This window comes from Natator depressus, chromosome 5 (assembly GCF_965152275.1).
Source record: "Natator depressus isolate rNatDep1 chromosome 5, rNatDep2.hap1, whole genome shotgun sequence".
NCBI classification, from domain to species: Eukaryota; Metazoa; Chordata; order Testudines; family Cheloniidae; genus Natator; species Natator depressus.
The window spans coordinates 55283960-55356048 of record NC_134238.1 but is presented as its reverse complement, the minus strand read 5'-3'; positions in this window follow the sequence as shown (position 1 = coordinate 55356048).

Below are 72089 nucleotides of genomic sequence, written 5' to 3'. Positions count from 1 at the left end.
CAGCAAGCTGGAAGGAGCAGAGGTACTAACAAAAGCAGTAGGCAAATGGGCGATTGAGGCAGGTATCATTGGCAGAGTGACAGTGGGGATCAACACTGTGATAAACTAATAGAAAGGATAGGTAAGGAGAAACTAAATTGTGAAGGGCCTTACTTAAGGACAAGATATTCCTATTTGTGACTCTCTAGCAACACACCTTCAAGTAATACTTACAGAGATGATAAAAGTGAACTCCAGAATCTACATATTACAAAGACTTGCCAAGTACATATGGAGAAAATAAAGCCATTAGCTAGAAATGGGAAAAATTAAGATGAGAGGCTATTATGGCATCTTCTAGAATTAAAGACTCAGGGGTTATGGGTACGCTATTGCTATATCTATGCTGTAGGACAGTACCATGATAAAATCCTTTGGGGCAATTTAAGCAACTGAACAAATTACTCTTAAGTTAAATGATATACTTTATAACCCACTTCTTATTTTAGAAACATTTAATATTATTAAATTACCTAAATGGCAAGGGAGGCCTATGCTTAGTGATTTACTAATTGCCAGAAGAGTCATTCCAAAAATGGAAACCCCAGACGATCCCACCCCAGTTCTGAGTGGCTCACTGGTCTCAGTTATAGACTGTTGCTATGCTGAAAGTTTCTTTTCACATATATTCAAGAAGCTATCTTTGACTTTGGCCCTAGTTTTAGACAAAGCCCTGGCTGGGATGATTTAGTTGGGGTTGGTCCTGCTTTAAGCAGGGGGTTGGACTAGATGACCTCCTGAGGTCTCTTCCAACCCTAATCTTCTGTGATTCTATGATCCTATGATAAACTGGATGAAGTTCTGACTCCATTGATGTCAATGGCACTACTCCCACTGATTTCAACAGGGCCAGGATTTCACACACACAATCCTTCCCCGTTCCTTCTTCTTCCTCTGTATCCAAAAGATTATGTATTGGGTCTTAATCTGGGTCTTAATTTGACCCATAGTTTGATCATGTGGTTGTGCCTGCTTTTTTTCACAGTGGACATTAACAACAGTCCATGGACCCAATTAAGCAAAGCACTTAAACATGTGAGTAGTCCATTGGTTTTAATAGGATTACTCACATGCTTAAAGTTAAGCACATGCTTAAGTGCTTTGCAGCATTGGGCCTTTGAGGTCCTCAAAAGCTCAAAGGGTACCCCATATGTCAGTAGCTATCATTGCTTTTGGGGTACTGTCACAGCTTCTGATGAAAATATATTACATTAGGACTGATAGCAAGTTTACTACTAATAGTAAGCCACATACCATACTACTAACTAATTATTTTATTCATATAACATTCCATGCTAATTTTATAACTTAAATCAACATGTTCATTATACATGGTGTATTTGTTCTATGTTTTATTGGCTTAAGAAAAATAATAAAAAATGGTTAATCAAAAAGAAATCAAGAGAGGGATCTGATATTCTGTGGATCACTTTAAATCAATAGTTTGCAAAGTTGAAGCTGGATGGCCAATTTTTTTCAGACCTAAAACTGAATATTCTTTTCCTGGAAACCCAGATCTCTATTAAGTATGGTCCAGTGGTTAAAGTACTTGAGCACACCTCAGGAGGCCAGCATTCTGCTCCTTCTCTCTCAGTGGCCTAGTGGCCTCTCTGTGCCTTAATTTCCTCATCTGTAAAATTGAGATACTTATACTGATCTTCTTTGTAAAGCACTTTGAGATATATAGATGAAAAGTGCTACATAAGAGGTGGCCAATACTTCATTCTTTGGAGGAGGATGAAAAATACATAATGCACCATTCCAATTCTTTAATATCCTCTATGAAGTGTCTGTGTGTGTGTGTGTGTGTAATTCTTTAATATCTTATGTGAAGTGTGTGTATGTGTGTGTGTGGGTGTTTGGGTGTGTGGGTGTGGGAGCATGGGTGGGTGTTTGGGAGCAAAGAGGAGTGGGATACCTCTTTGAGCTGCCCTGAAGTATGAGATTTGATTATCTTTTTTTCTTAGTTTACCTAGCTACAACTATTGTTAATGTTCATAAAATAGCCCGGGCCTTTTAAAAGTGCCTCCAAAGTATTTGACTTGAACACTGATCTTGCAAGTTGTGTGTGGATGAGTATCTGAAGCTGCCTGGGGCCTCACTGAGGTCAGTGGGGTTCTGAGTAGGCCCCAGGGTCTGTCCATGCACACAGCATGCAGGAACAGGTGCTTGGTCACCATTCTCTGGCCCTCTCGTGATTCATTGTACAGATGATGGGGCTACCCTACCTGTTCTAGTATTATAGCAGAGAAAGGGCACTAAAGGAAGCAGGACGGATTTCTTGTCTTGTTGCAGCTTGTCATATGGTTATTTAAAAAAATAATTAAAAAGAGGCTAGTTTAATTAACTTCCTTAAAAACATAACCCCCAAACCCTGAGCAACATTAAAATCTGAAACATAGCCAAGAAGCTAGGGATATGAGCATGTACTGCTGCTGCTAAGTGTGGCCACCAAACAACATGATAAAATGGACTGCCAAGGTGAAAATCCAGTTGATGGTACACCTCCGGGAAAGCAGCAATCAAAGAGAGCAAGAGGTCAGGAGAGCTGAGGGGTAGTACTGTTTCCCTGGCAGAAACTGAGTTCCAGCATTTTTCCTGGATTTTTTAGATGCTCCTATCTTCTCATTTCACTTTTCCACAGTACTGCCCTGCAATAGATACAGCTCTAAGACTCCATTCATCAAAGTACTTAAGCACATACTTAACTTTAATTGAAGTCTAGGCTTTCGATCAGGCCCAAAGTATTTTGTCCTCCATCTACCTATTTATTCAAGATTTTTCTAACACACTTATCACCAAGATTTTTAAGTGCCACATAACAATTAAAGTCAGCACCCTATAGGGCTGTATTTTCACAGTCTCAGTTGTTTCGGGTGTGCATGCTCAGGTGCTTCTTGGTTTTTACTCCACAATCACTTCATTTGCCATTGCAGAACTGCAAGAGTTGCCTTGCTTTTTGCTTTCTTGAGGACTGCATAGGAGTACTGTGTTGAGTTAAATCAGCCCTGGACGTGGGAAGTATCCATGTAAGGGGATTCTGCAATGTTTGATGGTGCCATAGAAACTTATTATGGAAAGAGGGAGGCAGAGTTAAATGTTCTAAAAAGTCACGAAAGCATGCAGCACCAGTTTTCCATCTGGTTAGATTAAAAATGGTCCCAGTCCACTATTATTTCTTAGGTAGATATTTAAAAAGAGCAGGAACAAACAAACGATCAGCCCCTTCGCTGCTGTTGGGCCATGCATGTTCCTCAGCAGCAATTTCTACTACCACGTTATGAAACACCAGGTGCCTAAGGTGACAAGCTATTTTCCACACATGCCTTGTACATCATTTAACATTAAAGAAATTAACTTTGGAAGGGATGATCTGATTAGTGCCCAGGAAGGAATAAAAACCTCCTTTGAAGTCCAGAACAGATTTTAATAAATTAGGGGAACCAATTTTCAACATTTCAACATTCATTTTTGAAAAATTCTGTGACATCTACCTTTGCATTTCAGGGGCATGATGGCAGAACTGTAACGTCCTATCCGGATCAGCTGATGGTGCAGACAGGGTCTTGATGTGGTGTTGTCAGCATGAAGATGATAATTCATACTGTAGGTCCTAAAAATAGATGCCAAAGGAGACACAGATATACTGAAGTGCATATGCCCCAAAACAGAACCTTAATCATTAAATAGACTTTTGGTTTCTAATATTCTCTCTCTACAGTACCTTTCCTTCTTAAATGCACTCTTTAAAATACATCAAACTATGATGTGCAAAAACTACATTGATGTAAAACAGTAAGGCTTCAATTAGCATTTATTTCTATAACATGATCATGCTAACAGAGTTCAGATCACTAGAGATTTATCATTTGTAGTGTAACTCCCACCTTTCTCTCTCTGCTCCTTGCCTTACAGTCATTACTCTGCATGGAAGTAGGGAAGGACTGAAAGGTATCTATTAAAATATTGACAGCCATTGAACAAGGTCACGCTTCTTGTTCTTTCCAGATTTCCAGCTATTCTTTGATAAAATTGGCAACACTTTGTGTATTTGCACCGAGTTAAGCATCATGAGATGAAGGAACCTAAAAAAACATCAAAATAGCAACTAAATTTATGGATGGTACAATAAAAAATGTTTTCTTTATCAGTGCCTAATGAGATGGAGGACCTGGGTCATTCAAATTGCGCTATAAAGCATTTTGATTACTTGTTGTTACTAGTTAACTGTGAATCTTCTGATCTCCTGATTTTGACAGACAATGACCCTGTCATTAAATCAAAGTACTTCCTATTACAGTAAATGGAGAAGCATGGTTCTCTGGAGATACCCTGCGGGCAGCAAGCATGTATATATGAGTTTGCCTGTGACTGGCGGGGGTTGGGGAAGGGGAGCGGGGAAAGAGACAGAGATTTATGGCATCTAGCATATATAAGATTCTTATATACTACAAATGCAGCTGTGTCAGGGGATCCAGTGACCACACAGTTCCATAGTACAGTACAGATAGTAACCTTAACCTTTAAGTCTTGCTGTGGAATGTAGTTATGGGCACATCAACACTACAAAATAGAATCATGTTGTGTTTCGGTCAAGGGACAAACATATTGTAACTTGGTCCCCTGACATGTTTATATTTTTAGAATAGATGGGGCCTTCTAAAGTCAGGTATAGTGCTACTACTAACTGCTGCTGCTATTGCTGATGTAGAGGAGACACCTGCTAACTCCCTCTGCTTTGTAAAATAGCCCTTTTAGCAGCAGGAGTACGTTTAGAAAATACTAATACAGCTCTTAATGTTACTGACAATTTGCTCTTGACAAACTTTTCACACGGAGGAGAAAGGTGAAGACTCTGTCCCGAGTCTTCACTGGACGGTGGAGGCTCCTGGGAACAGTCCTGGCTTACCTGACCCCAGCAGAAATTAGAGCATAAGGGGGCCCGTTCTAACATCTGCCATTGGTCTAAGCTTGATATTGGTGCAAAGTGAATCTGGAAGACTGGAGAATCCCACACGGTGAATTTTACAAAATCCGGCAATATTGCCAATGTGTAGTAATATCACACCAAATATAATTTTTTGTGCAATTTCATAGTGTTTCCCTAACCAGACATCATTTTTAGGGTTTTTAATTTTATTTATTAATTTATTTATTTTTGTGCTGAATTAGTCTAGTTTTCACCACTATTTTGCAAAACATAAAAATTGTATTGGTACTGACTTTGTAAGAGCTGCAGCTGATGCAACACTCAGCAGTTCATCTCCTAAATGGAACAGTTAGGCAAGACCATATGAAAACAGCATTCACTGCACTACACTGACCTCACCATTCAAGGTCACTGTTCCAATTTAAAGCCCTGGTTCTGGGTCCAAGAGGTGTACTCCAGAATTCACAGCCCAGGGGAGGGTGGGCAAAGTTGGCTTTAAGCCACATTTGTGCCCTCCAAATTCTAGGCTGATCCAGGACCAGCATGGCCTCTGGCATAATTTAGACAGTCCTGGGGCAGCCTATTCCCAGCCTGCTATTGGAGGCAGCACTGCCCAGAATCTCTACAATGCCACTTGCTGTGGCCACACACCCAATGTGCCTCTCACCTCTGGCATGCCCCCCATGCCAGCACTTGTGAGGGGTCCTCAAACAACACCCTGCAGCCATCTTTCTCAATCTCCACACTGGGAGAATCCTTTTAGAGTCCCTGTACAATGCTCCATCCTGGGTCTGAGAATATCACCTCTCATCCCCATCTTTGAAGTTTCAGTGGGTTAAAGCCTGATCACCTCTCCTTCTGCACCATTCCACAATGCTAACCAAGAAGGATGATATCACTGACAGTACCCAGGACAAAGCTCCTTAGAGCTGGAGGCAAGGCATTTTCAGTGAAAGGAGCCTGGAGATAGAAATCCTGATGGCAGAAGACTGAGATGAGGTTGTATTGTGCCTCCTTGAAAACTGCAGGACAAAACTTTTTGAACAGCCCAAGAGAGGCAATAGCCCAATGGCTGGAGAATTATCTTCCTGTCCTGAAGAACACCAGTGGAATACAACTTCAATGAAGGTGGAGCTGGCAAGGCTGAGCCTTGGAATTCTTGTGTTTGGTGCCTAAGTACCATGGCAATTGATGAGCTAAAAATAGACAGAGATATGCCGAGGCATCACATCACAAAGCAGGGAAGTAATAGCTCCTCTCAGTATGGTCTTGTGTGTGACTGCACTTGGAATAGTGTGTTCTGTTCTGTGAACCACAGTACCAGACAGAAACTGACATTTTACAGTATTGTTGAGAGAGGAGCAACAAAAATTATCTGGGGATAGAAGTGACTGACTTATAAGGAATGTTTAAAAGATCTAAATATATATAGCATAGGTAAGTGACAACTCAAGAGGACATAACAACAATGTACTAATAAACTTCAGAAAGGAAGAGGAATTATCTACAGTGGAGAAAGAGGACATAACTAGGAATCAAGAAATGGAAAACAGGCTGAGCATCACAATAAACTTCTTGGCAGTGAAAGTTATATTGGGATTTGTTTAGTTGTTTATAGGCTTTTGTAAATGACACTCTTCACTCTAGTAGCTGAGCACCTCACTAACACTTTAAAATAAACTACAGTGCTTGGTGATGTCTTAGTCCATTCTTTTTAATGAAGAGCCATAAGAAGGAGCTCAGGAGATTCTGGGAGATAAATACAATGCTGGAACTTCGACAGTATTGCCAACCCCAAATGTTCCTAAATCACATATCAGACTCACCAAAAATCATGTGATTGGCTTTAAAATCTTGAGATTATGTAAAAATAATAGGTTTTTTTGTTCTTTTTATTTGCCGTCTTCTTTCTGAGACTTTAGGGTGCACTGGGGTCACATTTTGAAGCTTTCTCCACAGCCTCAAGAGCCAGAAAGTACTTTTTCTTTAAGAAAGAGGGCTGAAATCATCACACATCCACTTGACTCCAGGAACTGGGGATTTAAGAAAAACAGTAATTATCATGAGACTCATGACAAAATCATGAGAGTTGGCAACTGTGCTTTGAGAAATCACCCAATTGTTAGAGAAGGACAATAATGGAGGTAAAGCTTTAGACTCCAACCCCAGTACCGACCCCATAGAAAACTCCATGACCACCGAATCCTAATGCGGTCTTTGCTGCAGTGTTAAAGGCATGGCTGGGGAGAAAGGATCCTACTGATGTTTCTTTGAAAAGTGGCACAGATTTTAGATTTAAATCTTTCTAGCTGCCTTTGCTTCTTGTATACATGGGAAGGTGCGATAGGGCCTAGAGCTGGAACAAGATACTACCTAATTCTCCCCTCCTCCACAAGGATTGTGAGCCAAGGCATGTGGTTCTGGTGCTGCTAGTAAAGTCAGTCATAGAGATGATAGAGCCTGTGTAAGGAGTACACAGCTGTGCCAATAGCTACAGTCTTGTATGTTTCAGGAATTACCTCTGTCGGACGCAGTGGCACACTCTTTTCAGCTACCTCCTGAGCTATGCTTCTTGTATCTCTTTCACTAAAGAAATAGATTAGGAGGGAATGTTAGATAGACAAGGTGGGTGAAGGAATATGTTTGACTGAAACAACTTCAGTTAGTGAGACAGACAAGCTTTCAAGCCCCACAGAGCTCTTCTTCAGGTCTGGGAAAGGTACTCAGAGTGTCACAGTTAAATACAAGATGGAACAGATTGTTTAGCATAAGTAGTTAATACATAGTTCAAGGGACCATTCCAGGTGAAGTGGCCAGTTAACATCCCTCCAGTCACAGAGGGGAAAGGAAGGGGGGAGAGGAAGCAGCTGGAGCGGGACTTGTTAGTGAGTTATAGATTTTTTAATAAGCCATAAATCTAGTGTCTCTCTTCCGTCCCTGATTTTTCATGTCTAGCAAAGTTATGAATTTAAGCTCTCAGGCTCATCTTTTGAAAGTGTTGTGCAGGTTTCCTTCGAGGACGATGGCTGATAGGTCAGCTATAGAGTGATTGCTTTGTGAAAAGTGCTCACCCATAGGTGAAATGGTGGTTTTGATTTTTATCATTTTCCTGTGTGAGTTCACTTGAGGGAATGTGTCATTTTAGCATTTGTTTGCCATTTGCTAACTCCATTTGCTAACCCATTCAATTCAAAAGCTTTCGCACCAAGTATGTATAGGAGAGAAATGCAAAAAAGAGGATAGGTATTTCAAACGTTGGTCACCTTTTTCTGCATGCTCAGAGGTGGAGGGCTCCCCAGTTAGCAAGCCAGAATCTTTAGCCGGGTTCTTTGAATATTAACCTGATCCTAAATAAGTAACACATAATGTATGATATAGTATGTTAACTTTTAATGTAACCTGGCCTTAATAAAGTTTCAAAACAAAAAGTCGATGGCGAGGACTGCCACAGCTCTTTCACCTTTGCCATTTTCTGGTTGGAGTTTGAAGAAATCTTTCAGTAAAACAAGAAAAATATGATCCTTAAGAAAAATTCCCCCATATAATAATCCTCCTCTCCATCATTTATTTCTTCTGCTTTACAGCTTTGCCAAGGAAAAATAATACAATTAATTCTAAAGTATAAAACATTTAGCTGGTTTTGCTTCTTAGGTAGGATTATCGGAAGTGTCCTTGAGCTATTTTTCCTCCAAAAACGCCAGGCTTATCTTCCTCGACAAGCTCTCTCCTGTCTGAATACTCCTGATCTTGGATGCTGCTAAAGAGCAACCTGCAAAGAAATGTCATGGCAACTGGAATTAGCTCTCTGAACTTCAGCAGCCATTAGCCAGTGTCATGTGTAAATTTTAGTTTTTGCTGAGCACAAAGTGTCTTCACTGGTGAAAAATGTGTTTCACTCATGGTGGAAAAAAAGAGAAGCAGAACTGATTAGAAGAAAAAGATGTCCCCCCTTTTTTTGTGAATCCAGCACAAACATAGATTTTGACATTCCGCAGTAAGTATGAAGCTTGTTTTCCGTTATCTCCAATTAATACCTACTGTAGGTAGCTATCACACTTCACAAATGAGCATTATGTATGTGTATACAGGAGCTATTGATTTCTTCTTTGTATCTCAAATTGCACTGATTCTGAAAAAGGAACTAAAAATTAGATCCTGAATCCCTCTACAGCTGTATGCTCTGTGTCCTCCTGGGGTCCTAGCACTAGGAAAGATTCTGCTCTGAATCTCAGCCAGCCACTGAAAAATTGTACAGGTTTTGTGGCACAGATTTGTATGGTACTCTGTGGCTCCAAGCTCCGTATTTGATAGGTCAGGATGGAAAGGACCATCAACATCTGGAGACTCATCTCAACAAACACTAAAAAAAGAGGTCACAGGGTGCAGAACATCATGGGGTTCCTCCTTGGGCTCTGATGATGGGGAAGAAAGCATTGATCCTTGTGCACATTCTCCAGCAATCAGGCTCTCTCTCCCTCCCCCCGCCCCCCCACAATCTCATTTCACCAGCACAACCCACTCACACACACCTATTTTTAAAAAAGTTAAAAAAACCCAAATAGGCCATCTTCACCCACCATCCTGGGATCATGCAAAGGAGTAGCTTCAGTCCTAGCCCTGAAATAAATGTGCTCCCAAGTTCAGGGATAGATGCTTTCTATGAGTCAGGAGTGGCAAAGTTTGGGAACACAGGGTGCTTATTCATTTGAGCTCTCAGTTTCCTAAGCTTCACCTGAGAAGTGTTTTTTGCTTCTATGCTAAGCCTGTCCTAGAAGTAAGGGCTGCAGCATTTGTCCTCTAGGCTCACATCTGACTTAAGTCACAAATGAAGGGGGTTTGGGCCTTAGTCTTGTTTCCAGTGAATTTTCATCCATGTTCATAAATCACCACACAATTAATTGCACTTTTTTAAACTGATAAAATCCAAGGATTATTAGCCAAAAATCCAGTGCAACAGAAAGAAAAGCACCACTGTAAATGCCTGAAGACAAAACCTGTGGTAGTTCAAATATATTCAAAATGCTCAAAACCACCAAGTGTGTGGTATGATATGTGTGTGTGTGATGTCAAAATTCTGTGTTCTGATCTTTCTTTCCCTTGATCAAAGCATCAGTCTATTGAAAGCTCCCTTACTGCCTTAGGGCACACTGCAGACATCCTACAACTTGGGTGCTCCTGAAGCCCTATTGAAAACAACACAGTATATCCTGACCCTTCCATTACATCACCAAAGGCATTACATGGATGGGACTCCACAAAGACAGTAAGACAGCTGTGAATGTTGAGTACTGTATCCTATGCCCGGAGTATTTCAAATCAGATTAATGCCTTATCAGCCATTATTAGGACACGAGAACTTGAAATAACTTTGGGAAGACAAGCAAACAAAACCCAATGGTGAGCTCCAAACAACAAGTAGTATTAACAAACATTTCCCAAGAGAAACCAAAAAAGTATCTAAAGATGACAATAGTAGTTTAGAAAGTTACTCAGGTGACAGACCAAAAACACAGCAGAAACACAGAAAAGTAGGTAGCAATTGTAGTATTAGAGAGAAAAGAAGAATAAAATGTAAAGTACATGTGGGATGTTCAAGGTTCAGAGCTTTTCATACTTATGACTGGATGCCTTGGTTGCAGGGTTAACCAGCAACATCTCTTTCTATCTCTGATGGCCGGACAAATTCTCCCACTTCTTTCAGACATCTATCTGGCCATTATGATCCATGCTTTTGCTGCTTCAAGACAGGATTACTTCGACAATTTCTATCTAGGGATGACAATGGAAACAACACAAAAGTTGAAGCTTGGCCAGCCCACAATGACCTGTCTCTTTAATGGAGAATATATCTCACAGGTGCTTCATATATTACACTGCAATATCACAGGTGCTTCGTGTATTCCTCATGCAATATCAGTTCAGTTTGCTACTTATTTAACTAATACAATTCTAAGTCTTGGTCCTCCTATTTAGGGCTCTCTACATGCAAAGGTTTGATTTTTTCAGTCTGTCCATCCATCCGGCATTACCCCAAGTATGTTATGGTGGGTCACAGTGATTAAACTGATGGCACCCAGAGTCAAACTGTCCTGCAGTGGCTCAAAAGCATGAGTACCAGCCTCAGGGCAGATTGTTAAGAAGGCACAAACCCCAAACTGACTGTGAGTTCTATACTTAGATTTCACCAGCTAAGTATCAAGTGTAAACTCCTCAGGTGCTATAACAGCCTTACCATGAAAAGAAAAGGAGTACTTGTGGCACCCTAGAGACTAACAAATTTATTTGAGCATAAGCTTTCATGAGCTACAGCTCACGTCACAGACAGTCGCCTTGGGTACTCCTAGCTTGTTACCTAGCCAAGTTTGCCTTTGTGATAGATGGTCCCTTACACCAATATTCAGGTTATGACCAATCCTTTACTCCAAGACAATTGCACCTTAGGTCTCGCACCAAAGACAACACTTGTAGCTAATCCTATATTAACCTATCTAAAGATTTATTAATTAGAAAAAGGAAATAAAAAAGTTATTTACATGGTTAAAGCAGCTAAACATATATACACACAAATGAGTTCCAATTTTCAATTTCAAAATGTAATAGAAGCTTCTATGATAAGCAAGCTCTATATGTCCTTTAGGGCTAACCCAGCCCAAGCACTGGGAATCTTTTGCTTATGCTTAGTAATCCTGGACCCTCAGAGTCTAAGCAGCATAAAAGATACAGTCCCTCCTTGTTAGGGCTTTTTATTCCTTCCCTCCTTCTGCTTTGAGTTACAAATTCAGCTGTTGCGAGGAATTCACTTGCATGTCTCCTCTTGGGCAGGGAGGGGAGAAGAGCACTCTATAAAGTCTTTCATCCTCTGATGCTCCACAATAGTTCATCTGGTGTTGATGGGCCTTCTTAGCAGGGCAGGACATAACACCTCCTTTTGGAAACTAGTATATCATACTTGTTAGTGCTATCTGTTACCGAGCAAACACTTAAATATTACCTTATAATGTGAGATACAGATATTATAAGTGAGATTAATGCATCCAGCAACTTACAAGCATTCAGTTTTTAGAACTTTAAGACCTATTTTAACAAAGCTAATACACAGGCGAGCCAGAATAATTCCAGCTATGTGTTTGTCAGTATCCAAGTCAGGCATTGGGATCATGGCATAAACTGGCACCAAGTTTGCCAGAGTCACATCCAGGAGAAAAAAGCTTTTAATAAAAAATATGAAATCCTGACCTTGCTCTCAATCTGTGAGCTATATGTCTAAATGGAAAGGTAGGTAAAATTATACAGTTTCGACAGATTGTCCCCAGAAGTCACGTACTAAGACCCAACAAAGAAAGTAATAGAACTCCACTAGTCGTCACCTACATCCCCCAACTAAAACCTCTCCAGTGCAACATCAAGGATCTACAACCTATCCTGAAGGATGAACCCTCACTCTCACAGATCTTGGGAGACAGGCCAGTTCTCGCTTACAGACAGCCCCCCAACCTGAAGCAAATACTCACCAGCAACTACAGATCACACAACAAAAATACCAACCCAGGAACCAAACCCTGCAACAAACCCCAGTGCCAACTCTGTCCACATATCTATTCAAGGGACACCATCATAGGACCTAACCACATCAGCCACACCATCAGGGGCTTGTTCACCTGCACATCTACCAATGTGATATATACCATCATGTGCCAGCAATGCCCCTCGGCCATGTACATTGGACAAACTGGACAGTTTCTATGCAAAAGAATAAGTGGACACAAATCTGACATCAAGAATTACAACATTCAAAAACCAGTAGGAGAACACTTCAATCTCCCTGGACACTCAATAACAGATTTAAAAGTGGCAATTCTTCAACAGAAAAACTTCAGAAACAGACTTCAATGAGAAACTGCAGAACTGGAATTAATTTGCAAACTGGACACCATCAAATTAGGCCTGAATAAAGACTGGGAGTGGATGGGTCACTACAAAAACTAATTTCCCCCTGCTGATACTCACACCTTCTTGTCAACTGTTTGAAATGGGCCACCTTGATTACATTGGCCTCATTATTACTACAAAAGTGATTTTTCCTCCGTTCTTGTCAACTGTTGAGAATGGCACACTTCCACCTTAATTGAATTGGCTCATTAGCACTGACCCCCACACCACTTGGTAAGGCAACTCCCATCTTTTCATATGCTCTGTGTTTATACCTCTCTACTGAATTTTCCACTCCATGCATCTGAAGTGGGTTTTAGCCCACAAAAGCTTATGCCCAAATAAATTTGTTAGTTTCTGAGGTGCCACAAGGACTCCTCATTGTTTTTGTCCTCAGGGAGAAATCAAAGGAGGCTGTAAAAGATTAGCATAATAAACATTTGTGTCTCCTTTGGCCACAAAGCTTATATATACTTGGTCCACTCATTAAAATTATTGCAATTGTAATAATACTTTGCATTTTTATGGCATCTCTAACCCAAGGATCTCAAAGGGCTTTACAAGCATTAATGAATTCCCACAGCGTCACTATGAGGAAAGTAAGAATATGACTCCCATTTGTAAAACTGAGCCAGGGAGCAGTTATGTGATTAGTAAAAGCCACACAGTAACTCTTTGGCAGAACTGAGAAACTCAGGTCTCTTGATCCCCAGTTCCCTGCTCTAACATTTAAGCTACATCTGCTCCCTAAGGAACACAAGATAATAGTCTGGTCTATATTCTAAGGGGTCTCGCCTCAATGTTCTTGGGCATAATGGCTTTGCTTTTAGCAATGCCTCTATTTTTGCAGACACAAAATCACACTCTCAATTAACGTTAGGCACAAATGTCACCATTTAGATATTTAACTATTAACTGTGTCCCAAATTTTGCATCTACAGAAGCATGCTCTATGTTCTAACTGAGGAAATAGCCTCTGAAGATATTGCTAGAGCAGATTTTACAAATTAATTAGCCCCCTGTTAACAGATAGAGAGAGCTTTATAATACTGAAAACCATTTTTTAAAATCTAAATGCATTACCAAAGTAAAAGAGACCAGTGGTCCCTTTAGTACCCTGCCACTAATCTCTCAGTAATATGCATAACTTTACATTTACTGTACCATGTGGGAGAAATCTCTTCCTGATGCTTATATATATCAAAGCATGAAGACAGATTGCCATTATGTTTTGGATTATTTTTTGATCCTAGTCAGCATAAGTTCAGATACTATTTTTATTCATACAAGGTCCTACTCAACACTTCGAACTCAGGCATAGATGCAGCCTTCAATGGGAGTTTGGTGTGACTAGGGAGTGAGTATAAAGAGATTGGGATTGGACCCATTCATGTTGGCAACATTTCCCTGTAGAGATCAATTGTGTTCATTTGCCACGAGAACATAATAATGAACAAAAAAAATCTGAAAACAAAGGTAGGCTTGTCTTTGCTGTTTGTAAAATCTATGTCACAGATCTTTCTGCTAGGAAGGAGGAAAGCTGGAGAGCAGAGATAGCTGACAATGGTGTTGAACATTCCAATCACCAGTGGACCGAGTAACTTGCAAGAAGCTAACAAAAGGCAAAATCGACTGTTGTATCTTGGTCTCACTGCCGGCTTCATGCCTCTCAGCACGCAGGAGAGTGACCTCTTTAGTCCAGAAGCAATAGAAAAAATACAGGCAACAACTGTACGTACAGGGATGGTCCAAGAACCAGTGTCACTGTCTGATATACAGCTTAGAAGGTATTTATTTCAAACTGGTGCAGCTTTGGGGCCCCTATAAAACTGTACAGTGAAATAAGATTAGTAAAATACATAAACTCTGATCCAGCACTGTGCAGTATGCCTCGTCGACTGCAATTCACCAGTGTCATTATGATAAATATTCCTGCAGCCTAGTTGTTTGCTAAGGGTTCTGACCAGCATATGCCTCCAGCTTCTCTTCCCCCCCCCCCCCCCACCCCACGTGCTACATGTTAGGATACAGGATTGAGGCTTAGTGATTGCAGAGTTGATGCTCAGTAGTGATGTTTCAGTGGAATCTGCAGCAAACCTCTTCAATGATAACTACTCTGATAGCAAGCACCAGCACAAGACAAAAGTGCACACTTGTAGAATGAAAAATAGAACAGCAGATGAACAGAAGAAAAGGTAATAAAAAAAATTACTTCTGATGGTGCCAGGTCTGTCTCATAGGAGAAAACACACCAGGCCGAAACACCATTTTTTTTACACTTCATACTTCTGTCACTGTGATGTTGAACAAGTGCCATTAATTAAGAGCTCTGTAATTCATTAGGCACAGTGATGTACTTGAAATGTTATTTCAGTCTCATTGTTCAAAGCCTCTGTAACAGATTTAGAAAAGGAAGCTAAAAAAGAATTAGCTGCTGCATTTCAAAGCTGGGACCTAATTTAACTGAAAATAACTTTTCCACTATTAAATAGATGTTAAATATGAAAACAGCATAGAAACTACCGAGGGTCCAGGTAGCAGTGTCCTCTCTAAAAGAGGACACTGTCAGACACTTCTCAGGAAAGTCCAGACAATTATGGATTAAACTGCCCATAAAGGATTTCCCCCCCAACCCTATCAGTTAATGATTGGCTTATTCCAGAAGTACTGGGGTTTACATCTCTCATTGAAATAGACTGCCTGTGTAATGTAACTATGGATGTTCTCATTATTCATATAAATGTCTAAATCTTTTTGGAGTCCCTGCTAAGCTCTTGGCCTGAATGACATCTGGTGGCGATGAGTTCCACACATAAATCATACATTCCACAAAACAGGCTTCCCTTGTATTGGTTTTACATTTGTTACCTTGAAATTTCATTGAATGTCCTCATGTTTTTGTATTATAAAATAAGAGAGCATGATTTGTCTTCTCTATGTGATTTATTCGGTGTGCCTTTATAGTATGCCCTCTTATTTGGCTCTTCTCTAAACAGAACAGGCTCAGTGTCTCTTCAAACAAAATTCTTTCCATGCATTTAATTATTTTCATTGTGCATACCTGGAATTATTCAATTTCTGCAATATATATATTTGATGGAATACCATGACTTTAAATAATATTTACAGTATCATTTTCTATCCATGTCTTTACATGTTTTGATACCTTATTGGCTTTTTTGACCACTGCATGTGCATGACTAGCTGTATTTAGTTTAGAACTTGGAAAGGTGCGTGGATATTTCAACTATTCCTTCCAATGCATGTTCCCTTGAACTTCACAACATTGAATTTCATATACCATTATGTTCCCCAATTACCAACCTTTTTTTAAGGTTCTTCTGGAGGTCCTGCAGTCTTTCTAGTCTTCAGCTACTAAATTATTTTCTGACATCTGCACATTTTGCCACCTCACTGCACACACCTCCTTCAGTTTATTAGTATAATATATTAAACAAGACGGTCCTTGTACCAAACCCTGGGGCATCCAACTGTTAACCTTTTGCCATAGTTAAAATTGACCATTTATTTCTACTTGTTGTTTTATGCCTCTTAACCAGTTTCTTATCCATTGCAGAACTTTACCTTTCACACCATGACTAATTATTCCTTAACAGACAAAAACTGTGTTAATCCAAACAAAAAGGCCTACTGTTTTAACTCACAGACTGTGCTGAAATCATGTCTGATCAACAAAAGATGTGTGGGACTAGAAATCAGTGGACCAAAATTAGTGTGTTGGAAATTAGGTCTAATTGGTGGACAAAATAATGAGAAGATGGGCTAGTCTGTGCATTGCCCCTTTTGGGGATCCTTAAAAAAATGGGGCACTGAGGGATTCCCAGAGGAAGGGGAAAAGTCAGTAGATCTCCAATTTGCTCCAGAGACTCTGTCCTTAGTTCTTGAGCCTTGAGAACTATCACATCATCATGACACCCAGACTTCAGCACAGTATTGGGTATACCGTGTGATGGGTTTGGTCACAGAGACTCCTCTCAAGACTGTCACTCGATGACCTGGGATACCACTGAGAACAGCCCTCCTGCCAGAACAGGCGCCCCTCCACTCCTGTCTTGCTGAGTTAGACACTCCAGTCAGCTCCAGCACAGACCCAGAGGTTGGGTCATGCCTCTCAGCAGTTCACTGAAATGGAGATTCACTCAGCCCAGGGGCTTCTCAGTTAACAGGGACTTTCCCAGCACCCAGTGTTCAGCCTTTCTGGGAGTCTGAACCCCAAATAAATCTGTTTTACTCTGCATAAAGCTTATACAGGGTAAATTCATAATTGTCCTCCCTCTATAACACTGATAGAAAGATATGCACAGCTGTTTGCTCCTCCAGGTATTAATCACTTACTCTGGGTTTATTAATAAACAAAAGTGATTTTATTAAGTATAAAAGTAGGATTTAAGTGGTTCAAGTAATAACAGACAGAACAAAGTAGGTCACCACACAAAATAAAGCAAAAACACGAAAGTCTTAGCCTATTACATTAAGAAACTGATAACAGGAATATCTCACCCTCAGAGATGTTCCAATAAGCTTCTTTCACAGACTAGACTCCTTCCTAGTCTGGGCTCAATCCTTTTCCCTGGTACAGCCCTTGTTAGTTCCAGCAGACATCTCAGGTGGTAACTAGGGGTTTTCTCATGACTGGCCAACCCTTTTGTCCTGCTCCACCCCCGTTTTATAGCTTTGGCACAAGGCAGGAATCTTTTGTCTCTCGGGGTCCCCACCCCTCCTTCTAAATGGAAAAGTACCAGATGTAAGATGGATTTCATTATCAGGTGACATGGTCACATGTCACTGTAAGGCCCCTAATCTTCATTCTCCATGGGTTGGCCCACATGTACACAGGAAGGCTTTCAAGTAACTAAGGCCATTAACAACTGATTGTTTCTGGAGCACCCTTAATGGCCTCCACTTAATATGTTTACATCAGTGATACAAGTTTATATCTTATTCTCCTAACTCCAGATATAGAAATAATACATGCAAACAAATAGGATGAACACACTTAGTAGATTACAAGCTTTCTAATGACACCACACAAGGGGTATTTAGCGTAAAGCATATTCCAGTTATGTCATATTCATAAGCATATTTTCATAAAGCATATGGAGTGCAACGTCACAGTCTGACCATCACCACTGCCCCAAGAGAGACTTCATTCTGAAACAAGAGATACTGCTCTGTCTTCATTGTTTCTTTCCATCCACTCACTATCTTCCTCTTATCCTGTCTCTCTTTCTTGGATTTTCACTTGCTCCCGAGACCAGCTGTATTGCACAACACCAGCACAATGAGATGATACTCCGCATCCAGCTCTGCCCAGCCTGAGAAAGAGAAGTTAAAAAGAGAAGGACCTGACTAGACCAGCCAAATGATGTTCCAAACTGGGGAAAGGATACAGAGGTTAGAACGACATCTGTTGTGGCTGACCTGCCAATCCAGAGCATCCGTCTGTGACTGGCCAGTCATGTGGTATCCTCAGAACATCAACAAAAGCCATATTTTCCCCAGCTTTACTATGCTATCATTTAGTCCCTCTTGTGTTTGTCTGTTTTGTCAAAAGCAGGAAAAATGACTATCTTTCAAAACTCAGAACTGAACAGAACTAACAGTTTCTTCTCCACCACCCAGGGTTTCCTGAAACAATTAGAGACCCTAACAGATATCCTCTCTCTGAAAAGAGACTTTCATAGGTTTTAACTGAGATTTTTCTGCATAACTGCTCAATTTCAATTCCAGAACATGTATGGCTCATTCTGATTCTTTTTTCTCTAGTGAATCCTAATCAACACATTTCCAAACTTTGGCATGAATTTTCTAATGTGTTTGCCACAGGACTAAGCAGGCCAAGAGCTCTATACTGAAACCCCCAAACCGTATTGACTGTTCAGTGTTGTGTGGTGACAGGATCATGTTAACACCTTTGACTCTCTGGGCCCATTTATTCCATCAAAATTAACACAACAGCCCATCCAATGGGATTGCACTATTGACTTTCACAAGCTCCCAAAATCCAGGACAAGTCTCTATATGCCACAAATGAGACACTTATAAACTCAGCCTGCTTAGTGGGTTCATTTGTGCCTTCTTCATCTGTCACTGTCTGGCTGATGTAAAAGAAACTGCAGTTAATGTGACTTATTTTTTCAGTGAAGATGGAAAGTTGCTCACAGCACTCACTTGATGAGTCTGTTTCAAACACTACACAGATCATGGAACAATCAAGCTTTTTAACATCCTGAACAGCTCTGTGAGGAGGTTCTTCACAAAATCTACATTACAGGTAAAATACTTCTTTGCCTTTATTATAGTACAACAGAATGCCTATTTGCAGAGTTTAACGGAAACTTATTTGTGCTTGAGCCCGGTTCTTCTGAAGCATACTCCAATGGCCAACCTGTTATTTCATTTCCTGAGGTTTATCAGTCAACTACCAGAACAGTTATTAGTAGAACTGATTGAATAATATTATTTATTTATTCAATGAATATTTGAATGTTTATTACTTGCTCTATTTTGATGAGATCTAAAGATATAGTCTAACCATATTCACCAAGTAATTGAGTCAGTACATTATTTGTGAATAATTATTTGTTATTTGACCACATGCAGCTGACAGGGGTGAATCTCTTGGACAATGGAAGCCTAGGAGAGTCAGTTGCCATAGCTCCCCACCAACCCATCAAGGTCCTTGCACTGCAGCAGGTAGGTTTGTTCATTTGCAGATTCACCTGCAATTAAGCTGATAGTAACTCACCATGCTAATGCCAGAACTGGCATAAAATGTCAAATTCTGTAATGGTATTTATTTATTTTGTGGTTTGAGAAAATGTTTTCCTGAAAAAAGTAAGGAAATGGTTGCTTGCTCTAGATGCTAATGCTGAAAATGAGGTTCAGTTTTTAAACAACTTTCATTTTGATAAGAGCGATGTTAGATATTTTTTCCACATCATTTACTCAGAACTTCTTTGTTCAATTATTTAGCAATGTTAATTCAAACAACATTTAGTTTACTAGGCTTTTTACTGTACCACTTGCTGAAATAAAAAATGATTTATAGCACACCGAATAAAATAAAAATTACGTATACCAGGACTAATTAATTATATTTACAGCAGACAGTAAATATTCCTGTACATAATTATATTACTTACTGCAAAACAGAAACATTTACAGAGCAAACACACAAAGGGCATGTTTAATAAAGTCAGTATAAGGGTGAACACACTTGCTGTTTGAAGCAGACAAAGACAGTAAAGGAGTGTTTTGATTGCATATATTGTCTCTGGCTTCATCCACCCATAAGATATTTTTAAAGCACTATCATCTCGGCATCTAAGCCCCAGATGGTGACAAAATCTACAGATTGGGTTTCCATTTCCATAACATCTTGTTGTTAATGACAGGAATGAGTTTATTTAGCAACAATAGACAAAATGTTGTAAGTGCCCACTCCATGAAGTTCTTATTTCTACCAAAGTGTGTGCAAGTGTCACATTTTTAGAAACACAGAACATTCATTAAAACTTTTTTGCACTCAGATGCTCTTGGCTAGTGATCAACCTCTAACTTATACTTATGGGCAATCACTAACTTTAAGTGACAGCAGCTTGGCTAAATGTATTTCTTCAAGAAGAGGTTTCATCAGGCATCTGAAACATATTCAATATCAGGCTTATTGAGAAATCTTCTTTGTTAGCAGGTGGTTTTAAGTGTGGCTTTCTCACAGGTTTATGTATTTAATTAGCTGGCAGAACAGGGAAAAACAATAGGAGTTGAAAGCTGAGGAATACTTGCAAGAGAAAATAATGTGGAGGCAAGGTGCACTATTAGTAACAGAAAGAAGGAAAAGAATTTAACTGTAACTTTTCCATAAAGAAGGAAGACCTGGTTACCTCTTTCACCTGAGCATTATGAGGTGTCTACAAATTAGCAACAATGAAAATAAACATCTGAAAATTTCAGACAAAGCATGTAGGTGCCATACATCTTTCTAAATGCTACAGGCCATTATCCTGCTGCTGACTTGTTTAAAGGTTTTTGATCTACTTTGAATCTTTCTGCACTTAGAGCTGGGTGAAAAATTCATAGCAAAATGTTGTTTCAACAAAAGGTGCTTGTTTTTGAGTTAAAAATGCACAAGATTGAACCAACTGTACAAATTATGATTTTTTAAAATCAACATTATATATATGAAGTAATGGGAACATTTTTTTTCATTACTTTTTAAAAATGTGGAGCTGGATTGGATGGTTGTGATTGGTCACATAAATCACATGGCATTGGTTTTGATTTCTCCAATGCTTAAGGGCATTAATAGAAGCCATTAACAAAAGTCACTTACTTAGGAGTGCCTGCATTGTGTTATGTTCTCTTTGACATGTTGTGGGGGGAGGGGAATGCGAACAGTAGCAATGAGCTATGCTCATAGTGCTGTACTGTGGGAAGAGGGGTATTTATCACAGGCCTATGAAAACTATCCAAAATTTGAAGAAGAAAGTATCTCTGCTTATGGGTTTCTTTAACACCTGAGGGTACAGCCAAAGATTCCAGAGCAGTGGTGGTAACCTGCAGCCCACGAGACGTATGCGGCCCATCAGGGTAATCTGATTGCAGGCTGTGAGACATTTTGTTAATGTGGACTGTCCGCAGGCACAGGCCCCTGCAGCTCCCAGTGGCTGCGGTTCGCCGTTCCCGGCCAATGGGAGTTGTGGGAAGCAGCAGCCAGCACGTCCCTGCCACCAGCCGCTTCCCACAGCTCCCATTGGCCGGGAATGGTGAATCATGACCACTGGGAGCTGCAGGGGGCCGTGCCTGAGGACGGTCAATGTCAGCAAAATGTCTCATAGCCCACAATCAGATTACCCGGATGGGCTGCAAGTTGCCCACCACTGTACTGTGGTACAGCAACTGCCTGTGAGAAACTGGTGACATATTTTGTGATTTTTTTCACCAATTCATCAAGCCCCATTACTTGTCTAGGGGACATTTTGGAAATATCAAGCGTATAGTGTTCTTCACAAGAATTTAGGTGCAGTGCTTCTCAATTATGACGATGTGGGAAATATCACAAAAATAGCCTTTCTACTCTGAGTTAGTTTCTTCCAGTTTAAGCCATGGGGGAGGATGTGAAAGAGAACAAACTACATGTGACAGATTTTAGTTATATCACAGAGCACTTTTCAGTAGTGCAGTAAGATAATATGGTAATGAGAGTGACATAAGAACCTAAATAGAATAGAAGCACACTGAGAAAGTTCATAGGTACAAAAATATAACAAACTTTTGTAAAACTCAAAAGTTTTAGCATTTTTTCTGTTTAAATTGGGTCGTATTTGTTTTTCCCATACCAATTCACCCACCTAGGAATAACACCATGGTTCTCACCAGATTAGAATTTCTCTAAAAAAACTTTAGTTTTTCACATTTTATGTGCTTGTGTGTTTAGAGTGAGCAAATAAGAAAGAAGTAGTTTGGTGACAGTTATTTAGTTTATTAATAAAAAGCAATGGAGAAAATCATATTACAGGCATATTTTGTTCAGAATTAAAACCACAGTATAACTATTTTCCCATAATCAGATTATTAAGGAATTATAATACCAATGCTTAGTGATTTCATATTCAAAGTGCTTTACAAACATTAACTTATTAGTACTGAAAACACCATCTCTGAGGTAGACAATTATCAACCCCCCATTTTATAGAAGGGGAAACAGAACCACAGAGGCCACAAAAAGAGTCAACGTCAGAGAATTACAGTTCAAGTGTTCTTTGTTTCCTATTTTGGTGCGCAGCCTACTAGACAACATAGCTGAAGAATTCAATGTATATGTTACAGTATGACTTAAACAAACCCATCATTTCAATGTACTGTAATTCTGCTTCTTGAGGAAGCTTTTGGAGAGAAATCAATCACCAGGACTTCATATGTACAGGTGCCTGCCAGCCTGAGGTTTGAAATGTTTTACTCTTTGATATCCTGATCCTACAGTGAAAACAGGATGTGATGCTCTCTATGCCCACAGAGAGCCATTAAGGTCCTGAATAAGTCATTAGGGCTCTGGGTAAACCAGAAGTTAACCTGCACAGTTTTCAGTGCAGGATTGGGGCCTGTGATGGGGTGGACTAGGCCCAGAAGCTCCCTGCTGGAGGCCTCAGGGTCCTGTGACACTCATCCCAGGAAAGGAGCAGAGGAGCTAAGTCTTCTGAGTGTCCTAGAGAGGCTGAAAATGGTTAGCCAATCAGAGAGGTTGCAGGGAGCAGCCAATAAAGGCCAGGATAGCCATATGAAAAGGAGCTGCAGAGCCATAGACAGTCAGTTCCTTGATGGATCCAGAGAAGTGCAGTTGGTACTCCTGGCTGACCAAAGGGAACTGCAGCACCTCAGACAGCTCAGTGCTGGCAGGGACCGGGGAAGCGAGGAAGAGCTCCTCTCTGGCTGCTGGGCCTGAACACAGAAAAGCTCTGAGCTAAGGGTGAAGCATTGATGCAGGATGTGGAGAAGTGGTCCAGGGAATTGAAGGCAGTTTCACTAAAGGGACACGGTGCTGCGTGGCTGCTATTCTTAGGACGCCTGGGCTGATACCTGGAGCAGTGGGAGGGCCCAGGTCCGACACTCCCCCCCCCCCGACCATAGGCACTGTGGAAGTGGCCTATGATCAGACAGTAAAATAAACCCCAGAGGGGGATCTGAACTATTTTGAGGCCCAACTGGAGAGCTGAGGCCAGAACAGACAAAGAGGGCAAAACCGTTGGCTCCAGGGAGGAAGCTCTGGGTATATGGCGCGATACCAGGGCTGGGACTGTTTAAAGACTCCACTTGACAGAAGGGGTGCTCACAAGAGGTGGGTGCCAGGCCATTGCAGGGCCCAACTTGGTAAAAGGGAATAAAGTGTAGAATCTACAGCTGCTTAAAGTTACCTTCTATTTCTCTTCCTTTCTTCACATTGTTTATTGAATATACAAGACAGATATACTGATGACACAAGATGCAGTTTTCATGCAGGCTCTTGTCTCTGTCCCTTCTTATCCGGAAGTATGGCCTCAGAAAACATGAACAGTCTTCATCAGCAATGTCTTGGATATCAGCATTGCTGGGAAAGGGATCTTTTGCCCAACATGGAAATTACATGAAATTACACTGATGAATTAGCACATCAAGACAATAGTTAGCATTAGTGAGACATTGTTGTGGTGAAGCTGCCACCAGCTGGTGCCACTTTCAGCCCTGGTGCTAAGAAAACTATAAGGGCAAGTGTGGGAGGGGAGAGGAATGCTATTGAGTAAAGAGGAATAAGGTGCAAAACAAACAAAATGAACTGGCAAAGAAAAAAAGTCAACTAGCTAAACAACAAAGCAGCCTCACAACCTGTTTCTTCACATTTATTTTTAAACCCACTTGAAGCAATAATGAGTTGATTTTAAAAAAATCAGATCAGTTGATTACATAACTAAACATCGTTGAAAGTTGACAGTTTTTTGGAACATATGCACTAAGATTAATTTAGTACCAACTTACATAACATACCACATATGTACTCAGCAGAACAATGACAGATGAGAGTCCAGCTTCAGAGGGGACTCAGTGTTCAGTCAGTTACGATTAGCATGAGCAGTGCATGTGTTAGCAGCCATTGTAAGCAGAACAACCCAACAGAGAGCAAAACTGCTTTGAAAAGAAGCTCTGCTCTAAAATTAAATGCCTGACATCTATGTTCTCTTGCTGAGAGTCCAGCATAGGGTCTAACTGAAAGACTTGGGATATGGATAAGGACTAGCCTTTATGTACCGCAGTTAGGAAAATTCATCACACAGCAAGACGTGGAAACAAAAATCACAGCAAGAGTTGTTTTTGTTTCCAAAGGAAAATGATAACGTCTATCATTGTTGTTAGCAATTATAAGTTGTCTGCCTACTGACAGTTTGAATAGAATACAAAACTGGTGGTTATGCTGTTCACATTCTGTCAAGAAATGGGTCTCTTCAGAAGCAAGCTTCCTTCTGTCTGTTACCTCAGGTATTAACTGAAAGTGCTATTCCTATATTTTACAGATAGAAAATCTTAACCCAGGAAGGAAACAACATGACTCACGTGACTTTTCATCTTCTAGAAGACAGTGAGTAGATAACAGCCAGCTAGCTCTCCATTATATCAGAAGAAAACTGGTTTCCTGTTACGTGCCCTTCCCACAGTTCCCTTTTTGGCACACAAATCATTTATATCTTTTCCTTTTTGTGCTCACACATTTCATTAAGCTTAATAATTCTAAATAACCAGGCTCACAGCGGTTTTAATTTCTGGAAGATATTTTAGTAAGACAGTACTGTGATGGGTTCCCCTTGGGGAGCCACCTGGAACTGTGGTACCACTGAGCCCTCTGACCCACCTGCCTGGGATCCCTCTCACACTGCATTGCTGTGACAAGATGCAGACCCACTCCGGGTCTTACACTTCCACCAGCATACACACAGGTAGGGACACACCCAGCTGCAGCAGTTACATGCAGGCTCTCCAACCAGCCACTGCATAAACCAATAATAGAGAGGCTACAGCCAAAATAACCACCAGCTTCCCAGCCTAACCCCCCCCCCACCCCGCACGGGAGCATAAACCCAGAATTATACCATCTTGCAATGCACAGGGATTTGTACAGTGTACGCTCATAGACTTCGCCCCCCCGCCCCCCTCAATGTAGGGAGGAATATGCAACAACCTTTGCCCCATGAGCTATGATTTGCCATGCACTTGGCTCCAACTCACTGGTTTAGATAAAGCAAAAACAAGTTTATTAACTACAAAACATGGGTGTCATAATGCATAGGCTGGGAAAGGCTGTGTCTCCCCACATATCCTGGTGTGGCCCCATCCATGCTCCTCCCTGAAGCCCCCTCCTGCTTGCTTTCCCCACTGGGCTCCAGCCCAGGCAGGTTGCTCCTCTTCAGGGAAATCTGCTGGGGCTGGGGTGGCTGGGACTTGGGATGGCTGGGGGTCCTGGGCTTGGGAGTGGGGGGGGGGCACGTGCTGCCTGCCCTGAGCTGGGGGGGGGAGGGTGAAAGCTGCCTGCCCGCCTTTCACACGAGGGTCAGGAGGGCATGTCGCCCGACTGCCCAGTGCTCCGGGGGTGAAGCGCCCGACAGGAGAAGGAGGATGGGTTCTTGGAGGGTGGCGGGGACATCCAGAGGCTAGCCTCCCCCAACCAGCACTTCACCCACCGCCCATGCTACAAAAGATAGATTTTAAGTGGTTATAAGTGATAGCAAACAGATCAAAGCAGATTATCTAACAAATAAACAAAAAGCAAACTAAGCCTAAAATACTAGAAAAATAGGATATGAATTAGCAAATTCTCAACCTGCTTGGTGATACAAACAGGATGCAGATTCTTAAGGGACAAGCTGTACTTGCTTTATACTGTGAAATCCCCAGGTCCTTCATACATAGGCTAGAAATTCCTTTAGCCATGGTCCAGCACTTCCCCCAGTTCTGTCTTTGTTCCTCAGGTGTTTCCAGGAATCTTCTTGTGTGGGGAGAAAAGAACAACAGATGATATCACTCCCTGCCTTATATAGTTTTAGCATATTGTGGGAACCCTTTATTTCAAAACTTGGTTCCCAGACCAGTTTGCGGAAAAATACTGACATCCCAAGATGGAGTCTAGAGACATGTGGTCTGGTCATGGGACCTTGCAGTGTTAAAGCAGCCATTGCTTACATGCTGACTATAACGCCCATGGGAAGGTTAAGCTATTCCACAGTCCATTGTCTTTGCTGATGGGCCATCAGCCCCGTCTGGCTTCTTCATTGTTGTACCTGAAAGGCGGGCTGTGGGTGTTTTCCAGAGTAAGCCCATTTGAAATACAGATCTCCAGTCAGTGTTCATAAGTTCAGATTCAAAAATGATACATGCATATAAATAGGATAATCATATTCAGCAAATCTTAACTATTCAAATGACACCTCACATGACTTAGCTTGTACAAAATGCATCATAATTATGCCATAACCATACTATAATAAATTACTTTGACAAATATGGGGTCCAGTGTCACAAGTACCAGACCCAGTCTCTAGAAAACATATTAGAAATGAATGGACCTCATATAACATACTCTGAAGTCTTTTGTCAAACGCATTGTATAAATACACTTGCAGCTACTGAGGAAAAAATAGTGAAAATAATTAGTTTTCGGGCAACTAAACATTGGATATAGAGAAAATGCAACAAATAAATGGGATAAGTGTGAATATTGATTATTTAGGCCCTACAAAAACTTATGCTTAACTTTACACAATGTGAATAGTCCCATTGACATTACAGGCCTATTGCTTTCTACCACATTCAGTGGAACTGCTCACAGTGCATTAATTTAAGCATATGTGTAAGTGTTTGTTTGCAGAACTGGGCCCTTAGAACGTATGCTTATTGGAGCAGCAATCAGGCCTTTCGCTATCTGCACTGTCAAGAACACTGTTGGCACTCAATAATATCTGAAATAGATAATAGCAAATAATAATATAATAGTAATGCCATGCAGCTGCACTTATGACCCATGGAGGGTCTAAAGTTAGAGCCCCTTTGAAACAGGAAGCTACTGGCTGCAGCTTCTTCATGAGAGGATTCTCTCCCCTGTTCTATAATAGCAAGGGCTGGTTGACCTCCAAGACACACTGAAAAGGCCATCTCTTCTTTCCAGACTTTCAGGGTAGGGTGTGCTGAAAGCTGGGATTTTTGCACAAGAGTTGGGAATGATTGCTGGAATATTTCCCCCCGTTCTTGATTCCAGGGAAGCTGTTGTGTTTTTCTTTGTATGTATTATTTGGCAATGTATTTTTAATACTTGGGAAAGATACCTAAAGCCCTGAATAGGCATTTTAAATGTCTTATGTGTATGCAAATAACTAAATAAAAATAAACGATGGAATGAGCCAGTTAACATCACACTAAGCCTATGGTACCTAGCTTTTACAGCAAACTTTATCAATGCAAACCATACTATGCTACCTATGCATTTATATGGCTCCCTTTTCTGTAGGATCTCAGACTTGAACTGTACTGGGCAGCATCATGCTCTTCCTTTTCATCTGTGTGTTCTTGAGCAGCCCCAAAGCCCAGTCTCAAGACAGCGGAAAGCTTCTATTCTTCCCCTTTAATAGGTAGCAGACCAAACCACACTGTGCTTTGAGCCATCATTAAGGGCTCAGTCCTGCAAGGTGCTGAATGTCCTCAATCTTCACTGGTTTCACTAGGCATCGAAAGTGCTCAACACCTTAGACTCAGGCCCTTACGGTAAAATGGAAATGCCTAATGTATGAATCACATAAGCATGAAGTTCCAGTGCTGGTCTGTCTGCCAGTGGTTGTGGCTCTTGGTGATATTAAGCATCTAATGAAATTTCAAAACAAAAATACAAAACCCTCCATTTCCAAGCTTTTCAGATTTTTCACACATCACTAACCACCATCCCTGTACATTAATTGGCAACACGTTTCTAACAGCATTATTAATTCAGAATGGATAGTTTGTACAGTTAAATTACTGTATGTGTTCAGTATTTTTCTTCTGTGTGCCACAATGTCATATTTGCACATTTCTCTATATTCTATCAAAAATGGGTTAAAACTGCCTTTATCAAGTGCATTGATGAGTTTTCACAATCCACCACCTTCACACTGTAGTCAAGTCATTACACTCTCTATTAGAATTTTGGTGCCTAGATACTGTGGTGATGGGCATTTTAGAGATACAGATATTCCATTTAGAGGCATTCTGGAGATCTTTCTGTTCTTTTTCTGAGTGAATAATCAGCCAGCAATAGGTAGTCTGATCCACAGACTTTGGTACAAAGTGATGATACTGTAACTTAATGATATAAAATGACTCCTCCCCAGAAACTGAACAAGAAAGCCTAACTTTCCTTACATTATCATACATTACAATTATTTGGGATTGTTACTAATGTATGGAAATTGAGTTCTGTGACTAGAATAACCATCTATTCAGCAAGCAACAGTAGTGGGTAAATGCTAAATCGTCACAAGTATTAATGAAAAAGGGATTGCAAGAAATTTAGAGGGTGAATAAGAGATATCAAGGTGAAAAATATTAATGCCAAGTTATAGCTGAGAATTTAACATGCACATTTGGTTGTGTTTATAGAAGTGACATCAACATCATTTTATCTTTTTTTGAGTAGAGAAAAAGAAATGCACAAATTATGTTAACGTGATGACATAGTTCAGAATGTAAACACAAGAGTGGGAAAATTCTCATACAACTGTATATGGGCCCCTTTTTACGGCCTAATTCACCAGGTGATTACACTGGCAAAAAAACCCATGTAAAAGAGCAGAGGAACAGCTCCCTAATGTCTAAAACATCTTGTATATATGTTAAATATATGCTTTAATATAGTCGTGTAAGTTAAAGTTGATGTGGAAAACATCACTTTTAATTTCCTGATGTATGTGGCATGTTTAACTTCTGTTACATTAGCATAGATTTTGAACTGAATTTAAAATTTTTATATAAAAGAAAAAAAGGCAAATTTATGAACACACATTTGAATCCACCAGGTTATTTTGTGCACTTTGGGGTTTACATCACAGAGTCAAATGCATCCTACAAGAACATGGGCATTGTCCATATCATAATGGTCTCAAGTTGCAGTGGGGGAGGTTTAGGTTGGATATTAGGAAAAACTTTTTCACTAGGAGGGTGGTGAAACACTGGAATGCATTACCTAGGGAGGTGGTGGAATCTCCTTCCTTAGAAGTCTTTAAGGTCAGGCTTGATAAAGCCTTGGCTGGGATGATTTAGTTGGGGATTGGGTCCTGCTTTGAGCAGGGGGTTGGACTAGATGACCTCCTGAGGTCCCTTCCAACCCTGATATTCTATGATTCTATGTCCTGAGAGAGCAACAGGGCCAGGTAAAATGGCTACCAAACTTGCTAATCTACTTCTGATGCCACCTGGGAAGTGGGGTATAAATTCTAAATCCTGAGTTACTTAGAGGTCTCTACCCCCATTGATTTCAAAGGAAGGTGAGGGTACTCAGTGCTTTCCAGAATAAGGAGCACCATGGGAGGCTAGGATGAACAGACCTTTGGTACACTGGAACTGTGTTCTACCTCCATGTTGGGGCCTTCTGTACACTAGAACTGTGCTCTACCTCCATGCTGCTGCAGTTATGTTTGTGAGTGGGAGAATGATGATCCATCAGGCAGATTTCCTTTCAGGGGTGGGGAAACAAAGCTGAGTCTTAGGATACTGAAGTCCAGAGACTACAAGAAGGCAGCAGCCACAGATCAAGTTCTGCTGGTGCTCTGCAGCATTGGAAGAAAATTTCCATCGCTCACAAACACAGAGACCACGTTGAATCAAAGTCCATTCACTCAGGCTTTGCAAGGAAACAATATTTGGCCTCTGAGGACTAATCTTCCTTTGGTGCACATGTACAAATTTAATTGTAGTAGGAGTTAATGAATCTAGAGCAGAATACAAACCTAAGCAACTAAAAATGTGTAAATATGAGGAAGAAATTAATGGAAATTGACCTTTAAAATTCAAGTGCTTTCTGTGAATGGCATTTGTGATGATTTAGTGAATGTATTTAATTTTAAATCTTTAAACATACTTTATATTTTTATAACTAATTTGGGGGGCATATTTTATACCTATGCATACATAGTTATATTAGTAAAATACCCAGATATTACTACATCTTTTCATTTCTTATTGGCTGAAACAGCCTTATAGCCCAATTATTAAATCCTTCTATTAAATGGAAATTGATATCATCATAAGGTGATAGGGCCTGATGATTCATGGTTTTGTATAACAAGGCAATAGACTTCAGCTCACTTACATGAACTGATCTGAGAGCATAGAGAAGTTAAATGCTGATGAAATGTTAAAGTAAGTGCTTGACATCACAGTATTGGTTCCTGTATAAAGTTAGATGTACTGTAAATCATTTAAAATTTACATTTGAAAAAATATTGATTGGGATTTTTCACTGATTTATCCTCTGCATAAAACTTAAGCTATTTTAATTTCACCATTTTTGTAGGAATTTGCCAATATGTAATTGAATAGGAAATAAACAGATGACTAAAAGCACATAAGAAACTACAAGTATATCAATACTGATTATAACCACTGTAGGTAACTGGCAGAAGGTAAGTGGAAGTACAATAGTTCAGTTTAGTTTATCATCACTTAGTTTACAATAATATTTCTCAGAATTTATAATGTAATATGGAAGAAAGATATGTACGAATTACTGCATGTCTTTTCCCAGAGAAAGGAAAGGAGGGACAGAAAATCTGATACAGAAAGTAATAGTCTAATAACATCCTGATCCATCAGATTCTATTTTAACAGAGCTCTTTAAGGACAGAGGATAGATAGAGTTTGAAAAGCAATAGATGATGGTTGAATTACAAGATTCTCATACAACCAAAGAATTATGTTAGACTTTCTTACAGGCAACATGGATCTGCACAGAAATGGATAATCATTAGTATAAAACTAGCATGTAACATTTTCGCTTGAAAAGTCAAATCAAATGAAAATACAATTAGCAATAGGTTTCAGCCAGTTAATTATTCATCCTGAGCAGCATATAAAAATTTAAAGCTCTGTAATTGGCATGCTATATTTATAAAATCTGTTCAAGACACTGTGCTATAAAGCTTATCTGTAAATTTCACTGATATGACTGTAATATGACTGGAAACTCTCTGCTTTTAAATTCCATTTCTCTTATATATATATATTATATATATATAATGAATTTTATCATTATCAAAAGTATTGTTATTAACAAAAATTAGTAAAAAACAGATGTAGAACTTGATATTTTTTATTTAAATATTTAACTATTGCATTTTATACACATCGGGATGTGCAGTTAGATAAATAGGTGAGGATTGTAATAAGTATTTATTAATGTTTTAGATGAATGCAATGTGCAGTATAAAATCACAGGATAATACTGCTAGTCTTGACATGAAGAAAATAAACAAATGGAAAATATTAAATAGCAGCAAGGCAGCTATTAGGAAAAAGAGATTATAAATCAATCAAAAATAAATATGGACATAAACATATGATTATAACATAATTAATTCTTTTTTGTACCCCTTTTGAAAGCATTATATTTCTATTATTTTGCAGAATTATATATCTTTCCAGGATTTTCTTCTGTCAGATGTTTTTGAGACTACCATTTTAAACATCAACAAGAGCCATGTTACATTTCCTGTGCTGATATTATGCCCACATAATTTTAATGCATCTAATTTTGTTTTATAACTATCAGATATCAAAACAAATTTTAGCTACCAGAAAGATGACATCACAATTTATTTGTTTCAGTGAATAACCACAATGCTTAATTTCAGCAATTCCATAATTGTACTTATGGTTGGCAGAGAAGGCCTTTTACATACTGGGTGTGCTACTCCCACAAATAAGGCTATTAATAATAAACAGCAAAACTGCTTATCTTTGATAAAAAATTAACAACAACATTAATATTGGTATCATAATCTGGATGCTGATTTCATTCTTCAACCAAGGTTAATTTTAAAAGCATCATTTTAACATAGTTTGTTGACTTTAGCAATCAATTATTATCAGGATACAATCATGCCTGTTTCAAAATGGGTTGTTTCCATCATTAAATTATTATTCCCCTTTCCCTCTTTCACAGGATCTGCCTATGGCAGGGAACAAATGTGATCACCTGTAGACATCTGGCAGGAAAGGGGAAAATGAAATCAATAGCAAAGTATTTAAAGCAAAAAAATTCTTCAGGGCCAGGCCTAACTTTTATTCTTATGGTAGGGAAGATATTTGTAATATTAGATGTAAACTTCTTCATGTTTTGTCATTTTCTTCCACTGTCTGAGATGCAGTATGCTTTTAAAAAAAATCTACTGACAGTTAATTAACACACAGTCTTATTATAGAGGTCTCCTCCAAAGCAGGCAGATTCAAGTAATACTGAGGTGATTGTCATAAAGGGAGTGTTTGCAGTGGGGTTCGCAGATGGCTGACATGACAGCCAAGCAACAAAAAAGTCTAAAATCAAATATAGCTTTAAAATATGGGCGAGTTTTCTTCTCTGTTTCTCACAGCTATCTTTAGCAAATGTCTTAATCTGTTCTTTTCATGCAAGTTATTCTCAAACAGCCTTGTCATTGTGAAGGGGGTCCTGAAGTCAGTGACAGTTGTGCTAATTACTCAGAATTGTTTTAAAAAAATCTAGACTACTAACTTTAAGTATAATGTTGTTTGTGTAATATCCTGCTACAGTCTAAAAGATGAATTGCTAGTTCTACAGGGACAGCTATTGGCTATTTGTGATTGACAATGTTGGTATAATTGTATGACTTTCTTGTATAATGGTTTAAACAAAAGTAAATAAATAGTTAAAAAAAAAACCACCAAAAAGAACTGGAAAGCTTAGCTGTGTTTAGTGCCCATTGATGAAAGCACTGTTCTCTGATCCATGCTGCTATTGTTGGTTTTAGTTTAGCTCCCTCTCAATCAATATCTCACAGGGCATGATTTAATAAGGTTTTATAATCTCCAAAAATGGGGGGAGGGCAGTTGTGGTATTGTCATTCATCAAAGGGGGCCTTTCAGGTTTCTTGGCTTTCACCTGCTGGGACCCATTTGGTCTCTTTCAAAGAGAATGCAATGACAAAATGAATGAGAAATGCTAGAATAAGAGTGCCTTATTCTACCCAATAGTATAATCAATGGGTACTTGTAATCCCTATTGTACTTCACAGAGGTAGTTGTAAGACAATTAAATCTCGCTTCTCAGGCAAATGATTTTGGTAGTTAACCTGAAACAGCCAACAATATTGTAGAGAATGAATGCATTTGAAGCAATGATGTAATGGGATACTGCTTACCCAGAAAAGCCTCTCTCTCTCTCTCTCTCTTTTTTTTTTTTTGGTAGCATGGAGCTACAGTATATGTGGACTTTAAATACTGAAAAATACTGTCAAAAAGTAGGGGATATTTTAAATTTAATTTTTAAGGCATAAGCAGGGGGAATAATCTTGATCTATGTTCTTTTAAATGCACAGTTTGTATTTTAAATGAATAATAAGAGAACTTTATTTTTGATCACATTCTAAACTCTCAATGGTAGTTTAACAAACAGCAACATTTACATAGTTAACATCAGGTTGATGTGACAACCAATTTAGCTTTAATTTCATTTGCATCAGCTAAATTCAATTTCAAGTCTTTTCCCTCCTTACTGAATTGCTTGCATGTCAAAAGAGAGCTTGTACTATTTTGAAGAGACATGCATTCATTTTGTACTCTGCATTATTTGTCCACTTTCTGTTGCATGAACATTATTCCCTGAAAAACATTTACCTACTGCATCAAACCAGTTTATATATTTTCCCCTTTAAAAATGTGCCTTTTTATTATTAGGCATATTTTAAAAACATTTGCCTATTTTCATAGAATTGTGAACATTTCATGCTATAATTAAAAAGAGTACTTTGCAAACAAAACAATGTTCAAAGCGCAGTGAAAAATATTGAACACAAAATATCAGAGATAGAAAATACTGCTGGCCCAATTGATACATTTGTATCTATTTTTTTATTGATAATGTACAACAAATTAAAGGAAATTTTCTCTTCCATTTATGCTATAAAATATTGGACCTGAGGCTCAGCTGGTGCAAATCACTGTAATTCCTTTGGCTTCAATAGAGCTACACTGATTATATCAGCCAGGGGTCTGACCAATTATTTTAATTTCTTTATTCTAATGTCAAAAGGGGGGGGGGGAATCCCAGATTAGGGATAGCCAAAAATGCTCATTGTAAATAGCCCCAATCTTTCAATTTATGTATCAGTTCTTGTAGGGAACACTTGTGTCACCCTCACTCAAACTGAGTACTATCTTTCTTCACACATAGAGTTCCACTGGTTTCAATGGCAGAATCGGATCCTGAATTTTGATTAAAAAAAATGGTTAGGTTTATATACACTTTCAAAAGATGCTGTCTAGTATACCACCATGTAGAAATGGTTGTCGTGTCTCACAGAAAATAAAGGAACTAAAGCTCATTGAAGTCAATGGGAGTCTTCCCATTGAAGTCTCTGGGCTTTCGATCTGGCCCCAGTTGAGCATTTTGTGGTATACCATATGAAGGCTGCTATATAAAATTAAACTATATGTTTTTTCATTCTATTGTTTTCTAAAGCCAGTGTTCAGTCAGTTCATTAGATGAAGGCCACAGAATACAAGGCCTCAAATAAAATAAATTACTCTTTACAATAATTCTCCTGCAAAATAGAGGTGGACTAAGAATGAAGAACCTGATCCTTTTTTTGCAACACCAAATTGGTGTAGGCAGTCAGATAACTCAGTCCCTGGGCATTTAAAAAACAGCAGGTTGGGTGTCTGATTTCTGGGAGAGATTATCCAAAACTGGCTGTCAGGGTTAGACTGGGTATTATGTTAAAACCTTCCTGCACTACAGACTCAGTAGGAAAAAGTGTCTGTGTAGGGAAGATGAGGAGTAGAAGAGGACATAAAGGAGAAAAAATGCTGTTTCTTAGTGGATCTGGGACGAAAGAGTAGTGGGATAATGGCATGGTTTCAGTGTTAGTTTATAAGAATACCATGACAATCACTATATGTTTATCATATACAAATAGACTATACAGCACTACTTACAAGAGTTTTAATATCCTACGTGTCATACAGGAAATATGAACATGTAATTGAAGGGCAACTGAAGTGCAAGACCTGCATGATTAGCTTAGGCTAACATTTTTCATTGGACATCAAATGTTGGCACCAACATGTGATAAAATGTTTGATTGTTTCATCAACGTTCCCCCTTCCTCCTCCTCTTCCTTCAACATCATGGTAAAATCCTAGCCCCACTGACGTCAAAGGGAGTTTTGCCATTGACTTCAATGGATACTGGATTTACAGGATGAAATCCTGGAAGTGGCTTGTGATTTGCAATACAAGAAGACTGGCAGCAACAATGGCATCAGCTGTTGAGGTTTGGTACAAAATCCAGTGGCCTGAGTTTACGGCGTGGGAAGATTTCTTCCCAATTATTTTGTACAGCAGGCTTCACTGTAGAGTTAACAGTGTTCTTGGTAGTTAAATTTACCATAGTATTTGTGTGGTTTTCCATCTAAATGTAAGGAATACTGCAAATACCATGCAAAAGTCAAATACCAGAGCCTGATATTAATTTTGGTATTAAAGTAGTGTCGAGGGGCTCCAATTTTTAGTCGGTCTTCTTCTTTTTTTTTATAAAAGAGGATTCTCCTCCGATATTCATACAAATAATATTGTATATACTACTTCAGGGATGAGTCAGATTCACTATGGCCTCACTTTCTCTCCCCTCCCAGCTCAGGCTTTGTGTCACTGTCAGATTCTCTGCCCTTCCATAAAAAATGGTTGGGAGGTTCCTTCAAAGGTGTAGGTGACAGTGATTGCTGTAAGTTGAGATCTATAGCTTAATAGTTCATTCAATGTAGAGCCTGCACTGATTTTCTTTGGTTAACAAAACACATCTAGAAATAATAAATATCAGTACTACTATTGGTGTGGTGGACCTTTGTCAGACGGAGTACTGTAACAGAGGGTACAGATTCCAAAATTACTATTGTGTTACACATAGAGTAAATAACCTTGCATATAGATTTTTGACTTCTTTTGTCAGCACGGGGGATGGAAAGAATTAGCCTCACATTCTCCCTGTTGTTCTAAGTTTTATTTGTTATATATTTTTTTTCTTCTCTGCCTTTGAAGGCATCAGAACCTATCCCTCTTCTAGTGTTTCCTTCTCAAATTTCTTACTACCAGTTTTGGTGCCTAGGATATTCTGGGATTTCCATTTGTTTAGTTCTTGTTGTTTCTAGAATAGTCATTCTTGCTTTTTAAATTAAGGGCAAACAGGTAGAGACATAATGCCAGTGCTTTTGTAGGGCTATTTAACTCATCTGGCGAACCAGCATTGTACACATCACTGTACTTCAGAAGACCTTTCAGAGTAACAACACATACAGCAGAGATGGCAATGTGGTCATCTAACTCATGCTGCTTTAAAAAACAAAAGATCTTCCACAGCGTATGAGAGTGGCTATTGATGGCAGTCTGTGTTCTCTTTTCTTGAGAGTGAGGCCGAGCTTTGTTGCAGACTAATAGCCTAGGGCAGTTTGCTAGCTAGATGGGACTTCATGAAAATATGTGCAAGGATGAAATCACAAGATTGTTAAGGTGGCTTCTTGTTGGTTTTCAGGGCAGTATTAGCTTGGCTGTTGAGATAGGTTGCTGTGATGCTGTGAAATGAAATAAGTGCCCAGTGTGCCTAGAAAGAAGTTCAAAAACATTAATTATGTGTCTTCCTTTTCCTTTCTTCTTTATTTTGTATGTTAAGGACATGAGATTCTGCACTCTGTAAAGCCTGTGATGTTGCTGTGAAATTAAATTTATGCTTAATGGGCTAACTTCATTTCTGTTTCACCACCAGAGACCATGGTAGAGTTACACCATGATGAATTTGCCCCATGGTATCTAGCTGATGTGAACTTTTACAACAAAATTCTCCTTTCCTTCCTTTACTTTGTCTTACTTTACCATTGTAATATTTTGTGATGTTTTAATGCAATTAAAAATGAAATCCATGCCCATTGTCCCTAAATTTCAAGAGAGCAAAAGCTTTATTTCTTTCAGATGAAAAATCAATTTTTAAAAAAGTATAGTTAGATATACTGAAGTGAGTGCACTACATTTTTAATGTGGTATTTCTATTTTTGTTCAGAATAGGTGCTGACTTGGCTGAATCATCACAAATGATGGACCCCACAAAATGAAATTTTGGGGGAGAATGCAAGTTCAGGGATCAGTACTGTTGAGGTATGTGATGTGTTCCTTGTCGTTACAGATTAATATTCAGCATAAATGCAGTAAAATAAACCAATTAAGATAAAAAAATCACAAGACCACATAAAAACCCTAAGGAAAACAATACAAATCCATGGGGTGGAGGGAACGGGAGGAGGTGGTGGTGCCTATGGGAGCTATTTTTTGAATACACAGACTTTATTTTATAATAGTATTACAGAAAACAAAATATCACCTAATACAATCAACCCCCCCGCAAATCTAATTATAAATATACACCGGAAAAACAAAGTCTTTTATTTCCCTTTTCCAACTCAATCTTCAATCATCAATTTATCTGTAGCCTCCCAATACTTCTATTCCCATCTGTACTCTCCCCTCCATATTCCCACAGCTGAGAGGGATATAAACTACTGTTGTTCTCCAACCCTACAAAAATGTAAATATGGCACTAATATCTCTCAAATTTTAATATAGAAGTTACAGAAACCATATCAAACATCAGGGGTAGCTGTGTAAGTCTGTATCCCCAAAAACAACAAGGAGTCTGGTGACACCTTAAAGACTAACAGATTTATTTGGGCATAAGCTTTTGTGGGTAAAACCCGCATCTGAAGAAGTGGGTTTTACCCACGAAAGCTTATGTGCAAATAAATCTGTTAGTCTTTAAGGTGCCACTGGACTCCTTGTCATATCAGACAGGCTTTTCAAAATATTTCAGTTCAGTGTCAAAACTGTTAAACAAGTTTTTGTCATTTTTAAGTTGTGCTTCTTGGCACTGCAGGTATGATTTTGTCCATATCATAATCAGAGACCATTTGAAATGGCAGCTGGTATTGCTACAAATTCTTGGACAAGACTATTTCACTGAGCAAGTAGCTTGTGAGCAAAGGCCAGCTTCCTTGATATGCATGTGTAACCCATATGCCCCTCTGGATATGAACTGCATAGTGCAGTACATTTTGTGGTCCTTGTATGTGCTAACGCTGAAGGGGATTAAGATCAACTCTCTCAAGGCTGATTCAGGTGAACAGATGCAATGCCTAGTTCTTTAGCAGGGAGAAGTTGATGTGTTGGCAATAAAATCTATCTAAACACAGATAGATGGGTGTCACCATATAATACCTTAGTCGTTGTGTGGAAAACTACTCCAGGCACACTCAGAGGAACAAGTTCAGTAGTATTTTATGGCCAGATCTCTAGGCATCTGCTTCTTCAGAATCTCTTGTAGTACTGATGGTTTCTCCCAACCCATGCTGCTTTTGGTTACAAAAATATAGCAACCTTACAGGGACACACTGTTACAAGTACCTAAGCCTTCCTACATTGTTTCAGCTTCTCTCTATTAGAAATCCATAAACTTCTTGAAATTTTGTGTTAAGCAGCATTGCATTCAATGGTTGCTCTTAAAAACTTTTCAGTTTCATAAGAAAAATGTTTGCTTTTCACTATACTTACGGAACCTACAAGAGTCAATAAAACCTGCTAAGATGTTTTTGGACAATCTTATAGAATTGGATAGAAAATTCCATAGGAAGAATCAAAAACCCTATACATAGTATTTCATTGGGTGGGCCAAATCAGCTGGTCTATAGAAGCATAGCTGCACTGCAGCCAGGGAACAATGGTGATTTATATCAGTTGAGGGTCTGGTCCTGTAGTTTTAAGTGTAACTTCTAGAAGTTCTGGTTACATTTCTATAGAACCTTGTTTAAACCCTATTAAATTCTATAAAATTTATGTAAGGTTACCTTTTCAGTATTCTGGTTAGTAAGAATAGGGAAATAAAAGGGAATACTGTAGCTACGCAAGTAACTGTGTTTATTTATCTTAGATAAGAGTGATAGGTTTTTAAGACCTGTTGCTGTACAGTCAGATTTACCCACAGGAGTTTGAACCCCACTGTCAGAGGCTGAGTAGGAGCAGCTCTTTGTGGCCATCCCCAGGACCCACACTGCACTGGAGGATGCAGCCTGGTTTCTGTCATCTGGAAGTGAATCAGATCTAGGTGCTTTATTCAAAGGAAAAAAAAACTAAAGCCATGTGAAATGTCTACATTCAAGTCCAACACCCTGCAAAGCTTGCTCAGTTTCAGATTTTGTTACAAACTAATAACTTGAGCTAGGTTCATCAAAAGGTTCACAAACCTCAAGCATACCTGGGCCCTGCTTCAAACCAGGTTAGGGTTTGCTGTCAAAGTTTTGTGAAATTCTCAATTTCACATCGTTCCAATGTGAACTTGGAGAGTTACCAAAGAAAATCTTAATTCAAGCCCCTGTGAAACACACCACTGTATTTTACATGGCTTTAGAAAATCCCAAAATAGAAATACGTTTAAAAACCTTTTTGATTATAAGAACTCACATGATAGCAAATCAAAGACCGTGAAATCTATTATATCTGTATAAACATAACTATATCAGTAGCACATGAAATAAATTAGGCTGCTCAGTTTCTCAGTGTGTAATATCTTTTCTGAGCATATGTAAATTTGCTATAAGAGGTTTAAAAAGAGTTTCTTAAAATACACTCCAAACTACAACAGATTTGTCATTCATGCACTGCTGAGCTTACAGGCTTAATTTTACTTTTTTGCTATTATTTTAAATCAAGGCACTTATCCAAAAGATCAAAACAGCTTTTAAATGGACATTTTGTGATGGAGGAAGTGATAAACTGTGCAAGAATATGATAATTTTTGATATTGTGGAGGTGCAGATAGGTAGTGGTAAAAAGCTGATAGGTATGTTGTGAAAGTATAGAGACAGTGAGCCAAATCCACCCCTGATGTAACTCCATTGACATCCATGAATCCATATGACATCTATGGGGTGAATTGGACCCCAAAGGTATAAGCATGCACCAATTTAGGGGAGTGTTGAGAAGAGTCTTTCAAGTCTCTATCCTGAAAATCAGAGAAAACATTCTAAAATATAAGGGACATGACACAGTACTTGAAGAGAATGGTAATAAAAATTAGGGAAGCTACAATTTCCTGTAGCCTTGCTATTAAAGATATTAAAAGAATGTTCAGCTATCATTTTGATAGCCAGCCTTAAATTCTGCTCTTCCTATTCCAGACCTTAATGAGGAACACCATACTGCCAGAAAGGGGAAAGACAAAGAGAACTTTTTATTAAAAAAATCAGGGGACATTGAGAGGTATGGTTAAGAATATACAAACTTTATATAGATTTGGTTTTGTACCAGAATAATGCTAGAGGAAGTCATACATTTTATTGAAACTGCCTATTAAGACAAAGTCCATAACAAATATCAGAATGTCCCCTAAAGTTCCCAAAGGTAAAGTTTCACAACTCCCCCACCCCTCAAAACAAAATAGATTTTAACTTTTACAATTCCAAATTTAAGTCCATTTTTCCATGACAGAAAAAACAACAACCCCCTTTGTGTCCTGCAACGAGGCATGTGACCGTAAGATCCTTCTGAAAGAAAGTGCAACATACGTGAATCAACACTGTTCAAACACATGAATAAAAAGAACACACTGATGCTTTATAATGCACCACTGCAGAGGTCCCAGTGCAGTGCTTTCATGCCATCTAGTGGATTTTATCCAAAACCACCATATAAGAAAGGACCTTTATAAATCTCACACTAAGTTCAAATTTTTCCAGACTAAGATCCAGGACCAGCACTACTAACAGACGCAAAAACTTCCTCAAACAACAATGGGCCAAATTTTGGAGTAATTAGGCCACAACATAAGATAACGCTGACTGATTGTTGGTGTTTTGTACTTCCAAAACCACTGCTCTCAGGAACATTATCTTTCTGGAGCAATTCCATTCCAAATAGCACCACGCACACCATTTTGAATATGCAGGACCTCGTTTTCAAAATATACCTTTTAACCTATCCAGATCCAAATGTATGTCAAAAACCCAAAGTGAGGAACACAAAAAGAAATGCAAGAAACTTAAAATGCTGTGGGAATCATTCCTTTAGTGTAAATAACTTTCTATAGCATCAGTTTCATGATTAAATCTGATATGAATAATTTTTACAAGTGAAGATGGCTAGTTAGACACCCAGCTGGGCACTTGTGAACACAAATACTTAATTTTCTTGTGCAAATTAAAGTCCTGATGCAGAAAAGATGGACACGTTTAGTTTTGGACTCACAATGGATTTACAGTGTATAAATTAAATATGTGTATATCTTTTTACATGGGCATTTAATTGCACAGGATCCTAGTCTTCAGAGGTTTGGAAGCTAAAACAGTATGAAACAGATACTTACCCTTTCTTGAACCAAGAATGGTCATAGCTAATTGGCACTAGTGCATTTTTAACACATATGTAAGTGGGGGAATAGTCCCGCTATTGTGGGGAACTTTCCTGGCTTCTGCACTACCCCGGAGAAGTGGGCTAGCGAAAGGATCTGAGTCCTCGCTCCCACTTCCTTTACCCAGTGGCCTCCCTGCCCTTGAGGACTCCTCTTCCACTCTCTTGTCTGGCAGAGGCCTCGTAACCCCAACAAGGGGGCCCAGGATTCCTGGGGGGCTCGACCCCCAACCCTGTTGTGGTCATCTAGGACAGGGGCTAGGGTGTCCCCACTCTGGGGTACTCTCTCTGCACTGGGCACTTCTCTGACCCACTGACCATTACATACAAGTTAAAGCAAATGCAAGTTATTTAATCAACAATTAATTTTAAAAAGAATAAGGAAAAATGAGAAAGGTTAAAGGAAACCCATCATCCCGCTCTGTGGCAGGGAACATCACAAACAGCGTCTCTGGAATGTCAGGGCAGTTTACAGTCTGTTCCTTGTAAGTCCCAGGCCTTCTTCTCAGGCCCTGGCTGTGCTGCAGGGATGCTGTGGGTTGGACACTTGCTCTGGTGGTGGCCTCATGCTCTCAGGCTCTAAGTGGTAGGACCCTTCTTCCCAGTGTCGCCCCCACCCTGTTGGGATTACGATCCAAGTCTGGCCTGCAGAGCCTCTTGGCTGAGGCATCTCCCTGTGCTCGGCCTGCTGCCCAGGGTCCCCCTCGCACTCCCCAGCTGCTCACCCCACCCAGCTCCGGACTGCTCCAGCCCCAGCTCCACCACTCTGTCTCAGCACTGCTGCTGCTGCTCTGCCTCCAGCACCCTGGGCTGCTTCTTTGGCCCCTCTGGCTCTGGTTGCTGCAACTCTGCTCCCAGGACAGGTCTGCTCTGCAGGCTGCTTCTGTGACTCTGCTCCCAGCACTGACCTGCTTCCTGGGCGGCTTTTCTGGTCCCTCTGGATCTGGCCCAGCTCTGCTCCCCAGCTTAGCTTAGGCCCCTGCTTTCTCCTTACCTTGGACCCACTCTGTCTGACCCAGGCAAATCCAGCTCACATGGAGGACGGGACCTCCCTAGCCTCCTGATTCCCTGATTAACCTGCCCGCCCTGTCATTCAGGCTGACCTGGAGCATTGGCCTCTCCCCATTGTTCCTGGGGACTATCAGTCTCAGGGTCCTGGTTTCCCATAGACCCTTCCCCTTTTAGTACTGGGAGCTAGCCAACCAAAACACCCCCTCTGAATGTCAGTAAGGGGGCAACAGTCCCCTTACAAATACATACAGATTTGCGTGTTTTATTCCCACCCCTCCTCCCTCAGACGGTGGCCCAGGAATTCCTCATTTTGACCACATTACAAATCTTAATGCCAGATGTGCATTTCATACTATAATTATTAACAAATGGAGAAATACCCTCCATCAGCACTTAATGAAGATAAATTGGTTGGTTTCACAGAGCCATGCAGAATAACTGACTTTACAGTGTGCTGGTGATGCTTAGGTGGCTTTTTTGCATGACCTGAGATATTCATCTTCTGCATCTATGTTAAAGACTTACTCCTCAATCCCTGTCCTGGTGGGAATTTCTGCTCTGATGCAACCTGCTGCCTGGGAATTCTGTCATGGCTCTTTGGATTAGCTGATGATCAGATTTGCTGTGACAATATGAATTTTGTTCCTCCTCAGCTCATCTCTCCTCACTTTTAAAAATTATCTGAAGACCCCATTTTATCAGAGGTATTTTTCGGTTTCAAATCTCTGTTAGCCCTTGCATAGCAAGATAACTCTAAGCCCTGCCAAATACATGTGCTGTTTCCAAAGCATTTTATTTGGCTTTTTATCTGGTTGTATATTGTTTTTATAATATTCTTAATTTTATTGCACTAAGGGCCTTGGCTGCAGGGGGGACAGACTTTATAAATACAAATTTTTATTATTATTAACAACACTGGGATGGCAGCAAACACTTGGACAGTGGATCCAGGGGCACACTTTGGCTATTGATAAGCTACAATAGGGAAAATCCAGTATAATACTACAAATAGATAACTAGTGGGTACAGATCATATCTAAAATCCTATTGGATAGGAGCCCTCTTTTATTACTGTAAACACCTAAAGAAAGAAAAATAAATAAAATAAAATAAATACAGATACATTAGAGCCTAATCATGCAGTGAGCTCCATGAGGGCAAACCTTGGCATCTCCTTAGGGCTCCACTGAAATAAATGGGGCTCTGTGAGGACAACAGGGTCAGTCTTCATGGAGCTCATTGAAGGATCCTTAGGCCCCATCCTGTAACTGATACAATGTGAACAGGCTGCTTTGGCAAAGAACTTAGTGGGGCTCTGTGCAGGTGTATGAGTCCATCCACACAGAGCCCACTGCAGGATCAGAGCCTAATTTATCAGCATATATTTGTTTTTTTAAAAGTCAGTGGTGGTCTTCATGAACCCATTCGTGCACTATCAAATCAAATGAACACCAAATATTCATAGTAACTATAATGTGACTAACAAGCAACTGCTCTAAGTACTAGACTTTAGGATACTAATAAACCTGGCTTTGGAATAAGATCTTGAATTATATCACAATCTGAATATTGAATGACACAGCGGACAGAGACTTTTAGAATAATAACAGGGTTTTAAAAAAATGAGACAGATGGCAGAAGTTGTATAGAACTATGCCTAAGAACTAAGGAAAACATAATGAGTTCTACACACTGGAAGAATTCCCAAAGAAGAGAAGCTGCCCGGTAAGACTAAGTTATCCCAAATTTTGGTTCTTCACGTTAAAACCCCAGTATCATATGCAGTTCCCCAATTCTTGCTTTTCTACATTGATGTAATGTGTCTGTTTTGTGAAGATTCTCGTCTTGTGACTCATTCTTTGCTCTTTTGGACTTTCACATCCTCAAAGCACAACCTGGATGCACAACCTAGATAAGCTGAATAAGAATTTTGCATAAGCTAGAAAGGGGGCTTATATTCCACTACTTTCATATCTAAATCACACACTGTATTTTGAACGTCAGTCTGGATAGAATAGACTCCCAGGTTTCCTTTTTACATTTCCTCCTATTAGGAACTAAAAACTTCATAATTATTCTGTAGAAGATACAGATATTCACATTATGGAAACAGCTTCTTACATAGAGCTGCAAATTTATGCCTCATATCTGACAAATTGCCTAGTATTATATTATTGATTTTAGTATTTTATCTCTTTGGTAAAAAAAAATATCCTGTACTTACCTGCTTCTGGTGTTTTTCTTAATTCTAAATCTTATTTAAAAGCTTATTTTCTGAATGCTGGAGCTTTGGCCTGCTACCCTTCCTCAAGAGATTAGTCCCATTGACTTCATGGGATTACTTATGTGAGTAAAAGCTCCTTGATCTTTGCCACTTAAATTGTAGACAATAAATCCTATCAATTGCAGAGTCAGGGCTCTGTGGCTCCTAATATGTTGTGTGTATTTCACACCATGAGGGCATCTACTCATCTCATTCCTTTGTTTCACTCCCTGCTTCTTTCTTGCCCAGGTTCATTTCTTTAAAAATATATTTTTTTGTTTGTTTTTGACAACTCCTCTCATATCACATGTCCCTTACTTTACTTCCCAATCACCTTCCATCCTAGAGTGCACAACACAAGACATGCTTTCCATTCAGTTAGTGTTCAGGGAGACACTGTATTGATCAAAACAGGTTAAATGACATATGTCAATTCATGAAATATACAGTATTCCTATTATAAAGTATTGTAATAAACCAGCTAATATAGATGCAAATCAGTGCTATCTACTGGGCATAACCAGAATTGCTCATCTGTGTTTCACTGGCTCTGTACTGCTAAGAAATAAAAGATTTTTTTCCTTCAGCTTAGGTGATCAGGGTCTATGCTTTTGGACTAGAAGGATCTGAATTCTATCTATTTCTACTGCAGCAAAATTCTAATGTCAAGGTTGCACAGCAAAGTGACAACTGTCAGTTATTTTTCCACAGATTTGTGAAAATATATTTATATTGTTCTATTAGAATTTTCATTTACATTTTTATCTTGTTGCATGTGATACCTCTCTACCCTTCAAAGTTCAAAGAATTAAAATTAATATTGTTAAGGAACCAGAGAAACATCTGATTAATGCTATACACAGGTTCTGACAATGAGTTACTTAATCTCTTGGTACCTTAGCTATCCCACCCATAAATTGAGGATAGCAATGCTTACCCACCTTTTCAAAGTTCTTTGAGCTCCACACGTGCAAAAGTTCTATTTAAGTCCAAAACATCATTTCCACCGTATATTACATACCATTAAATTTGTGTACCTGATTTTTTTTTTGTATTTTTATGTATTTATAATTCATTGACCATCCTTTTATGACAGTGAGTCAACACAGATACCATCGTGATAGGTTCATTACAATTGCTGCTCAAACTATGTTATAATGCCAATCTTACTCCCCTAAAAATGAATAGAAATATTCCCAATGACATCAGTGGGAGCAGGATTGGATCCTGGTCACAATGGGCCAGATTTTCAAAAATGCTCAGTAATAACAGTTAGTGCCATCGTTTCAAAAGTGCTTAGCAGCACATTTTGTGTGCTGAGCTCTTTGAAAACCATGGCATAAGTGTCACACTGAGAGCTTTTAAAATCTGGCACTTTTTTCTGTATAAAACAGAAACTTATCTCTGACCCAACTGTGGGTGCTGAGCCCTTGAATATAGCCCTATATTTTTCATGTATACTGTATGTGCATGTGTACTGTCTGTGTGTGCACACTTGAGTATGGATACGGCGCTTGCTGGTCACATTTAAATCTTCATGTGGAGCTGCATAAATTGGTTCACCTCTAGTCAGGCTGATAACATACTAAGAACCCAGCGCTCCTACATTAACTTCAATAGAGGATTTGCTGATTACAGTGGGAGCAGAAATTCCAGCAGTGTTTACAGCCTTATGGGGCATTACTTCAAAACAAATTTGCCTTCTCTTACACTTGATCAATTCTCTGAAAAATAAAAGAAACCCAAAATAAAAAAATAAGATGAAATAAAATTCCACACTATAATTATTTACCTTACTTAAAATAAACTGAGAAAACTATCACTAAGGCAGACCTTAGGAATCTAGCAACGCAGGAGGACAGATACATTCAGTGAGAACTAGCTAAATATAATCAGGTTGAGAATTACTGTTAGATTAAACCTTTCCAAATTAACACATTATCATCTGTGTGTATAATGTGACTTTAACATACATCTTTCAGATATTCAGGATAGTGTACAATACAAGGTAGTCAAGCATGGATTAACCAGGTTGGCATGAAAAAAAGTTGTGGGAATTTACCATTGTTCTCTGTTTATTTTTCTTTCTTTTCTAGTTTTGACCTGTTCCTATAGTAGCTCATTGAAGGTCTCAATCCTGAAAGGTTCTATGCACCTTCACCTCCTCTTGACTTCAGTAGAAAATGAGGACATTCAGCCTCTAGCCAGCAGCTCTAGTGGTGGCCTTCACCCCTAGAGTTCTCCCTGGCAGTACAGTGCAGTGTCACCATTGCATCTCTGCCTCGGTTTCTTTGAATAAGAGTTTTAATAAGTATACTGAACAGCGCCCTTTCATGGTGTACTTTAGTCAGCCCCAAAGGGAGATCACACAAGTAGACCTCCCTTTCAACTTTTCTGGCACATGGGCTATCTTCTAAACTGTCCCTACAGTTTTCCTCTGTAAAGCAGACTTTTTCCCAGGACCTCTTTCCTCTCTCCCCATATCTCCTCAGTCCTTGTGTATAAGACCACTCCAAACTCTTAAAGATCTTGTCACATGACAGGAAGGAATGACCTGTAGGCAGTACTGCCCTTATGGGGCAGACACCCTATCACTAAAAACATTACAGGACTTAACTCCAACATAAAATACCTCATGTTCAAAGCAGTAGAGTGCACTGTAGACTTGATCCAAAGCCCACTGAAGTCAATGGGAACATTCCCAATTAACTTCCATTGGCTTTGGATCAGGTTTTGTGACCACATAGAAATAAAACAGAGTGCCAATCCAATTAAGTAACAGTTGCTTTAATATAAGAAATCTGAGGAACAGGGCCCTTCCAGAAAAAATGATGAAATTTGTAATCTTGGATTACATACATACATACAGCGGTCACCATTAAAAGTCAGCATTTGCCAATACTTATCACACTATGCAGTCAGAAGTACCCGAGTACTTCCCTGCACGATAGCTACAATCTTTCCTGGCATAGTAAATGTTAATAAATGATGACTTTTTAATGACAGCCACCGTACTATGGTGAGGGACACTTTATAAATGTGGTAAACAGACAGACAATTGACTATTGCTATATTCATGATATTGCTCAAGAACATTTAGGAAAGTCGCTCCTACAAGTAGAATCTAGACAACTTATTTTACCTTGAGGTTTTTCTCTATTCAAAGAAATACTGTTTCAGCCATGCTGCTGTGAGGTGATTAATTATACCACCCACTCAGTGGTTATATTAATCATAGAGTTCCTTATAGATATTCCAAAAGATTTATTTCTAGTGCTGTTCTATTTCAAAATGCCACCACAAATACAGATAGGGTGAACAAAGCTGTGTCCTTGAATATGTTCCAGGCCCTGTTGCTTCTTTACAATTGATATTCTTATTTCTGAAAGCATATCGGTCAGTTTGCTTCTCCACTGCTAAGGACACAGAGAGACTAAGTGCTAGAGATACATATAGTCTAAGACTTTTTTTTTTTTTAAATGTGGGCTCAGGCACCTCATCATAGAGTGAGCTGAGCCTATAGGGGGCCAGAAGCCCTCTTGCTCCACCTTGTTCCTAAGTCAGGTGACTAAGAGTCATGTAACAGCACCCCAAGGCAATACTTTGTTTAAGACAGACTGCCTGCTTACACAATGAGAGAGACTTGTACAGGAGGCAGGCTCTTTGGCAGTACAGCCAAAATAGTGGCAAATGGGGAATCTTGATAGGATTCAAGGCCACGCTATAGAAGTAGGACTGCATGTGCCAGGGGATAAAAGACTATAAGGTGCTGTTCCTAGAAGGAGGGTTGTGTGAACCCTGCATTAAGGGCAGAAGTGGTACAGTCCATGGAAGGAGAGCTGCACAGACCCCTGCTGTCCTGGGGAGGATGCTGTGAGACTAAGAAGGCCTGAGGAACTGTATGTTCTTTTTCTGTTATAACATTAAAAAACTAGACCCCAAGAGGGGGGGATTTTATTTGAAATGCCGACATATATATGTGTGTGTGCTCACTTGCACACATGCTGTGTGGTGTGTGTATCCACTTGTCAGAGCAGAGAAACTGAGTCCAGAATGATTGTGATGCCATGCTGTAGGATAGCCTGTGCTGGACCACACTGTACAACATAAGTGGCTTGATTTTGAAAAAAGATGAGCAACCGGGAGTACCTATTAACTTGAAAATCAGACCGTTTATTTAGGCACCCATTTAAAAAACCTTACCCTTGTTGCCTACACATCTGGTACAAAGGGCCAAATATTATTCCACTGAAGTCAACGATAGTTTTGACTGCATAGGGATTGCTGGATTTGACCCAAATTGCACAACAAAGACAAGAGTGTTTAAAATGTTATCTCTGCATCCCTTCCTGAGGTGATGTATACCCAGTAAATATCAGGATAGTTTAAGTCCTCCACTATTATTGCATTTTCTGTCTTTGTAACCTCTCTAATCTCTCTGAGCATTTCACTGTCTCTGTCATACGAACATAGGAACGGCCATACTGGGTCAGACCAAAAGTCCATCTAGCCCAGTATCCTGTCGTCCGACAGTGGCCAATTCCAGGTGCCACAGAGGGAATGAACAGAACAGGTAATCATCAAATGATTCATGCCCTGTTGCCCATTCCCAGCTTCTGACAAAGGCTAGGGACACCATCCCTGCCCACCCTGGCTAATAGCCATTAATGGACCTATCCTCCATGAATGTATCTAGTTCTTTTTTGAACCCTGTCTTGGCCTTCACAACATCCTCTGGCAAGGAGTTCCACAGGTTGACTGTGTGTTGTGTAAAGAAATACTTCTTTTTTTGTTTTAAACCTGCTGCCTATTAATTTCATTTGGTGTCCCCCAGTTCTTGTGTTATGAGAAGGAGTAAATAACACTTCCTTATTTACTTTCTCCACACCAGTCATGATTTTATAGACCTCAATCATATCCCACCTTAGTCATCTCTTTTCCAAGCTGAAAAGTCCCACTCTTATTGTTCTCTCCTCATATGAAAGCCATTCCATACCTCAATCATTTTTGTTGCTCTTTTCTGAACCTGTTCCAAGTCCAATATATCTTTTTTGAGATGGGGCAACCATATCTACACACAGAATTCAAGATGTAGGCATACCATGGATTTATAAAGAGGCAATATGATATTTTCTGTCTTATTATCTATCCCTTTCTTCATAGAATCATAGAATCATAGAATATCAGGGTTGGAAGGGACATCAGGAGGTCATCTAGTCCAACCCCCTGCTCAAAGCAGGACCAATCCCTGACTAAATCATCCCAGCCAGGGCTTTGTCAAGCCTGACCTTAAAAACTTCTAGAGAAGGAGATTCCAACACCTCCCTAGGTAACGCATTCCAGTGTTTCACCACCCTCCTAGTGAAAAAGTTTTTCCTAATATCCAACCTAAATCTCCCCCACTGCAGCTTGAGACCATTACTCCTTGTTCTGTCACCTGCCACCACTGAGACCAGTCTAGAGCCATCCTCTTTGGAACCCCCTTTCAGGTAGTTGAAAGCAGCTATCAAATCCCCCCTCATTCTTCTCTTCTGAAGACTAAACATCCCCAGTTCCCTCAGCCTTTCCTCATAAGTCATGTGTTCCAGTCCCCTAATCATTTTTGTTGCCCTCCGCTGGACTCTTTCCAATTTTTCCACATCCTTCTTGTAGTGTGGGGCCCAAAACTGGACACAGTACTCCAGATGAGGCCTGACCAATGTTGAATAGAGGGGAACAATCACGTCCCTCGATCTGCTGGCAATACCCCTACTTATACATCCCAAAATGCCATTGGCCTTCTTGGCAACAAGGGCACACTGTTGACTCATATGCAGCTTCTCGTCCACTGTAACCCCTAGGTCCTTTTCTGCAGAAGTGCTGCCGAGCCCTAGTCTGTAGCGGTGCATTGGATTCTTCCATCCTAAGTGCAGGACTCTGCACTTGTCCTTGTTGAACCTCATCAGATTTCTTTTGGCCCAATCCTCCAATTTGTCTAGGTCCCTCTGTATCCTATCCCTACCCTCCAGCGTATCTACCACTCCTCCCAGTTTAGTGTCATCTGCAAACTTGCTGAGGGTGCAAGCCACATCATCCTCCAGATCATTTATGAAGATATTGAACAAAACTGGCCCCAGGACCAACCCCTGGGGCACTCCACTTGATACCGGCTGCCAACTAGTCATGGAGCCATTGATCACTACCCGTTGAGCCCGACAATCTAGCCAGCTTTCTATCCACCTTATAGTCCATTCATCCAGCCCATACTTCTTTAACTTGCTGGCAAGAATACTGTGGGAGACTGTGTCAAAAGCTTTGCTAAAGTCAAGGAACAACACGTCCATTGCTTTCCCTTCATCCACAGAGCCAGTTATCTCATCATAGAAGGCAATTAGATTAATCAGGCATGACTTGCCCTTGGTGAATCCATGCTGACTGTTCCTGATCACTTTCCTCTCCTCTAAGTGCTTCAGAATTGATTCCTTGAGGACCTGCTCCATGATTTTTCCAGGGACTGAGGTGAGGCTGACTGGCCTGTAGTTCCCAGGATCCTCCTTCTTCCCTTTTTTAAAGATGGGCACTATATTAGCCTTTTTCCAGTCATCTGGGACCTCCCCCGATCGCCATGAGTTTTCAGAGATAATGGCCAATGGCTCTGCAATCACATCCGCCAACTCCTTTAGCACTCTCAGATGCAACGCATCCGGACCCATGGACTTGTGCACGTCCAGTTTTTCTAAATAGTCCCGAATCACTTCTTCCTTCACAGAGGGCTGGCCACCTCCTTCCCATGCTGTGCTGCCCAGTGCAGTAGTCTGGGAGCTGACCTTGTTCATGAAGACAGAGGCAAAAAAAGCATTGAGTACATTAGCTTTTTCCACATCCTCTGTCACTAGGTTGCCTCCCTCATTCAGTAAGGGGCCCACACTTTTCTTGACTTTCTTCTTGTTGCTAACGTACCTGAAGAAACCCTTCTTGTTACTCTTAACATCTCTTGCTAGCTGCAACTCCAGGTGTGATTTGGCCTTCCTGATTTTACTCCTGCAAGCCCGAGCAATATTTTTATACTCATCCCTGGTCATTTGTCCAATCTTCCACTTCTTGTAAGCTTCTTTTTTGTATTTAAGAGCAGCAAGGATTTCACTGTTAAGCCAAGCTGGTCGCCTGCCATATTTACTATTCTTTCTACACATCAGGATGGTTTGTCCCTGTAACCTCAATAAGGATTCTTTAAAATACAGCCAGCCCTCCTGGACTCCTTTCCCCCTCATGTTATTCTCCCAGGGGATCTTGCCCATCAGTTCCCTGAGGGAGTCAAAGTCTGCTTTTCTGAAGTCCAGGGTCTGTATTCTGCTGCTCTCCTTTCTTCCTTGTGTTAGGATCCTGAACTCGACCATTTTGTGGTCACTGCCTCCCAGGTTCCCATCCACTTTTGCTTCCCCTACTAATTCTTCCCGGTTTGTGAGCAGCAGGTCAAGAAGAGCTCTGCCCCTAGTTGGTTCCTCCAGCACTTGCACCAGGAAATTGTCCCCTACATTTTCCAAAAACTTCCTGGATTGCCTGTGCACCACTGTATTGCTCTCCCAGCAGATATCAGGGTGATTGAAGTCTCCCATGAGACTCTTAATGATTCCCAACATTCTGTTCACTTTTTTTAACTGCTGCTGCACATTGAGTGGATATTTTCACTCTTTCTTGAGTGGTAACAGCTAATTTAGACCCCCATCATTTTATATCTATAGTTGGATTATGTTATCCAATGTGCATTACTTTGCATTTATCAACATTGAATTTCATCTGCCATTTTGTTGCCCAGTCACCCAGTTTTGAGAGATTCTTTTGTAGCTCTTTGCAGTCTGCCTGGGACTTAACTATCTTGAATAGTTTTGTATCATCTGCAAATTTTGTCATCTCACTGTTTACCCCTTTTTTCCAGATAATTTATGAATATGTTGAATAGGACTGGGCCCAGTACAGACCCCTGGGGGACACCACTATTTACTTCTCTCCATTTTGAAAACTTACCATTTATTCCTACCCTTTGTTTCCTATCTTTTACTCACTAGTCCATGAGAGAACCTTCCCTCTTATCCCAAGATTGCTTACTTTGCTTAAGAGTCTTTGGTGAGGGACCTTGTCAAAGGCTTTCTGAAAATCTAAATACACTATATCTACTGGATCCCCCTTGTCCACATGCTTGTTGACCCCCTCGAATAATTCTAGTAGATTGTTGAGGCATGATTTCCCTTTACAAAAACCATGTTGATTATTCTCCAACAAATTATGTTCATCTATGTGTCTGACAATTTTGCTCTTTACTATAGTTTCAACCCATTCGCCCAGCACTGTAATTGCCGGGGTCACCTCTCACCATCCTAGTTAGCTGGTTGGTAGTATATTCTTACTGCTGTACGCATATTGTTCAAGCATGGAATTTCTATCCCTAGAGATTCTATGGTACAATTGATTCATTTAAGATTTTTATTCTATTTGACTATGCTTTTTTTCACATATGATGCCACTCCCTCACCAGCACAACCTACTCTAAATTAAGAAGGTTTGTGGTGTTGTGAGCAAATTCATGAGACCTGACTCCGATTCCTGATTTCTTTGTCAAAAGTGAAAGTGAACAGAATGATTTCCTCTCAGTCACTGGAAAAAAACACCACCTGAAATTAGTTGAACACAGAAAAATTTAATAAATGATCCAGCTAACTTCCCCTCTGAGAATGGATGCTCCAGTCATCTCAACGACTGAAGATCAAGACAAATTTAATAGTGTTATGCTTTCCACACCAGCCTTCCTCCTCTTGGTGCTTTGATACACCCCGTTCGAGAGATTTACAATGCAGGGCTAAGCTACTCCCTTGATCAAAATTAGTCAATCATGTCATTCCTATTTATCAGTCACAGTATTGGCTCCCTGGCATATCAACAAGTTGCGGTAAAGTAAAAATCTTTACTAAATTTGTACTCAGTCACTGAAATCAATAGGCACTTGCCTGAATAAGGAATGAGTGAAATCTTGAGTCAGTCCCAGGATCTGCCCTGATGACCTTAAAATTGTGATTATATTCAAGGCCCTACTGGCTAGAACTACTTTATTTTCCTGGCCTTGAATGGGTGAAGCTGATTATGATTATGATATTTGAAGATCCTAATAACATTCCAGAACTCTATGAACTATAGACTATTAAAACCTAGTGTTCTGGAATTCATTTATGCAGCGTCAGTGGACTATAAAGACTGCAGTTAAAATAAACTCAATATATGTGCATAAACCTTCTGAAAACGATAATTTTTTATCATTTTTGGTTGTTATTGATATATCAACAACCAAATTGAATGTCAGTTTCAGGGAAACCAAAGGTGGAGGTTTTGGGAACTGTTGCAGGTAAAACAGGCAATGAAAGTACTTGCAAGATCTTAGAGTAGTGTTAGTGAAGTCATAACAGGAGGATGTAAATCACTGACAGAAGACCTTCTTTTACAGTATTGGTAAACTTTCTTAAAATAAGACTGCAAAAACTAGGATTAATCAATTTTGAAAGGGGAGGAGTCAGAGGAGATATAAGTGAGGTATTTAAAATTATGTAGATTAAATGATCAGACCCTCTTTCATGTTTTCCCATAAGGCAAGAAAAAGGAAGCACCCAATGGAGTTAATGGCAGGAAAATTTTAATCAAATAAAAGGAAGTTATTTTTACACGGCATGTGTCAAATTCTCTACTGGAAGTTAGTGTCACATACGGTCAATAGATTTTAATAAAGATTTGATAGTGTTATGATGTTTAATAAGATATATAGCTAGTATTTCCATTGAGCCAGTGCTGGTCAACCCAATGAGCGTCAATAGGCCCTAACATATTAGATAGGCCCCGTATCTTTAACAGCATCCCAGAAATATGATTTTTAAACAGCTGCCTTTGTTCTTTGGATCTTCAGATTTTTTCTCCACATCCCACTCCTCTAGGCAGGCCTCTCCAGTCCCTCTGCACTGCCGTCAGCAATGCATGCTGTTCCCTAACCCTGCATTGCCATCATTCAGCTGCAGCTCCTCCCCAGGCCAAATGGCAGAGCTGCAGCTGCTAAAGAAATGGAGCCAGTGACCTGACATTTGAGCTGCTCCTGCTTGGCTGCTTCACAAACTGGCTTCCCACATTCTCATCAAAATGGCAGCCCCTAACCTCTTTGTGCTCTAGACCCAGAAACTGTGGGCCTATTGGTTAGTAGTACCCTGCACTGTGGTTCCATAAATGACCTTTATGGGCTTCCAATTTCAGTATAACACTAAAGCCAACAAATGAAAAGTATGGTGAACCATGTGATGGTGACAAACCTAGTCGCCATTCTCTTTATTCCCTTTTTCTTTTTAATTTTTTTTTTCCTGGCGCCATTCAAAAATCTAAATTTGTTCATCAATGAAAAATGACAAGTAATCAGAAGGTCCATATTTATTATTACTATTGTTATCATAAATTGTGCCTGATCCTCAAATCAAGCTATACATGGTATTTGAGCTATTGATTAAAAAAAGAAAAAGTAAAAAAGAGAAAGTGAGTGACATTGCTTTAGCATCATCGCCTCTCAGAGGAGAAAAAGATGATTCTCACTGATCATCATTTAACACAAGATAACAGAGAAATCTCACTCACTTCTAATTCAGCCTTTCCCGTAAGGCTCAGCTTGTCACAATGTATAGCTTTCTTCCCTTTGATAAGGTCAGTTTGCCAAAAAGAACAAAGTGCACATGAGTAATACATTACTCAACCACTTGTATACATACATCTATTTTTCTTACCAGGTCTCACTATTCAGAAAGGTACAGACATGGCACCATGATAAAAAGGGTCATTTAAAAGACTTCGCAGAAGCTCTGTACTGTGAAGGATTGAATTTTCACTTGAATGCCTACATTTTCACATCTTTTTCTTTACAGAAATATTCTTTTTGAATGGCAGACTGCAACTGGGTGGTTTTTATGTCACTGACCAGGAACATATAAAATACTAGAACACATTTGCCCCAGCAGAGGAACACTGCTAACTGAGATGTACCACATTGTAGTTATGGAGGTTATACAACTCTTACCACTCTAGGCTTGTAGCTTCATCAGGTAGCTACCTCAAGTTCAGTCAAGTTGGAGTTCTGAGGTACCTCACTCGTAAATGATAGACAAATTAAAATAAGTTATGAAAACCTTCGTTTCCATACTCTCCCAATGGATTATTTTCCATAATCACACCTACTGGCACAATTCTGACTCCAGTCCGTTCATTTTATCTTCTCATCCTATTTGAACATTTCGGGGCAATGTTTGTAAAAGCTCTGTTCACAAATTTGTGGGACTAATTGTATGCTTACATCTGTGCCTGCATAGGAAACTAGGGAAGAGAATTAACATCCTGAGTCCCAATGGGAGATGGAGGTGCTGAGCACTGCATATCTGATAGAGAAGTGAAAAAAATTGTAATGAAAGCAAGCAAAACTCATTGATTTCAGGTCTTGTAGTGTTAAACACCTGAAACCTTATTCTGGAGAGGTTTGCAAATGTGTATGTGTTTCATCTAAACTTGGGTTGATTGTGATTTGATATGAAATAGGTTTCTTTGCCTGGTGGCATTGGCTGGGTTTTTAGGGTTAATCATTTGTGCAAGAATCTCAAAGTGGAACTAAGCATACCATGCATATCAAAATAAGAAAAAAAAGATTTGCACAAACCCCTGCAAACAACAACTGTAACATTTTATGCAGCTCCAGCGTGCACTAGCGTAGACAATAATTATTACGTATTATTTTTATTCCAGTAGAATGTGGTAAGTGCTATACAAATATATAGGAAAGCATAACAACATAGTTCCTACTTTCATCCAGGTGGATTCCAAAAATTTACTAACTGATTTACAAGCTCTACTGAGCTCCATGTTAGGACAAATACTCAGGGCTTGATCCAAAGTTCACTGAAATCAGTGGGACTTTTTCCACTGACTTCAGTGGGTTTTCTATCAAGTGGGTTTTCTATCAACATTTTTAACACTCAGTGCAGCTTGGAAATCAGTTTACAACATAATATTTACTTTTACTATGGTATCTATACTATTCTCTATACATAGATTGGGAAATTTTGCAATAAATGTAATTACTGTGGTAGTTCATGTTCCGTTTTTAATGGGGTCCACTTAACAGGCAAGAGTTTTCTCTCAGATCCATTCTGCTTTGGTTCCCAATATGAAATGTTTCATTCACTAAGCTCTTGATCTTATTTTTGTCACACAACATTTTAAAACCCAAAGTGAATGATAGTTGACAGACAGGATCAAGAAGAGAAGCAGCTCACTAACAGAAAACAAAAAACAAACAATATAGTTCTTCTGGCAAAAAAAAAAAAGAAAGATACACACCCAAATATGTTTAAGACATGAAGCAGTAAATAAAGTGGAATCAGTTTTCTTCTTACTATTTGCCCATTTATTCGGGTATTGCCACTGATTTTTCTTCAGACAGAGGTACATGCTTCCTTTCTCACCAAATTCTCCCCTGGCTGGCTGCTTGTCATATGGGTAAGATTTAGAACAAGTCCAAAGAATGTCATAAGCTGAATGCAACCCTGGGTCCGTTCCCTGCTGTGATACATGCCTTTCATCTTTCCAAAGAGGAAAACGGTTTCTTTTCATTTTTAGCAAACCACATGCACATGTCCTGCCAGAAAGTATTCACTCTTTTTCACAAAAATATATGTAAAAAACAAAAATATATGTGAATTCACCTATTTTGATTTACAGGATATGCAAAAATTTTGTTATACATCTCTAGTTACCTGCAAATATTTCCTTCATTAAGAAGAGCTGCTGCAGTGAGGTGCTGTTCACATCTGTGGTTTTGGTTCAGTACATGACAGAGACGAGGAACTGCCTGAATTTCAGGTCTGGATCTAAACTTCCCCAGAGTTTGAAGGTATTCTGGGATTTAGGGAAACCATCTCCAGCTGAGTATCTGGGTGTTTTCTGATAGTGTACTTTTCATTATATTGGTACTACTATTATTATTTTGAGCACTGGTAGACTACTCCAGTAAGCTAGAAGACAGATCCTCAGCTGGTGTAAACTGCCAAAGTTACACTGACTTAAATAGAACTATGACAATTTACACCACCTGAGGATCTGCCCCAAGGTATAATTTAGACCTCATTAACCTGTGCTACTTTTGTGTAAGGGAGTCTAAATTGGTCTAACTCATATACCAAGGAACTGAAGGAGGATAAAAGAAGGATTAAGTTAAAGTAAGATGGGGACTGTCTGCTCAATAAATCATGTCCATTGCAAAATATTAAGTTCAGTAATGAGAGTTTACAATTTATTTTCAGTTTTTGAATTTCTTCCTTTTTTTAAACATTCAAGATTCTCCATTTATTTGTAAGTTGTTTTTGTCATGTGAGTTATTGCTGTTGCATCACCATTATGGTTGTGTGGACATTCTTTTATTCATAAGAACTAGTTCTTGGCTGAAGAAGGTGTTACTAGTCTCATGGTAAGCTGCCTGTTAATGACCCATCATCATAGTATCTGAATTCTTCTTTATCCTCTAAGTCCTGGGGCCCAATTTTGCTGTCAGTTGTTCACTTGGAATCTTAAAAGTTGTAGCTAAAGTCAAATATGAAAACAATGTCTTTTTTCTATGTACTTTTTGGACAAATTTGAATAATTAGTACAAAGGATTATTTATTTATTTATTTGTGTTTCAGTAGTGCCTAGAGTCTCTAATTCAGATCAGAGCCCCATTGTGCTAGGCACTATATACCTGCAATAGTAAGAAACAGTCACTATCTTAAAGAGCTTAGAGTCTAACTAGGCAAGACAGACAAATAGGGTGTTGAGGTCATTTACCCAAGGTCACACAAGAAGTCAGTGACAGATCTGGGAACAGAACCCAAAGCTCTGGACTCCCACTTCAGGACCCTCTCACAAGCATAAAGTTTGTGTATCTACATCTATCCACCTATTTTACTTCTCTCTCTGCCCTTTCTTTGTCTCTGACATTTATTTACACTTCTACTCTTCCCTTTCAAAGCTCTTATAACTCTACCTAGGTCTTTGTCCTTATCTCCTCCTCCACCTGTTTTCACACTCAGACCACCCTGTCCTACTTTCTTCTCCTGACCACTCCATCTCCTTTCCCTACTCCAGACTGCCACCATTTTTTATTTAAAATAATATTTCTTTAAAATACTAATAATAGTAATTTTCACTTGTTATTATATAAGTGGGTTATACAAAAGAACACACAATCGATCTCAACTCCACATATGGACATTGCTTTTTAAGCTTGGAGTAATCACCCCATCAATATACAGCGAGCTCTGTCCCTCACCTCTTAAAATCAAAATAAAACAAAACCAAAACAAGCAACCCTACAAACTCTCACATCCCGTGCATGATTCTAGCCTCAATGACCATAAGTGACAGTGTATTAGCTCTGTTACTTAGCTTGTAAGTCCTCTGGGGCACAGTCTGTTTGTTCTGTATTTGTACAACACCTAGCACAATGGGGTCCTTGTCCATGACTAGGGCTCCCAGGTGCTACCACAATAATACCAGTAATAATAATCTGTATTAAACTGTTCTGTTTTGGATCCACTGTGCCTTTAGTCTCTGACTCTCAAGCCCAGCAAAGCAAATAAGCACATGCCTACATTTCAGCATGTGAGTCATCCCATTGATTTCAGTGGGAGTATTCACATGCTTACAGCTAGTTAAAATTTCCTGGAGTTTGAGTTTTGAATGAATTTTTTTAATGAAATTTCCATTTGGTGATAAAAGTCAGAACATTCTCAGGTGATTTGAAATCTTTTGACAATTGAAAATTTGATGAAATTTGACTACTTTAAATTAAAAAATATTTAAAATTATTAAAAAGTCCTGTAACATTTGTTGTGGTGGGTTTTTTTTGTCTTGTTTTTGGTTTGGGTTTTTTGGGTTTGGGTTTGGGTTTTTTTGTGTGGGTGGAATTTCCACCAGCTCTACATACACATCAAGTGAGGTACAGGCTTAAGTATCTTGCTGAAACAGTCCCTCAGACTAGGTCGTTGGGACAGTAAACTAATTACTTGGCTCAGGGCCATGTCTATTCTGATAATGATTGCTTTCTCTTTTGGGGGGAGGAAATACCACTTTTTAAAGTGACTGTATTTGTCGCTTATGGCGAAAGCACCTACATCTTGGGATATGTGCTTTTTAAAAGATATATTATAAATAAAATTAATACATACATAAATGTACACTATTGACACCATACACATAATAGTTATAATAATAAATAAAAATATCCTATCATACTGTATAGTTGAAATGATTCCTCACAACACTCTCGAGTGGCTCCTCAGCAGAAGTTAGGTATTGTTGTTGTTCTCTGTCATGCAATGATAATGTGAAGGGAGAGTCAATTTTCAGTGCTAGTGCATATTCAGGTCACATGGCCAGAGTCAAATGTCTGCACAGATGATTTGCTTCTCTAAATAGGGTCTGACTCAGTGCTTGTATACTTTCTGATATCTTTGGATTTCTGTGTTGGTTTCATTTGCCCTTGAATGTTTATGAAGATGCCTGCCACTGTCATCTTTGGAGCCTTTTTATTGCCCTGTGTTGATATAATTCAGTGTTTTAGAATATCACAATGTAACATTTCACTATGTTAAATGCTAGCAATAAATGCATTGTTGTCACCTGATGATTAAAAATACAATATAGGAGTAGAGAGAGGTAACCTGTCAGGCTGTATGTACAAGGGATCTTAAATGCATAACTTCCATTAGTGTTATTGGGAGTTACTGCATAGATTCCTCAAGCATCAGTGGCTGAACAGTCCCCATTATTTTATTCAGATTGTATACCAGACCCTGATCAGTTGTAAAAGTGGGCAGAAGCTGAAGGAAATGGACAGCACTAGCAAATACCATTGTGCAAGAAAAATCTAAATAACCTTTTGCTTTTCATTTTCCCCTTTGTTAAAGTTGTATCAAAGCATATGTGTCTAGCTGGACAGATTTAGACCAAACTCATCACCATAGAATCTGAGCGCTTAGAATTGCATGGATATAACACCAGAATTAAAAGCAACAAACAAAACATAAAATGATTTTTCAAAAATCCTTTGCATTTAAGAAGCAACTTGTTTATAGCTAAACCAGAGGCATAATATGGAGATTCTAGATTTGCCCTGAATGTATTATGATTGTTTAGAGACATTCCAATGGTACTGACTCTGATCTCAGTTACACTGATGTATCTCAAGAGTGACTCAGCTAAAGCCAATAAAGTAACACTGGTGTAATACTGCCATAAGTTAGAGGAGACCCAGGCCTTTAATTTATATTTAGAGATAGTGTATAGAAAGCATTACATATGTTGGCTTGAAAGCCCTCTGGGTAGGCACTTTATACTCACCATATTCTGTATTCTGTTGAGCACATTGTCAGGCTCAAAAAATTCAGTGGCCATCATTAAATAGTCATTGTTACCATACAGTTGCCACAGTTATAGCCTGTTCTAAGTGTTGAGGGAAACTGTGGTATCATTCTCAGATACCACTTTGTGTAAAATGAAGTCACATTCTGACTTCTTAAAGGCAGTCATTGTAATAGAAGTGAAAGAAAAAGGGGATCTGCACATCATTTAGAAGTTAAGCACAACACAGTACAGCACAATTGCAAATGACTTTTTGGGTATTCTTCAACTTATTAGCTCAAAGTTATAGTTATTTATAATTAGTTAATTATACAGCTGGGAAATTTTTATCATTTTTATGTGTATCTGTATGCACAGCTCCCACTAATATTAACGAGTGCGGCTACAGATCAATGGTATGATATCAATCTTTATTTCCTCTTGCCGCATGAAAGTATCATGGCAAGTTGGATTTCTAGCTGTCCTCATTTTTGCAGGGCTGTTGCAACTTTTCTTTGCGACAGCCTTATGTCTTGGTCACTGGGGCCCATGCAACACAGTGACATCATGCCAAAATAACACATCATGAGTTAAATGTAATGGCTTGGTGAGGGCTCCTTAACAGAACCAAATCTTATACAGAAATACAGTTTTCATTTTATGGCAAAGCTAAAGTACAGATTTATTTCTGCTCATTTCTATACAGCCAGCTGCTTAATATGCACAAACTAGTTAAGAAACGTGCCAATTTTCAGTGTTCAGCCCAAATTCAGCCCAATTTTCAGATGGTCTTTTTAGATTTCAATAGGCACAACACCTTCCTCTTCCTGTGTCCCAGTAGAAGTAGCAATGCTAAAATCCATCTGTCTAGCTTTTGGGCCAGTTAATGGAGTTATACTAGGAATGAATTTGGGCCACAAATGTGTCTCCCTTGCTCCAAGGTAAAAGAGGACAAATTTTGAGGCATCTCTTCCTGGGGAAACTTAAGAAATCAGAAACAGCTAGAAATGTGGAATAAGGGAAAGACCTTAGACCCCAGTGGAATATTTCCCAATGCAGTGAACTTGATGGTGTCAAAAAGAGAGATTTGGATTAGGAGAAGGAAGATCAAGGGAAGAGAACATTTGTATCAAGGGAACAGAGAAGGATCTGGTTAGGGCATATGGAAGGAAGAATGAGGAGGAATTGGAGAATAAGAGAGAAAGATGGAAAGAAAAACTCAAGATCCTAGAATGTTCAGGCAGGCAGACTGGCTATCTTACTGTTGTGCAGGTTTATATGATATAACTGCACAACAGAACTCCTCTATATTACCATCTGCCAGTATTCCTGTGTTATTTCCTGCAAGTGAATGATATGGGTAACCTAACTGGAGAGCTTCCACACTCCCCTAGCATTAGGGTCAAAAGTAAATAACAGAGGCAAATGCTTGGGGTTTCACTTAAATGCGGATACATTTTAATAACAATAATAACAACAAAAGAGATGGGAAGGAAGTTTGGTTTCCTTACAGATAAAAGGGAAAGAAGGTCTACCTGAAGACTAATTGAAATTTAATTTACGTCTCTGATTTATTTGACTACCTGCTGCTGGGTGGTAAAAGCTAGCTACAATATGACTTACAGTATTTCTCTTTACATTCACATAAGTTAGCAGGCCAGCTTACTGTCACCCTGGGCTAACAGGGAGAGTAATTCCACTATTCCCACTGGTACAACATTAAGGGAAATGAATCTCATTCTGCTCCTGTTTTGTAGTTTATCAGATGATTTATTTACAGAGCAGTCTGTATGGCAAGTAAACAAATATGTTATTTTTACCATCTGCAGTCTGCAAATGGATTCTGAACATGAAAAAAGGAGACAGAGTAAATGTCTTTCCTGGATGTGCAAGAAATTCGACAACAGCCCTGGAAAATAAAAGGAATTGTATTACTGGGTGTTTAGCAGGAACTGATTTACATACTGGAGATCTTTCATGAATTACACAGACGTGGAAAGAAGAAAAAAAAGTGCCTGCTATTGCCCTCTACCACTGTGCATGTTGATGAATCCCTGGCACATGTTAATTATTGCCCTATTGTGTTTGGCAGCTTACCAAGGACTGTGACTGTAGACAGAGTGATCCTTTAGACTAAGAATGGCTTACTATATAAACTGAAAAGAAAAAGATTTCTATTTATACAAGCTGTGAATATTCCTTAGGAATAAGCCTTTTTGCTTTTAGTGCAATTAACTGAGATGAACTGCCATCTATCACAATATTTATCATTACTAAAATAAAAACCCAAACCCTACAGAATGGGTAAAACCAATTCCAATATCAATGTGATGGTTGGGCAGTAAAAATATTCTAATCCTTTACCAATGCTAAACTATTAGATAAGATGGTAATAATAATCATCAGCATGGTAAAAATCTGGGTCGGAGAGATGAAATCACCAATATTTGTTCACATTTTAAAACAAATACATTTGACAGTATTCATACTCCCTTTTGTTTATGCTTCCTGTGAATATTCTAGCAAGTATTCTTGTAAATATCTAGGAAGTGAGTTTATTTGGCAGGAATGTTTGACAAAACAGTACATTTTTAATTGATAATGCAGACTATTTGTAGATAGTTAATTAGAATTAGTATTCACATCGAAAATCTAATTCCAAGGGCTATGTTCATCCAAAGTGGTACAGAAACAGTCTGTGTGACCAGTGTGTTCAAGCAAAACAGCTCAAATTTTGAATATCAGAATTACACAACAAACTGCTCACAAATGAGCTACAGACTAAGAATTATTCACAGAACTTACACGGTGAATAATTTCAAACGAGAAATGAATCTGAGAAAATTACAACCTGGCTTCAAACAGTTTGAAAGGAACAGAAAAAATGGAACAAAAAGAGTAAAAATTTATTGAAAAATATATCCATTACAAATCATTCACCCATTCTGCTAATGTGATAGATAATACTTTAAAAATTTCCCTGAATTTCAAAGAATACATGGTGCTACACAAACAACGGTGCACAAAGCAACTAAAGTGCAACCACCACGAAACACTGCACCGTCATAATGGCTGGATTGTAATTTTACAATCTGCCCTTAGCAAGGGGAAACGTTTAACTGCACTGCCCCAGGAGCAGGCCAGCCAATGAGTTGCAACTGTGTGACTGCAGCTGGTGTAGACATATCCAAGCTAACTTTAATCTTGCTATCTTGGGCGTACTGGAGCAGTGAAGCCAAAGCAGTGCATGCTTCAGTGGGGGCTACCTCCAGGTGTAATTACCAGGCTTCTGGGTGGCCTCGTACAGCCTGCAGCGAAGCAGGCACTGCTGCAGTTTGCTAGCTCAGGTATGTCTACTTGCACTGCAATCACATCCCGTGATTATAGTGCTGATATGCACTCAGAGGAGGAATGCCTCCCTTTCTTATCCCTGAGAAATCAATTACTTCAACCCTTTTTGTGAAATAGCTCATTCCCCATGTGTATCTAGCTGGCTGCCATGCTAGTGGCTCCTCCCACTCTCCATCCCTTCCTCATCCACTTGCACAGGGAGGGAATATCAGGTGTGTAACCTCTATTTTACTTCCCACAGCTGGCACAATCCGAGCAGAGGCCAACTGGGGAGTATGACAAATCTTACTGCCCAGTGCTGCCAAGTAAAGGGGTGTGACAGATCTCTAGCCCAATAGGAGTAACATTTCATACCAGTAATTAGGCTATTTACATGACTCTGAGATTGGAGCCTTAGTTTTCAAGGGTAATTTCCCTGTGAGAATCAGAATTCCTGGTTTTTAACCAAATAGATATTATAAATATTTGTAACTCACAGTTTCTTCCAAAACTCTCTTTCATAGTAGATGGCATAGATTTTACAGACAATATTTTTAGACCCTAGAGGAAAATTGCATTGTACTATTCTTCCTATCAGAGCAACATGCATGCCATAAGGAGTAGTGAGTTCAAAGGCAAAACAAAACAAACCAAACACCCCAATCCTACAAAACCCAGCCAAAATGACAGCTTGTACTAGAACCGAGTGGTGAAGGGCCCAATCCTATCCCATTGAAGTCAATGGATGTTTTTATATTGATCTCAGTAGGAGGAAAAGCAGGCCTTAGTCTCCTTCCAGGTGCACACCCTGCACACTGTGAGGAAGAGGAATGGACTTAGAGTCCTAACTCTGTTGTTGGTTTGTTTTAAGACACTTACAGGTGTGAACTTAATAGAACTCTAAGGTTATCTCCACACTTCCTGGCAGCGTGTAGAATACAGACACTGCACGTCCCCCTAGCACAGGTATAAATAGCAGTATAGATGGCAAGGTGCTGCTTAGGCCAGTACAGTAAAGACATGCCTGAATCCTTAGGGTATATGGCCTGCATCGCTCTTTTTTCACACCCAAAAGTGCCTATCCCAGCAACACTGCTGTTTTTAACAGTGTAATGTCCCATTGCCTCCACACTGCCAGAGCCTTTCCCTGACCCAGGGAGCTGCCAGAGCGTATCCAGGCTGCAGGGAAAGGCTCCAGCAATGGGGAAAGGCTCTCAGGAAGGAGGCAGTGGGGAAAGGCTACACATACCCTGCATGCTGCCACCATCATAGACAAGGCCTTGGATTCTAATATCTAATTTAAAATGTTATTTTATGGAAAACATAAGAACGTAAGAACGGCCATACTGGGTCAGACCAAAGGTCCATCTAGCCCAGTATCCTGTCTTCTGACAGTGACCAATGCCAGGTGCCCCAGAGGGAATGAACAGAAGAGGTAATCATCAAGTCATCCATCCCGTGTCGCCCATCCCAGCTTCTGGCAAACATACTGGGTATTTTTTGGAAATTATGCATAATTGATTTTTAGAATTACTTTATAAATTACAGGACAAAAACAATTTTAAAATGCTCAGCCTTGATAGATTACAAACACAACTTGACTCCTGTGTAATTTATTTGGCCTTGGTATAAAATCTTTTTCTTTATTCTCCCTCTCTCTGTTTATGGAACTCTCTTTCTCCCTCTAGTTCTCAGTGAGGCAGCATGTCCCAGTAGTTAGAGTATGGGCCTGCCACTTACCCTTTGTGTAACCTGGGGCTAGTTGCTTAACCTTAGTACCTCAGTCTCCCCATCTGTGAAATGGGAATAGTAATACTTACCCTTCTTTGTAAAGTGCTTTGAACTCTGAATAAAAAGATCTTTATAGTTACTACATATTATTTGTGAGTGCCCAGTTCCCACAGAAACACACCTAAACACTCCTTTTCGGCCACTAGAATGTAGGGATTGCACAAAGCCAACCAAATGCCATATGCTACCCTAGGCTAAACACCTTGAGGACCTTAGTTTCTCTACAAAAGAGAGGGAGGCAGTTCATGTACTCTTGTTCAGACACTTGAGCAGACAGTTGCACCTCAAGAGCCAAACCATCCGACATCGAACAATTGATCTGACATATCTCAATCATGGTTTTTATTTCAATGGAGCATGAAGACAGTAGACTGAAAGATGATTAATTAAATTCGCTTTAATTTAGATACTGGTAATTTGTCAGCAATTATTCTCTTGACCAGACAGTTAGTTTTTAAAGCTGTTAATAATGAAATATTAATACTGTTTCCTTTAAAAAGTCTCTACCATATGCTGGATACTCCAGAATTCATTAGATTGATTTTATTTTTACTGGGTTCAAAGATAATATATGTTCATTGTTCTACAGCTCCTCTTAGTACTGTTGTTTTATTTTTGATCCTGTTTGGTTCTACATTGTCGGCTTCTGTTAGACTATTGTCTCTAAAATCTTAATAGCCTTTGTCATTTTTACACTGATGATCTGAAGTTTGATTTATTTAGTCTTATGTGGTGCTACTATTTCTATGATTTTCTAGTGTTCTTAAAAGAGAGAACTATAGCGAGTCTTTTGTATAGGTAAATGCTTTTATAGATAAAATGTACTCTGTCAAACTCTGGATTTGCAGGATTAAATTTTCTAATAGATGCCACAGAGTTACACAGACCAAATGGGCAGCTATAGATCTTTTTGGGTAACCTAAGAGACCTTGCCCACAGTTTTTAAACGGGTTGCTAAAGAGCACAAAAGAGCTCTTTTGCAAGCGTAAAAGAGAGAAGAAATCTGAGGGAGTGTGGCTGAATGTGTCATCTATACATGTATTTAAGGAGATCATTTTCAACAGTTAAAAGCAGAAATTTTGCTCAGTGAGCTTGGGACCCTGGGACACAGGTCCCTGCTAAAGCAGTTTCAACAGTAGGCAGTGCTGGTCAGTGAGGGGATGGGCAATTGTGGGATGCGCTAATTCAGAGCATCCCCTGGACAGTCTGTGCCAGGAGTCTCAGATGCAATAGAAATGTGTAGGAACTCACTCTGCCATCTACTGGGGGTGAATCCCCCCTGCAGTTCAGCTATCCATATTTCATCAAAAGGTGAAAGCAGAGGTAAATAAAGCCTGCACATTTAAGTGAAGGATTTCAACTTCTGAGGAATTAAACACTACTGAACAGCACTTAGCTTTTAACGTTTTGCCCTCTTTTTCCCGTAAATCAAATTATGGAGGGACAAACTTCATTGTGAACATATCCAAAATCAGGTTTTCAGTGCTGATTTTAAAAGGGAGTGATCTCAAGCAAAGTACTCCAGTGTTTAAAAATCACAGAGTACTGTGTGAACCTAGCACTGAGCACTGGTATCCTGGGATTGCTCCATACACATTTTCTCTTGCCCGTGATACTAGTTAAGAATGCTGGAATAATGAGATTCTTCTTGCTATTGTGTATTAACTCTATTGCAGTATCAGGATTAACAACAGCACAGTATCGTGGGCACTAGGGATTAATGCATCAAGTACCTTGAAATGAAGGTGTGAAGTCTAAACCTCATGTAAGGCAGAATGTTCTTTTACCCAGAGGCTAGACTGTGATTTAGACTGCGCACTCCTGCAAGACAACAAAAGGGAAAAACACCACTACACCTTTAACCCACTGTGTGGGCTACCCAGGCCTTTAGCCTGGGAGTACAGGAGTAAGTAGAGCTACTTGATTGTTTACTCCTTTCCTGGAACAGTGGACAAGGAGAAGCAAGAAATATGTGGAGCCTTGCTCTCTACACCTCTATACTGTGGCTAGCACAGCTGAGCTGGCATGGGCGTGTCACTATTCCCACAGAGCTAGGAGGAAGCAGGTGAGAAACTGTGACTCAGGGTGTTACAGTGGCTCCCAAGGTTACCTCAGGGGTGGCACAGCACTACCTTCTGCTCCATGCTATGTCTAAAGTCTCAACCTAGGCCTACTTGTGCAAACAAATGGCATTTTTACACTCCTAATAGGACTGCCAGAAAATTGGGTTAATCATGTAACTCTTTTGGAGAAGGAAAGTTAGAGATATGGCTATGACAAACTATTGTTAATATCTGTGGGAATAGGAAAAGGATCTGCAAAAAAACCAAAAAAACTTGTTTGGATTTTAAAACCTTTATAGCTGAATATTTTTGCAGAATACTGAGTAGGTGGAAAGGAAGGAAAATTATTCAGCACAGAATTGGACTCCTTTCCCCTGTCATTTTTAAACTGGCTACCTTCTATCCACTTTCTCAGTGCTTTAGCACAGGATTCTGTCACCCTTACTCACACTGGTTAATACTTTACTTTGCCAAGGGTGGGAAGACAAGAACAGATAAGTTGCCAAAAGCTGCCGGTAATTTTACTACTGTGCTAATGAAGTCTGCTCTTAGAGTTATACAACATGGTGCTTAAAACATTGACAGTTGCCTAGAGCCCTATCTATGCTAGCACCCCCATCATCTATGGATGCTATGGATGGAGTTGACCTGGTTGTGTCAACAGGGGGCAATGACACAAAAATCCTACTGTAGATGTGATGGCTGCTATGTTGGCCAACACACTGAAGACTGAACGGGGGCCCCCAGAGATAAAAGCATGATCTGCTACAGCTTGTACAGGAGCTGGGGCTGTAACAAATCATATACCTTGTGGATCAGCAAAGAGGATTACCTCTAACACTCCCCCAGACACACGAGTAGGTTACATACTTCCTCTGCTCAAAGGTTTGAATCATGGATGAGCCCCCACTTATGTGACAGCTACCATCTGGCAGACACACCAGAAAATCAACTGGGAACCTCCAGAGCTATAAGTATGAGTTGCTGCAGCTTGAGCTAAAGAATCAGGACTTAGTAGATCATGGCCTAACAACTCATATACTCACCCAAATATTTGCATAGCAACTAGCACAAAGGAGCCCCAATTCTGATTGGGGCTTTTGGGGTTGAACATACTAATACTCATTTTTGAAGGTTGTAGATATCCAGTATGAAGATGAATTGAGATAGAACAAAGGAAAATAACTTGGAATCATTGGAGAATATTTTTAAAAGGAAAAATTCAGGCTGAATATCAGGAAAAACTTCCTGTTAGATCTGTTGGGCTGTGGAACAATCTTCCAAGAGAAATGTTGAAAGTCTCATCACTTATGACATTTAAAAGAAAACTGGAAGTCATGTGACATTGGCAGTATGTTAGCAGAGGATCTGCTGCATAACATAAACTGAGCTGGCAATAACTCTGCTCTTATGTGGGCTAAGCTTGCCCACTCTGAACCTTCTCCTCCCTGTCAAGCCTCAGAAAAAAAGATGGTGATAGGACACAAAGCTATTTCGCAGTTTGCAGTTAATCAGCATCCATCATGCAGCTGATTGGCACCATCTTCCTACTCACAATCCTACGGAGGGGAACTCCTGCCTCAAGTGAGGACAAAGAAACTCAAAAGCAGTTACTGAAGGTAAAAAGCTAGCAGAGAGTTTAAGTAATAAAAATGAAACCTTACATGTTGTTATTGGTAAGATTCAAGAGAAAGTCACTGACACAGAATGAAGGCAAGCAAGGTTGGAGACCAAGTTAAAAAATAATTCATAGCAACAAGCAAACAAATATTGTTTTAAAAGAGCTATTTTCCTTCCATAAGAAGTCCCTACACGTACCCTGAACCACTCCAGATTTAATTTTCAGTTCAGCCTAGGTCACCCTATAGAACAATTTCAGCACAGTAGCACAGCACAAAAATGGAGAGAAAGTGTCACATTTTCTGTGAGATTCCCAGCATGTCTCAGCCAGATGCTTGATGCCTTTGGATCTGATTGTAAAACCCTTACTCACATTGGTGAGCATTTATGCAAGGCAGGGTTATATTTTATTTTAATTTATTGCATACTGTCAGGAATAATTTACTGTTGTAATTTCTATATGTTTTTCTTAGTAATATTCAGGGAGTCTCAACTTCTGAATATCTCTGTCGTTTGTTAAACTCTTGATGCTTCTGGGAATGAGTCTATAATAATTTAATACAGAAGCTTCCCTTAATACAAGTTAATATACAAATTTACCCTTGAATGGGCTCATAGTTTAAAAAACTAGACTAGTCAAAACACTGGGCTGTAGGGGCATAGCTCTCATTCTGATTTGTGGCTACTGCCATCTCTTCCTTTCTCTCCTCTTGATTCATAAATCACAGTTCCATTCGATCCCCTTGATTTGCTGGGGCTTGGGGCATCACTCCATCTCTCTTTCCATAGCCCATATTCCCCATCTCCTATGCAAGTTAAAGCACAATCTAACCTATAAATATTATTAATTTTAATATATATTAACTCTATGTGCATGTTGGAAGCACTCATCACTGTAGTATCTGGACACTTTTCAACAGGAGAATATCTTATTTCCTCCTTTAGTAGTCTCTTATTAAGAGGTTAAAATGCCAACTGGACTTGGCATCCTCCCTATCCATAAGCAGACTGCCTATGCCTTGCAGTACGTGAGAGCACCTTACCAGTTTAAGTTGTTAAGACAGGCTCTCCCTGGAAACTACTTCCATAGCCCTGGGCTCTCCATTGGAAAAGACTGGTCCTCAGTTCATATAAAATGAGTCCAGGACTCTGACAATGAAAGTGCCCCTGTTAAATGTGCTATGCAGGTGCCACTCCAGAGTGTGGAGCAAGAGGTGGTCCTTAATATAGCCCATTTAGAACACAGTAAATGGGTGACTTTGAATTAAACTCAGGACTGCATAGACAACAAATGTATAGTGTTAAGCACTGGTGAGACTATGCTCTCTATGATTTGTCTTGCTTACTAGACAGGTTGCAGCATTTTGCATCTTTAACTACCTACATCACTGAAATTTCAAAATCTGACAAAAAGGGTTGGGGGGGAATCTCTTTTCCAACCAGCTCCACTATA